This window comes from Lygodium microphyllum, chromosome 12 (assembly GCF_053477565.2).
Source record: "Lygodium microphyllum isolate KBCC chromosome 12, Lygodium_microphyllum_v1.1.10, whole genome shotgun sequence".
Taxonomy (NCBI): Eukaryota; Viridiplantae; Streptophyta; class Polypodiopsida; order Schizaeales; family Lygodiaceae; genus Lygodium; species Lygodium microphyllum.
In genome coordinates, this window is record NC_141146.1 from 39,309,462 (window position 1) to 39,381,550 (window position 72,089).

The window sequence follows — 72,089 nt, forward strand, 5'->3', positions numbered from 1 at the left end:
GTCAATGCACATGGATTAGAAACGTAAAGAAGAATATGCAAAAATGGCACACTATAATTGGTTCCTAGCTTTTATAAGTATCAAATTAAATTAAAAGGTGGTCAAAATTAAATTACAATAAACTATAGTTACTTTCATAGGGCTTGATGCACCATCAAATAATCTTTAGATCAAGAAGAAGATTAAATTTACAAAAGTTCATTTGAAAATTGATGAGTGGCAATGCCATACCAAGTGAGCATAAAATAAATACAATAGACCCATGTGTTTATCTTAGTTAGGGAGTTTCATCCCAATTAAAGGGGGTAGTTTATTGCCCTTTAGGATATGGCATATCTACATTTGTCAAGCATTGTGTGACACTACAAAATTTTTGAGGACCTATATGGAAAACAATAAAAGGCGTAGAAAATGAAATTGTTTTGGATTCACTATAAACTAGCAAGTTGATTTTTGAAAAACACATTATTGTTCCTAATGTAAACAAGAATACATTGTAAAAGCAATTTTTTACTAGATTAACTTGTATTTGTTCAATAACCATTTTTCATAAAGTATATCTTGGTATGCTACTTGTAACTTCTTAGAATGGGATGTAGGGAATTGAATTCCCTAGTTGTGTGGCTTGTGATTCCCCACTATGGTATGTAGGGAACTAGATTCCTTAGATATATGACCTATGAATCCCCACTTCGAAATGTGGCTTGTGATTCCCTACTATGGTATGTGGGGAACTAGATTCCCTAGATAAATGACCTATGAATCCCCACTTCAAGATGTGGACAAGGGAATTCCCTAGTTATATGTGGGGAATTCATATATACATACCAAGGATTCCCTATTATGAGATATGTGAAATGTAATTACCTAGTTATATATAGGAAACACATATGTAGATACCAAGGAAATATTAAAGAAATTTCCTACATTCGAAGATTTTTGCTATGTAGGAAGTGTTCAAAAGATCCTTCTATTGATGAGTCACTAATTTGGTCATCTTGCGACCTCTTCATTGAAAATGTGCATAAATTAGCTCTATAGAAAAGATGCTACATGGAATGCATGCAAGAAAGCATTGAAAGAGGATTACTTTGTGAAGGACCTAGGGTTGGATACCTGAATGACATTTAAAGAGTGAGTTTACAAGCCTAATTAAGGTTTGGTTACATAAGAGTTGCTACAAAACGTTAAAGAGAAATTAAATCATTTAGATATTGCAAAGCAAATAGCTTTGTAATATGAAAAAGTTGAATTGTTTGTATTGGCTATTGATCTGCCATTGTGAGTGGAATTAGGGAAACTTCTAGAGGATAGAACTAAGCCGATGGGGCTTAAAGTACATTGGCAAGATGCTAAGGATGTAGTTTTTGCATTGATCAAGAGACATATATAGAAATCTAGATTGCTAAATGGATATATTGCTCTTATGTCTTGTCATGCTTCTACTTCTATTGCTAATCCTTTACAGCTTGAGCCTTTTCCAAGGCCATAGTCTTTGATTTTGAGACTTGTTTCAAGAAAGGATGATGTTATTGAAAAATAGGTAGAGGATATAGAGGATCTACAAATTAAAATGTAGTGGAAAGATTTTGGGCCAACTAGCCCTTCTCAAGCTCCAACTAGAAATACTTTCATAGGAAGATGTATATGGTATGATAGTCCTGATCATCAGTGCAAATATTTTGAGTCATCTAGGGATGTTGCACAAAAGAAGTTGCCTTTTTGGTTGGATGGAAAGATACCTGAATCCATGACATTTAAGCCTATTATTGTAAACTTTGAAATGGGTGGGATGATCAAGATATTTGAGGATATGTCTACTCGTACATCTTATGTAGCCACATTTAATGCTTCAACTGATGGTGCTTAGATTGAGAAGAAACTAGAAAGCAGGTTAGAAGTATAGTCATTTTCTTTTTACATACTACGGATAAGAGAAAATTATAATAAGCTACTTTTTTTAGTGTAGGAAAGAGCATCAAATTACATATTGGATGGGACTCTCTAGTTGACATGTACTCAGTTTATGCCTATTTAGCGAAGACTTAGGGCACTAAGGTGATTGTTGAGAAAAAGAGAAGAGGATGGTACTGCTTTTAGCATCTTCCAAGAAGAGAAGAGGGGATGAGCCTACAACATGGCCTTTTAGAATAGGGCTTGATCAAAGTAAAGAGGATGTACAAAAGAAGGAGGATGTAAAAACAAAAAAATAGCAAGAGTATAAACTTGCTTCAAATATTGAGTCACACACCACTGATCTTAAATGTTACGTGTCCACCTGTTCACTTGCATGACACGTCTTAGCATCCCATTGGGAAAAGAGTCTAGAAAGCGCCACCCGGCACTCCCAAGGAATGTCACAGGGTTTGCGATCTAGGTCCTCTCGAGTCTACCACGAAGCAGAAGCATTTCGGCCGTTCCCACTTACAATCAACTTGAATTAGGGTTCTTCTAGTGGTCAAATTCCTAGAATGGCAGATAGTGTCGAATCCCAGGCAAACCACTTTACCCAGAAACATCAAGGTCGAAGCGGATTCATGCTGCACTTGGTTCAAGGAGAATGGAAAATGAGAGGGATGCAAAGCTCAACCTCTCTGCCCATAAGGAATAGTCCCATTCAGTTTCCCTAAAACAACATAAATCGGGCTTCTAGTAACCTAGACTTTAGGTCAACCTTCCTTGCTATTCATTTCCTTCAAGAAAAGTTCCCAGCCAACACAGACCACCCATTCGTAGGGCACACCCATGGCCACATCCACCGCACTTTCTTCAAGGTTGCTTTAGTTGTCTAATTACCTACCACATTTAGCTTGAGACACAAAAAATAGCTTCCTTAATTAGCCAATTAGACACCGATTCCTTCACATAATCTTAGCACTTGACATAGAAAAACAATGTCAAAAAAGTTCATTTTCAACAATTGACCTTGTTTATCTTTGGAATACATCATACAATCTAGTCCAAAGGCAATCCATAATCCGCCTGAAGGCAATCCATAATCCGCCTGAAGGCAATCCATAATCTGCTCGAAGGCAATCCAACAATCCATAGGGATTACTAATCCAAGTTTCTGCCCTTAGGCTAGTATGTGGGCCTCGAGATCCAATCCCAAGTCACATCGACCTCTTGTGAAGGACTCGAAAAATAAGGGATTTATGGCCACAGCCCCCCTGGCACCCAAGCATCCTCCTGCTCCAAGTAGTGCCCAACGGAGAGACCTCTCGTGGTAGGTTCGGTCCACGTTCTCGGTGCGGCTAACAACCCCTTGGTTAGGGTCACATAGACAGTCGGGGTAACTGATGCTGCCTCTCCCTCCACGCCTTCAACCTGAAGCATTAATTATTTTTCCATCTTTAGTTATTTGAGCAAAGAAATACAAACAGTGCTCCTAAACTGTACAAACACAATCAATCTAGTGGTCGTTTATTTTGGCCAACTACTAAGGAGTGAATCCTTGTCACCGAATGCATCTAGCATTCGATTCGGGATCGATTGCGACTTGGCAAGATCCCCAAGGGTTTGTTTGTTTACCCTTTTATTCCTTGGGTTAGGGTTTATACCTTGTCAATCCAAACTAGCAAACACCTTAGGTTCCTTAAACTAAGATAGTAAATCGTGGGCAATCCTCGTTGCCCTAACTTGATTTGTCAATTACTCGTTACCCTAACTTGGCAACTCAGTAGCAGGACTACTCATCCTCTTGCAAATTATCTTGTACTTAGATCCTACCAACCCTTATTCCAAAGAGTGGCAAATCCATCTTGTGACTTAAACACAAAGCCATGCGAGGTTATAACTTGTGTCATAGGAGTTGCATCTAACTTGTGGAATCAATCTCCCATCAATGACATTTTCTTGGTCAAGAAGTATGTTTAGTCAAGATGAAGGGTTTTGGGGTGTCTTCTTACCCAACCCAATCCCTAACCTTACTAGGCCAATAACATTTGGCCCTAGGGTTTCTAAACTTAATCGGAAGTTTAGTATTAGGTTGATCAATCCTTAGGGTAAAACCCTAGATCATTATTGTATGAGTGTCCAATTAACCCAACATTCCATGAATGTGGGTAGGACCTTCGGGTTTGAAAGTCTCGACTTGGCATCCCAAGCGCAATACTAGGCAGAATTTCTAACGTGCTAAACCCTAGCTAGCACTTTGAGGTGTTCGTTGTACTAACTACTTATGCTTTTAAGAATCCCATGTGGGTTACATCATTACAAATGATCTATCTAGAAAGATCTAAATGTCTTGCGACAAGAATGATCTTTGCTTAGAGATGCTAAACTTGTTCTAAAGGTGTAAATAGTTGCAAGACATCACAATACGTGTAAATATGTGATTCATTACTTCTATGCAATTATAAGGTTTGCAATTGACCATTTATTTCCTTGGTAAAATCAGAATGATTGACAATTTAAGGAATGATTTGCATAAAACCTACATAGATTTACATCAAGAGTTTTGCCTACAACCTTTTGTTTAATGCAATTGGATTTCAGGCTTTGATATGATGTGCAACCTCTTCTAGATGCAACTTTGATAAATGAAGTTCATTCATGACAAATATGTGGCATGCAAGCTTTTCTAGTTACAACTTCAATAAATGAAGTTCATGCATGACGAATATTATAAGACTAATGTTGACTTAATCCATACTACAAGCATCTTCGCATGCAACATGCAAGTCCATGGTTTCATTTTCCTGCCATGCAGTTCTTTGGACAACATCTAACGGATGCTAACGACTTTCTCATGCGAATCAGAACAAGGAAGTTATTGCCTAAATGCAATATACACTTGTTCTTTCTGTGGCCAATCAAAGATGCATTTAAAAAAATTCATCTTTTAACCCTAAGCAATATGCGCTTAGTATTTGCAACTTGGAAATACAAGCAACCCAATTGCACGACATGCACTAACCCTTGTAAATCATTCAAGGAGATAATTTCCCAAATGTATTTTATCTTTACTACATGAATTAGAGACAAGCGTAGTGCATTCTTCCCATGGAGTTAAACATGCCTAATGTATTTCTTTTATGTTGAATTTAACTCGTAGAACTTGGGCATGAGAACTTGTAGGAATATCCACGCGTAGACTTGGGTTCAAGACTTCCACGTGTGGCCTTGCATATTTTGTTTTGGGGCCATTTATGCAACATATTTTTTTATTGTAGTAGCTTTCCTTGGGTTACTTGCACGTCGTGGATACTCACAGTCCGCGAATCTTCCTCTCTTGTGCGGGATCAGGGCCTTGGAGGCTTGGGTTTTTAGATCCCGAGGATAAAGCCGTATGCACAACGCTTATGGAAGCTTGCCTTTAGAAGCCTCTAAAGAAGCTTCTTATTATTCTATCACAGATCGTGTCGTGGAGGGGAATGATTGGGAAGGACAATGACGAAGGGATGATTATGGAGGTGATGTTGATGGCGATGGAGTGGCGGCTACAGGTGGCCTGCGTGGCATGGCGATGGCGATGGTGGCAGCTCCCCTGACAGCATGCCCTCGTCTTCTCTCTCCTCATGCCTTCACCCAAAATCTAAGGGGGAGGTTATGTAGTGTGTAAGGGGGGGAGGGGAGATCCACCACGTGGAGGGCTTTCATGCCTTCCCTCCCTCATTCATCCCCACACCACACTCCTCCCTCTCTCCACTTAACTCACTCCTCCACACACTCCCTCTCCCCCTGCCATGCATCAGCTGAGGGGAGGGGTAATTAATTTAAAAAAAATTGCACTACTTTAATCATTTATCCATTTGTCTTTATGTAAGGGGTGTTTCTCGTGCGGCTTGCGGGTTTTAAACCCCGGCCTCTTTTGCACGACACGAAGCAGGATTTTAACATTGTGCGTGGAGGGAACACTTTAGCCAACCACTGACATTATTCGACGCGGTTGATTATTTTGCACTACTTCTTTGCAAGATGTGCAGTTTTTATAGTTGACTTAATACTTCGAGTGGAAATATTACATTCTCTCCCCCTTAGAGGAATCGAGATGTCCTCATCTCTAGAAGAACTGGGGGTATTGTTGGTTGAGAGCACTTTTATCCATCCAAGTGGCATCCTCCTTGGGATAATCTTTCCACTAGATGAGGTATTCTCTCAAGGTTCTGGATCTCAAATGTCTCTCCCTAACATCTAAGATCTTGTCAGGCCGTAGCTCAAGGACTCCTTGGCTAGGCATTACAACTTATTGATCATCAAGTATGTGTCTAGGGTTAGGCACACACTTCTTCAATAAACTTATATGGAATACATTATGAACTTTTAGATTCTCAGAGAGTTGAAATCTATAAGCATTAGGTCCTAGGCACTTGAGGATCTTGTAGGGTCCACAATACCTTAGACTTAGCTTCTTGCATTCACCCAAGGATAGGGAACTCTTCTTTGGGCGTACATGAATGAAGACCATATCTCCTTCAGCAAAGGATCTATCTTGACGTTTGAAATCTGCGTATGCCTTCTGTCTATCCTTGGCGGCTTAGATGTCATGTCTTATTGACTTCATTTGGTCATCCATGTCTTCCAGCATTTGCTTTGAAGCTTCAACCCTCAAGGTTGGATCTGAGAAGTTTAAATGACTTTGACAGTCGTGCCCATATAATGTTTGAAAAGGGGTCATCTGAATGCTTTGTTGATAAGAAGAATTATAGGAAAACTCAACCAATGGCAAATATTGAATACACTTTTTCGGTTCACGGTAGCAGTGTGCTCTTAGCATATCCTCAATGACTTGGTTGACTCGCTCTGCTTGACCATCGGTTTGGGGATGGTAAGCTGTATTAAAATAGAGTTGAGTCCCAATGGCTTCGAAGATAGCTCTCCAGAAGTGTGATGTGAAGATAGAGTCACGATCACTAATGATTATTCTGGGTAACCCATGCAGTTTGAATATCTCCTTGATGAACAATCTCGTAATGTTTGAGGCTTTATAGTTTGTCTTAGCGGGAATAAGATATGCAACCTTGGTGAGTATATCAACCACAACCATAATGGAGTTGTATCCTCCTTGAACTTGGGGTAGGCCAACAATAAAATCCATACTAATGAATTTCCATTTCATTTGGGCAATGTCAAGTGGTTGCAACTTCCCTTGCATTTTGACATGCTCGGTCTCAATGCATTGGCAAGAGAAACACTCTATGACATATTTGAGAACGTCACCTTTAAGCCTCTCCCAATAATAGCTCTTTCTCACTACAAGAGAAAGGCTGTATAGACGTGCATTGTACACGCGAAAAAGCGGGTGCGTTTATAAGCGCGTCTATTTACACTAGTATACAGAACACATCTATATATCCGCGTTTATAAACGTGCCTATAGATGTGAAAATAAACGCACATATTTTTCATTTCTCATAAAGTCTCTAAATATGACGAAACCTCTTAACAGCTAGTATTTGTTTGAATACATTACCAACTTTACTTCTTTCTGAGTATTACAGATATACATCCAATCATTCAAAGCTAATTATATATGTGTGATTTCATGCCCTATATACATCCAATCATGCCCTATAAAAATGTGATTGGATAGGGCATGATTGGATCTATATATGACATAATTACACCTGGATCATAAGGAAATAATATACATGTATAGGATCATAAGGACATGATATATATGTATATACGACATGATATACATATATAGGGCATACATGTATAGGACATGATATACATTACCAACTTTACTTTTTTCTTAGTATTACAAATATACATCCAATCATTCAAAGCTAATTATATATATGTGATTTCATGCCCTATATACATCCAATCATGCCCTATATAAATGTAATTGGATAGGGCATGATGATTGGATGTATATACGACATAATTATTAGAGAAGTGATTGATACATGCACATGTTGCATCTATTGTGCACTTAACCTAGTCATGGCTAAAACTTATAGATCAAAGGTTGACTTGTGCATGCGCTATATATATATATATATATATATATATATATATATATATATAGAGAGAGAGAGAGAGAGAGAGAGAGAGAACTGATCAATACACTCACATGTCTCATTTGTTGTGCACTTAACCTAGCCATGTATAAACTTATAGATCAAAGCTTAATCAGTGATTCAAGGGAGTACCCTCACTTTTTAGGGCAGTCCCTTGATTCTCATTATTCTCGAGGAATATACATCACAATCAATACAATCAAAGCAAAAGCAAGACATGCATGCCAATTCATAGCATGAGTAGATTGATGTAAATTCGTTGGCTTGTGCATGTACAAGCTATTCCAATCATGTCAAGGTGCACTTAAGGCTCACATATAATTTTAGATAAGGTGGACCACATGTAGCCAATGTGCACATGTCCTCTTTTCATCATCTTTAGCCAGTGTGTCCACTTGTTGGTGACTAAAATAGATCACTGTAAGGATACTCTGCAACACCAACAAGCCAACTACAAATCTCTTATCTATGAAATGTATAAGTAAATTAACTTGGTTAATTTGATGAGGTCAAGTTTTCCTTCCATGGACACTGTGGTTGGCTATCTACTTCAATGTTATGGGAACTTGCAGAAGTCAATGGAGCATCCTAAAAATGACGATACTCTAATTACTATATCAAGTCACTTCATGTACATATCTTTGATTGATTGATGGATAATATGCCTTTCTCTATCTCTTTCATATACACCTTCATTGCATTATCTCTCTCTAGCTAAAAACCATTCGTGCTTTATCCACCTATTGATACTTGCATGCAATTGCAAGTGGGATGGTCTAGTAAGTCGCCACATATGTGCCAATTGAGTTTCCAATGTGTTATCTCTTATCCTCAAGCTTTGTTATATATGTCACCACATAGGTCAATTGATTTGCTAGCGTACCATCTCTTATCTCAAGATTTTCTATATATTTCACCAGTATTCTCAATCAAAAACATCATATCAAGCATATCTTGCATTAATCGAGCAGATTGGCCAACCCAATATAAATAAAATTATATGAATAGCAATGTAGATCAATATCTTAGCTTAAATCAATGACACCTTTTTGCACAATATAAACTGTTCAAGTTTAACTACAATATATAATGCTTGCAAATAAGAAAGAGGCTTGATTTGTTGGACCACTATGCACATACAATCTATATATGTCATATTCCCTAAATGCATGCATTGATACTTACAACATGGAGGCAAACATTTTGATATTGAAAGACTAGGAAATTCATGTCATGTTGATCCAAAAACAACCAAAAGCTAGCATCTAATCAGTTTAATTGTCAGTGCGCGTCTGTCATCGCGTGTAATAGGTATTATCTGCGCATATACACGCGCAATTACACGTGCTTATAGATGCACTACGCAAATATTAAAAATTTTTTAAGAAAGTTGTGGCTTTCTTTTCAAACATGTGCTTTCCTGTATTTTTTGCGCGTTTTCTGCAGTTCGAGCTTGACATCACTACTCATGTCTATCTATCACTTCATGAAGACAATGAGGGAAGAAAATAAGAGTAAAAAGAGGACAGGAGGAAAGAAGAGCCAAAGAGTAAAGAACAAGAGCCAAACAGCAAGGAAGAGAAGAAGATTCAAGCAACTTACCAAGGGAAGGGAGAAGGAGGACAAGGAGCTTGCAACCTAGCCGCCACTCATCAGAACAAGCAAAGAAGGTGAGTTCTTCTTCTCTCTCTCTTAATCTTATTTGCTTTCTCTGTCTGTTTCTCTCTCTCTCTCTATCTTTACATGCTATAGACTGTCATCTATGGACGTTTTTTTGTGCGTTTTTTAACCAAGTTTGAAAAAAATGGTCCGACTGTGCGCATCTGTTACCGCGTCCAAACGATAGTGTAGATGCAGGTATAGATGCTGAAATAGATGCGCGAACAGATGCACACAACGACGCAGATATAGACACATAATGTAATATGCTTTATCTACACAGGGTAATATTATTTTTCTTGTGTAGATGTGGAATCTTGGATTTTCCAGCATTGATCTTGAGTTGGAACGCATGAACAACACCTTAGCAGAGTTTTCTAGAGGCGTTAGTAGCTTTTTTGGAGGTTTTCCAAACAAGGAGCAATTTATGGGGGAGATGACCAATTATCTTGGTCGCCCTCCCACTGGAGAGGAGGTTTTCAGTGTGATGTCTGGGACACCTATCACATCTTTGCCTAGCACTGCCGCACAAACACCAAACCTTGGCACACCTCTACTAATAGGTACTCCACGCACTATGCATACACACAGATCAGCTGATGCACAGGGATCACCTGAAGTACATGGATTGATTGAAGCACATGCATCTGCAGAAGCACGTACACTGAGTGAGGTAGAGGGTAGTGCCCATCAAGGGAGGAGGGAGAGTCGTGCAGGAGGATGAGGAGGTTGAGGGCTTTGTGGGGGTTGCCTAGGAGGTGGCTCTTGATCACCCTCACTGGGAAATGAGAGAGGTGAGCCTCCATAAATGTACTACTCTGTCACTAATGTTAGTGGTATCTTTCATGACTCTGAGGGGAGGGAAGTGATAGCCTACTTGAGGAGTGTCGTGCATGCCACATACAAAGATTGCATGGTTCCCTTCAAGCACTAAAAAAATGGTTTGTGGCAAGAGGTACTACGGGCAGTACATAGAAGTTACCCTAATCCCGAGAATTCACGATTCTCAGATGATTAGGAAAATTCAAAGGTGAGAGACGAGCTTCATAACAAGAGGTCTCACCTTATGATGCACGCAAAGGATTCACTGTAGAGACAAGAGCAAGGGAGCCCTAGATATGGCCAACCACCCAATTTGCCACTGCAGGGAGTGAAAAGAGGCCAAGAAGAGAGCAGGAGAGAAAATGACAAGTCACCAGCATGCAAAGGCGTGACATATGCAGATGGCAACCATGGGATCGTTGCATTATGGGTCAGGTGGCAGGGAGTCATGGGAGGCTGAGTTTGTAAGTATTATTTGATTTCTTTTTCTAAATTAAATTTTGTAAAATTTTTCACTTCATTATGTAGTGTGTTCTAATACGTTGTATGTTCAAATTGTTTTGTAGTTTCATATCATTGGTATGATGCCTACTCCTAGAGAGCTAGGCTACCATCGAGGTCATAACCGGGTGTCCAATTGGCAGCATTTCTACGAGGAGGGACTCATCACCGAGGAGCAATATAATCATGCCATGAGGATTCTACCACCAGAAGAGGTATGTTTTATTTTTTATGTGAAAAGTATAGGTAACTCTAATTTATTATTTGTAATGGTATTTATATACCTTAATCCTTTGTGTAGGCGAACCTTGATGCAGTTGAGGATAGCGAAGGGGGGACTAGCAGTAGCGATGGCAGAAAACGGCAGCGGCACAGGCAGCGGTGGTGGTAGCGATGATGATGCCTCTTCTGAGGAGATGTAGAGGAGCCCCATGCATGCATGCCTCCCCTTGGCTTGTAATTTTCATTTTTGATATGTATTACTTTCAGCTAGTGCTTGCGACCATGACCATGCTTGAGGTCACAAGCACTAAAACTCATCATGTAAAACGTTTCATCTATATATATGAAATTTCGTGTTCTACATACATTGTTTTGTTTTCAGTACAAAAATCTTCGAAATAATCTTTCTCTATTTTTCCTAAGCATACAATTTGATGTTGATGGGGTGCAAAGGCACATGCTCTCTAGTTTTTTTTTCATACCTTTATTTTGTGCGTCTATCAGCGCATCTAAATTGCAGGATAAATGCACGTCTATTCTCGTCAAAAACTTGCAGAGTAAACGCTTTTTTAGACTCGTAGATACACGCATGTATAGATGCACAATATGAATATATCCACTTTTTTATAAATATGATTATATATTTACGTAGCGTGTCAATACACGCGTCTATATGTGCGTCTATATGTGCATCTATATGTGTGTGTAACTTTGATTATAAGCACGCTTTTAGACGTGAAATCATAGACGCAGTAGTAGATGTCGTAATAAATGCACCCGACATTTTTATCACAGTTCAAATATTGCGTCTACAAGCGCGTCAATGGAGCCTTTTTATTGTAGTGTCTGACTGCATTGAGGGTCTTGGCATAGCCAGGATGTCCTGAAAAAGGGGAGTCATGAGCTTCCCAAAGTATCTTCTGTTTGAGTGACTGGCTTGCCGGTATACATAATCTCGTTCTATAGTAGACAAGTCCACTATTGATGGCGAATTCTTGATACTTAGCCTTTAGCGTCGGGTCTTGATCCTTGATAGGGATTTCCCTTAGCATTTTTTGGTAAGTTGGATCATGGAATGCCTCTTCTCTAGCTAGCTCAAGTATTGGGTTATTTGGCATGGATACCTTTGTGGCTAGAGATCTAGCTGTTGATGGATCTTGCAAGATTAGAGAATTTAGAAATGCCTTGTGACTAAGTGCATTGACAACTACATTTTCCTTTCCAGGCCGGTATTTGATTTCAAAATCATACTTCTCCAGCACTTCAATCCATCGACGTTGCCTCATGTTGAGCTCATTCTAGGTAAAGATCCATTTGAGACTTTTATGATCCGTCACTAGGGTAAACTTGTTACCCAGTAGGTAGTGTCTCCAAAGCTTGCGAGCATGGATGACAGCTAACAACTCCAGATTGTGGGTAGCATAATTCTTCTCATGGCTCTTCAGTTTCCTAGAAGAGTATGCTGCAGGATGACCTTCTTGCATAAGCACACATCCTAAGGCAAATGTGGTAGCATCAGTTATTACTTCAAACTCCTTACTAAGGTCTGGAAGTTTCAGGATAGGTGTTGATACCAAACTTTTCTTTAGCTTATCAAAGCTAGATTTTTTAGCAGTTGACCATACAATCGATGTTTGCTTCTTCAGTAGTTCGGTCATTGGTGCTGCAATCAGGGCATAGTTTTTGATAAAGACCTTGTACCATCCTGTCAATATTCTAAGAAAATTTTGTATTTCTTTGACAGTTGTTGGTGTTGGCCATTCTAGAATGTCTCTGACCTTGGCCGGATCCACTGAGATTTCTTCCGCAGATACAATGAATCTCAAATATTCAATCTGTCGTTTGAAGAATGCACACTTCTTCTTTTTGGCATAAAGCTTGTGTGCCCTCATTGTCTTAAGGACAATGAGAAGCTGGGGTTTATGATCTTCTTCCTTTTTGGAGTAAACTAAGATATCGTCAAAGAAGACTAGTACGAAGTCATCAGGATATGGCCTAAAGATATCCTGCATTAATCTATTGAAGGTGGCAGGTGCATTTGTCAGCCCGAATGAGATGACTAGGAACTCAAAATGCCCATATCTTGTGCTAAATGCCGTCTTTGGGATATCCTCTTTCTTGATCCTTATCTGATAGTATCTAGACCTGAGATCAATCTTGGAGAAGATCTTCGCACCTTGAAGATGGTCAAGAAGTTCATCTATTCTTGGAATAGGATTCTTGTTCTTAATGGTTGATTGATTCAACCCTCTGTAATCAATACACAGCCAAAGCATTCCATCTTTCTTCTTCTAGAACAGCACTAGAGCTCCCCATGGCGAACTGTTGGGACGGATGTATCCCTGATCTAACAGTTGCTTGAGTTGCTCTTTCAACTCAATTGCTTCCAGGATGGACATTCTATATGGCCTCTTTGCAATTGGTGCAGCTCCTGGCACTAGCTTGATTTCATGATCAACTTCCCTTTGAGGCGGAAGTTTTGTCACCTCTTTAGGAAATATGTTTACGTACTCCTTTAGCCATAAAGGTTCTTCACTAGACTCTTGATTTTGATCTAGCTTATTAAGCTTAATCAAGTAGATAGGTAGTCCATTTCTAACTCCCTTTATTACCCAAGATGCTTTGGCCAATTTAATTTTCGACTTCCTAGCCTCTCCTTGAGTTGCGACCAATTCCCCTTCAGAATTTTGAAAGGAAACTTGACCCTTTCCACAGTGAATGTGGGTATCATTAGGTTTAATACAATCCATTCCGAGCAAACACTCATGGATTCCTAGGTTCATAACCCTGAATTTGATTTGAAGTCGATTTTCCTCCCAGCAGGAATTCCACCTTAGCAGTTTGCCTGGTACAAGTGACCTCACGACCATTTGCTAATTCGAGAAGTAAGTTAGGTGCATCTATTATGGCTATTTCTAATCTTCTTACACAAGCTGGTGAAATAAAGGAATGTGTACTGCCACAATCAATCAAGGTTTTGAAGCTTTTACCTTGATAATTTGATGGTGTCTGAATCACCAAAAACTGGCGATTCAGGCCTTTCTTGTGAAGGGTGGCATGGACTGTTGCCCTCTCAAATTCTGCTTCCATGGTTGGGTTTTCTTCTTCGCACATCTCCCTGTTGGCAACACAGGTGGCTCTTCCTCTGCCTCGGGTGGCAGCTCCTTGCCCATGGGCGGTTCCTTGGAATGGTCCTTGACGTTGTCCTCTGCCAAGCTTGGGACATTGCCTTTTGAAATGACCGGGCTCGTTGTAATGGAAGCAACAGAGATTGCGGCCCTTACCTTAAGTAGGAACAAAATTATTGACATTGTGGGTCCTAGCTTTCTTCCTTTGTCCCTGGTTTTGACCTTGAACTCTCTTTGCTTGGGATCTATACACTCCTTTGTTCTGATCCTTATAAGACCAAGTCTTGTTATTTTTTGGCCTAGTTTGCACCTCCTGAATTATGGGCGCAGCTCAAATGAGCGCATCTTGAAGATCTGTTGGGCGCATTGATTCGAGGTGGGTGTTTACACATCAGTTTAATCTGGCACAAAACTTCGATACCTGTTGTGTCATATCCATTTGTGGTGCATACTTCAGAAGAGAGATGAACTTTGAGTAGTAAGCATCAAGAGATAAACCAAGCTGTTTGAGCTCATAGAACTAGTTCATCTTCTACATGCGGTAGGCAGGTGGTAAGTATCTTCCTTGCACAGCTCTTTTCAGCTTCTCCCAAGTAATGGACCCTTCCGAGATCCTTTGGTCTCTGCACCATTGCTTCTACCAAAGTCTTGCTTCATCGGTAAGCTTCAACTTGGCGAGCATTGCTTGGTTAGCGGGTGCAGTACGTGCCGCTTCAAAGTAATCTTCCATGGACTTGATCCAGATCTCGGCATCATTTTGGACGTACCTTCCCTTGCCATTAAGTTCTAGTGGCTTGATTTGCTTGAGAAGAAACTTCTTCTCCTGAATCACGGCCATACTTGGTGTAGAGGTCGGGCTGGGAATCTGCACCTAGGGATGTGCCTGGGCATTGAGATTCTTAACATTAACAACTCGCTAAATGTTTCTCACATCACATTTCATGCCCAATTTAGCTTTCAGCCAAGAGACCTAATTACTTAACTTTTTTGTCAATACTCACAGTCAAGACAATAATTGATAAAAAGAGTCTTATTTCATTCATATGGGCATAGTTCTTTCGGAGTACAATTGTTTTTGGGAAGATGGAACAAGCTAATACATCAATTTGAGGAGAATAAGACTGTGTTACATTGAACTACAGGAACTAGGTAATAGTATGGATTTGGGTCATGGATTTTCAGGAATCGATAGGTCATTGGAAGATTAGGGTATCCTTTCCTTTGGTACCCGTTCTTCCCCTAACGTCCCAACATCTTGATTCTGTCAACAGGGATTATTCGGGTCACTTCCTCGTACACATACGTGTTCTGTTTGACCTTCCGACCTTCGACATGTAGGGTTGCATTTGCATGAGCCTCAACAAAGATGAACAGATTCATGATCTTCAAGTCCTCCAACCACTTGATTCTCTTTAGGTTGGTTCGAAGGTATGCAAATCGGTGGGCAGCTATGTAATAGATTCTTGAATCACTCGTCCATCTCCATTCCAGGTATAGAGGCAATGGATTGTAGATGTGGTCTAGGATATTCATCATATTGATCCTCCATCGATAATCTAAAGCACATATCGTGGTCATAAACATAACTTGGAACACCAAGAATATATTCCATGCTTCATGACTCTGCAAGTCAGCATTGATAAGTAAGTAAGGAGACGATCTTAAGGGCAACACTTTATTAAGTTTTCTTGTAAAAGACAGATCCTTCGTTGGTTCGCTTTGATACCAACTGTAACGTGTCCACCTGTTCACTTGCACGACACATCTTAGCAGCCCATCGGGAAGAGAGTCTAGAAAGCACGGCCTGGCACTCCCACGGAATGTCACGGGGTTTTTGATCTAGGTCCTCTCATGTCTGCCACGAAGTGGAAGCATTCCGGCCATTCCCACTTAGGATCGACCTAAATTAGGGTTCTTCTAGTGGTCAAATTCCTAGAACGGCAGCTAGCGTCGAACCCCAGGTAAACTACTTTATGCAGAAACGTCAAGGTCGAAGCGGATTCATGTTGAACTTGGTTCAAGGAGAATGGAAAAACGAGAGGGATGCAAAGCTCAACCTCTCTGCCCATAAGGCATAGTCCCATTCCGTTCCCCTAAAACAACATAAATCAGGGTTCTAGTAACCTAGACTCTAGGTCAACATTCCTTGCTGTTCATTTCCTTCAAGAAAAGTTCCTGGCCAACCGGGACCACCCATCCGTAGGATGGACCCATGGCCACATCCACAGCACTTTCCTCAGGGTTGATTTAGTTGTCTAATTACCTACCACATTTAGCTTGACACACAAAAAACAACATCCTTAATTAGCCAATTAGACACCGATTCCTTCACGTAATCTTAGCACTTGACATAGAAAAACAGTGTCAAAAAAGTTCATTTTCAACAATTGACCTTGTTTATCTTTGGAATACATCATACAATCTAGCCCAAAGGATATCCATAATCCGCCTGAAGGCAATCCATAATCCGCTCGAAGGCAATCCAACAATCCATAGGGATTACTAATCCAAGTTTCCGCCCTTAGGCTAGTATGTGGGCCTCGAGATCCAATCCCAAGTCACATCGACCTCTTGTGCAGGACTCGAAAAAGAAGGGATTTATGGCCACAGCCCCCCTAGCACCCAAGTCTCCTCCTGCTCCAAGTAGTGCCCAACGGAGAGACCTCTCGTGGTAGGTTCGGTCCACATTCTCAGCGCGGCTAACAACCCCCTTGGTTAGGGTCAGATAGACAGTTGGAGGTAACTGATGTTGCCTCTCCCTCCACGCCTTCAACCTGAAGCATTAATTATTTTTCCATCTTTAGTTATTTGAGCAAAGAAATACAAACAGTGCTCCTAAACTGTACAAACACAATCAATCTAGTGATCGTTTATTTTGGCCAACTGCTAAGGAGTGAATCCTTGTCACCGAATGTATCTAGCATTCGATTCGGGATCGATTGCGACTTGGCAAGATCCCCAAGGGTTTGTTTGTTTACCCTTTTATTCCTTGGGTTAGGGTTTATACCTTGTCAACCCAAACTAGTAAACACCTCAGGTTTCCTTAAACTAAGACAGTAAATCCTGGGCAATCCTCGTTGCCCTAACTTGATTTGTCAATTGCTCGTTACCCTAACTTGGCAACTCAGTAGCATGATTACTCATCCTCTTGCAAATTATCTTGTACTTAGATCCTACCAACCCTTATTCCAAAGAGTGGCAAATCCATCTTGTGACTTAAACACAAAGTCATGCGACGTTGCAACTTGTTGCATAGGAGTCGCGTCTAACTTAAGGGATCAATCTCCCATCAATGACGTTTCCTTGGTCAAGAAGTATGTTTAGTCAAGATGTAGGGTTTTGGGGTGTCTTCTTACCCAACCCAATCCCTAACCTTACTAGGACAATAACGTTTGGCCCTAGGAGTTCTAAACTTAATCGGAAGTTTAGTATTAGGTCGATCGATCCTTAGGGTAAAACCCTAGATCATTATTGTATGAGTGTCCAATTAACCCAACATTCCGTGAATGTGGGTAGGACCTTTGGGTTCGAAAGTTTCGACTTGGCATCCCAAGCGCGATACTAGGCAGAATTTCTAATGTGCTAAACTCTAGCTAGCACTTTGAGGTGTTCATTGTACTAACTACTTATGCTTTTAAGAATCCCATGTGGGTGATGTCGTTACAAATGATCTATCTAAAAAGATCTAAATGTCTTGCGACAAGAACGATCTTTGCTTAGAGATGCTAAACTTATTCTAAAGGTGTAAATGGTTGCAAGACATCACATGACGTGTAAATATGCGATTCATTACTTCTATGAAATTATAAGGTTTGCAATTGACCATTTCTTTCCTTGCTCAAATAAGAATGATTGACAATTTGGGGAATGACTTGCATAAAACCTACATAAATTTACATCAAGAGTTTTTCCTACAACCTTTCGTTTAATGCAATTGGATTTCAGGCTTTGATATGACATGCAACCTCTTCTAGATGCAACTTCGATAAATGAAGTTCATTCATAACGAATATGTGACATGCAACCTTTTCTAGTTACAACTTCAATAAATGAAGTTCATGCATGATGAATATTATAAGACTAATGTTGACTTAATCCATACTACAAGCATCTTCACATGCAACATGCAAGTCCATGGTTTCATTTTCATGCCATGTAGTTCTTTGGACAACATCTAACGGATGCTAACGACTTTCTCATGTGAATCACAACAAGAAAGTTATTGCCTAAATGCAATATACGCTTGTTCTTTCCGTGGCCAATCAAGATGCATTTAAACAATTTCATCTTTTAGCCCTAAGCAATATGCGCTTAGGATTTGCAACTTGGAAATACAAGCGACCCAATTGCACGACATGCACTAAACCTAGTAAATCGTTCAAGGAGATAATTTTCCAAATGTATTTTATCTTTACTGCATGAATTAGAGACAAGCGTAGTGCATTCTTCCCATGGAGTTAAACATGCCTAATGCATTTCTTTTATGTGGAGTTTAACTCGTAGAATGTGGGCATGAGAACTTGTAGGAATATCCATGCATAGACTTGGGTTCGAGACTTCTGCGTGTGCACCTTGCATCTTTTGTTTTGGGGCCATTTCTACAGCGTATTTTTTTATTGCAGCAGCTTTCCTTGGGTTACTCACGCGTCCTGGAGACTCACAGTCTGCGAATCTTACTCTCCTGTGCGGGATCAAGGCCTTGGAGGCTTGGGTTTCTAAATCCCGGAGATAAGCCGTATGCACAAGGCTTATGGAAGCTTGCCTTTAGAAGCTTCTAAAGAAGCTTGTTATTCTGCTGTCACAGATCGTGATGTGGAGGGGAATGATTGGGAAGGATGATGATGAAGAGGATGATTATGGAGGTGATGTTGATGACAATGGAGTGGCGGCAACAGCGCGGCTGCAAGTGGCCTCTGTGGCGTGGCGACGGCGATCCCTTGACAACACACCCTTCTCTTCTCTCTCCTCGTTGCCCCCCAAGCTCTAAGGGGGAGGTTATATATTGTGTAAGGGGGGGGGGATCCACCACATGGAGGGCTTTCATGCCTTCCATCCCTCATGCATCCCCACACCACACTTCTCCCTCTCTCCACTTAACTCACTCCTCCAGACACTGCCTCTCCCCCTGCCATGCATCAGCTCAGGGGGGGTAATTAATTTAATTTTTTTTCACTATAATCATTTATCCATTTGCCTTTATGTAAGGGGTTTTCTCGTGTGGCTTATGGGTTTTAAACCCCGGCCTCTTTTGCACGACACGGAGCTAGATTTTAACATTGTGTGTGGAGGGAACACTTTAGCCACTGACATTATTTGACGCGGGGGATTATTTTGCACTACTTCTTCGCAAGATGTGCGGGTTTTATAGTTGACATAATATTTCGAGTGGAAATATTACATTAAAAAAGTGCTAGAAGAGAGGATCTTGAATAGGAAGATTTAGGTCACTCTAGGAGAGATACTAGAGATTAAAAGAAAGAGTTTCCCAAGGAAATTATACATATAATAAGAGAAAGAAATAGGCGATTGAAAACTTATAGAAACCAAACGTACAAGGCATCAGAATTGAGTAATTAGCTAAGGAGATTGATGACGATGTTCTTTTTGAGGATGTTGCAAAATGTATAAAGACTATGAAGAATGTTCAACGAGTGCATTATGGAGAGGATGGTGCACTTATGATGATTTCTAGCATCCATTTTTCTAGAAGTCATTAGATACAAGTGACCACTAAGATAAATATTAAGATTGGATTGATGAAGAAAACATGTATTCCTTTGCCAGACCATGGAATGGAGATAAATGTCATAGTTCATAGTATGTATGAGAGTGGAAAGCTCAAAGAAGTTACTATATGTATATGCTCTACATCACATGAATTCAATGCATATTATAAGTATCCTTATTTGTGATTTTTTCTTGAATAAAAAATAACAATTTTCTATTCAATCTGGAAATAACCCATTTATATTACACCCTTATGTATGTAAAAAGGTATAAAAATGGTATTTTAAAAGTACCTTATTTGGAGCCCACGTGATGCACACATATATTCATCCATAACTTACCCGAGGTGGAAATTGACCCACAGATATTAAGCATGGATAGTGGATAAGAGCTATCAACAATACTATGAGAGAGCTTTATGATACATGTTCAAGTATGAGAGTGACTGTAGGGGATGTTCAAGGACGATTACCATTTTTGTGTTTAGGATTCATATTATTATGATGTTATTATAGGTCAACCTTTATCATTGAGGCATGAATGGAAAAAAGGATCACATATGATGTTTTTGCATATGCATGGGCCTGAAGTAAAGATGGGATAAAAGTTATGCAATTTATGCTAGCCTATGTGAATTACCCAAGAAATAGGTATACCTTGCAAGATTCCTATCTCCCTATAAGAGAGCTAGATTTTCACTAGGTACCATTGTCTTGCACGATGATGATGGCTCTCTCTCTCTCTCTCTCTCTCTCTCTCTCTCTCTCTCTCTCTCTCTCTGTGTAACATGTCCACCTATTCCCTTTAGGACACGTCTTAGTAGTCCATCGGAAAGGAGGTCTAGAAAGCTGTGCCTGGCACTCCCATGGAATGTCATGGGGTTTGCGATCTAAAACTTTCCGCGTCTGCCATGTAACGGAAGTATTCTGGCCATTCCCACTTAGGACCGACTTGAATTAGGGTTTCTCCTAATGGTCATTTCCTAAACAGCAACTAGCGTCGAACCCAGCGAACTACTTTATGCAGAAATGCCAAGGCCGAAGCAGATTCATGCTACACTTGGTTCAAGGAGAATGGGAAACGAGAGGGATGCAAGGCTCGACCTCTCTAACATAAGGCATAGTCCCATTCCATTCCCCTAAAACAACGTAAATCGGGATTATTATAACTTAGACTCTAGGTCAGCGCCCTTGCTGTTCGTGTCCTTTGAACGATCTTCTTGATGTCCATCATGATTGAGAAAAGTTCCTGGCCAATCGAGACCACCCATCCGTAGGACGGACCCATGGCCACATCCACCGCACTTTCCTCAAGTTGTTTTAGTTATTTAATTACCTACCACATTTAGTTGGACATGCATCAATCAGCTTCCTTAATTAGCCCGTTAGGCACCGATTCCTTCATGTAATCATAGCACTTGACATATAAAAATAATGTCAAATAAGTTCATTTTCAATAGGTTATCATATTTATCTTTGAAATAAATTTATAAAGTCCAGTCCATAGGCTTATCCATAATCTGCCCAAAGGCTACCCAGCAATCCATAGGGATTATAAATCTAGGATTTCGCCCGTAGACTAGTATGCAGGCCTCTAGATCCAATTCCCAGTCACATTGGCCTCTTGTGCGGGGCCTGGAAGGTGAGGGATTTATGGCCAGAGTCCCCCCTGGCACCCAAGCGTCCTCTTGCTCTAAGTAGCGCACAACGGAGAGACCTCTCGCGGCAGGTTCGGTCCACCATCCCAGCGTGGTTAACAACCCCCTTGGTTAGGGTCAGGTAGACAGTCGGGGGTAACTGAGGCTGCCTCTTCCTTCAGGCCTTCAACCTGAAGCATTAGATATCTTTTCACCCTTTAATTTCTTGAGAAAACAAAGCAAAACAGTGCTCTCTAAACTGTTACAAGCACAATCATTTCCAGTGGTCGTTATTTTGGCCAACTGCTAAGGAGTGAATCCTTCTTTCCGAATGTGTTCAGCATTTGATCCGGGATCAATTGCGACTTGGTAAGATTTCCAAGGGTTTGTTTGTTAACCCTTATGTCCTTCGGTTAGGGTCGTACCCTATTAACCCAACTTAACCAATACCTTAAGTTCTATTAGCAGTAACTATGTTATTCCAAGTTAATGATTGGTCTTTTGATTCCAAGCAATTATCTAATCCCCTTATCTTGGTCACTTTTCCCAAGAAAGGTGCTATATCAGGATGACTACTCATCCTCTTGTAAGATAACTTGCGCAAGAATCTGCCAATCTTATTCCGAGAAATTTGGCCATTCCCTTGTGATCAAATCACAAGATCATGCGACTCTGCAACATGTTGTATCAGTGTCGCATCTAATCCATGGGACTATTTTACCCATCAAACGGCGTCTTCTAATCACGGAGTCATGATTAGATCGAAATAGGGATAGGGTGTCTTCATAACAATCCATTCCTGATTGCACTAGGTCGACATTGTCGCTCCTAAGGTTCCAAATTCAAATCGAGTTTCATCCTTTTAGCGAGTGATCCTTAGGGCAAAAACCCTAGATCGTCTCTCGGAAGAGTGTCCTATTGTCCCTACATTCCATGAATGTGGGCAAGTCTTTAGGGTATAAGAGTTTCAGCTTTGGCAATAAGAGCGATTAGGTCACGTCCTCAACATGCTAAATCCTAGTTAGCACTTGGAATATGTTGCATCGATTTAACCATTCCTAAACGAGTCCCTCGCGGTTTAGGTGTTTTAGGATAAACCAATTTACTTGTCTATTCTTGAAGATATTTACGGTACCATTCTTGTAATCACATGATTCATTGCCTACGTATGATTTGATTTACAAACCCTAACTTTTCTGGTTAAGATCAAAGCATATGTTGAGTTACAACATAATTCCCATTGATGCATTCACGATTTATGCTGCTAAGCTTTTAGGGCTTATGTTAAAATGAACCATGCAGCCTTTTCCTAATTTCATTTTTGAATGAATTATTTGTATACTGAATGAGCATCACACAACCTTTCGTAAATACCTACGTAATTGATCGAGATTTATGCCAATTTCCTAGAAATTAATCTACTTGATGCAGCCTAGAATCATTTCCATGCCTTGCAAATTCCTACCGTTATTAGCAATCTTCTTTAATGAATCCTTGCAAAGAAAGAGATGTCTAATGATGCAACATGCGATTTTATCTTTCCATGCATAATTGAAGTGTACCACAATAATTTCGACTTTATAAAGATGGGCATTAGTTAATCTAAATTCGTTACTTTGCAATGCATAAAAACCACTTGCTAGGAATGCATAGAGATCTTATGCTCTTTTTTTCATTCGTTTAATACAAATGATCGATTCTTTGATCGTAAGATATTTCCTTTAATTTAGCCAAAGTATTTCAATCAAAAAAGTGCATCCTAATTCCATAAATGATCCATGCACAATTGAAATATTACGACGTTAATCCAAATTAGGAAGAAAACTTGGACTTGTAGTGAAATGTCCACATGGATGTTAGGAGATGATCCTCCTGTGGTTGCGACTTGTGCCTTTTTAGGGGCCATCGCGAATTCGACCTTCTTGCCTTGGCCGCAGACTTATGATCTTGGCCCATCTCCCTCGCACGCAAAACCCCCTTTGTGATTTGGCTTCCTTGACCGATTCCACTGTCTTTCAGAATCAAGCTTTAGAAGGCCTTAAAGGCTACCTCTTTGAAGTAGGGATGGATAAAAAGACTTGAAATGGAAGGCTTTTAAAAGGAAACCAGGGGTTCTAAATGAACTGGTGTGGGAATGCCATAGGAGCCTTTAAAGAACTTGTGTGGAGGAAAAATCTATGGAAGGGTTTAAAAATGTCTTTGTGGAATGCAAGGGCTTAAACTCTGGGTTTGAGAAACGCACTATGTAGGGCTGATGGAAAAGGGGTTTTTGAAACCTGGGAGTGAGGATTTCCACGGGAAGGGTTGTTTTAAACCCTAGGGCAAGGTGAGCTTATAGGGCTTTCGTGGAACCCCACAGAAAGGGGATTTAAATGAACCACGTGAAGGGTCTTTAAAACCCGACTTAAGGTGGGTTTTTGGGGGCAAGGGGGAAAAAGGCTTAAATTCCAAGGGTTAAGGGGTGTAAAGCAAGCTTGGAAAGGGCTTAGATCTTTGGGGGGGGGGGGGGGGGTTATAAAAACCCGCTTAAGAGCCAATGGGAAAGGGGGCTAAGAGAGCCCCCTTAGAAGCTTCCATGAAGCTTCTTGGAAGCTTTTGTGGCTGTCAAAAACCACGTGGAGGAAAGAGGAGATGATTTTGATGAATTGATGGCAGGTAGGAGACAAAATGAAGCAATGATTTGAGGATGGCGTTTGAAGGCGTGCTCAGCTCTAGGCGGTGGTGCTGACGTAGCAACTGGCAGCTCTACTCTCTCTCTCACACGGCAACGACTGCAGCGTTACTCTCCTTCACCTTCTTCCTTACTTCCCCCCCCCCCCCCCCCCCATAGGGGGGTTTCTATAGTTCTTAAGGGAGGGGGACCTTCCCCCCCCCCCCCCCCCCCTCCACGCGGCCTATTGCATGGGAATTCACCCCCCCATGGCTTCCAGCTCCTGCGATGAATCATCCCTGCTTCACTGCCTTCCCTCCAGCATGACCTTCAACTGGGGGAAAGAAGGGATAAATTTTTTTGCCATTAATCAATTATCCTTTTGGCCTCCTACCAAGAGGAGGCTCTTATGAAGAATGCGGGTTTTTATTAAACATTAGTCCTAAGTCTCGATTGGCCCGTAGAGAGTGTACCATTTAAAGACCGCACTGTCCATGACCACAATGCTGGCATTGTTATTTGCCCGAGACTTCACACGGCCTTGTAATATTTTGAGCAGAAATATTACACACACACACTCTCTCTGTCTCTCTCTCTCTCTCTATGATAGTGCTTGTGGAGGCATAAAAAATAGGGCCTTTTTGAAAAGAGAGAAAGCTCTTGCCTATTCATAGAGATTATTTTTCTTTAGGTTTTATTAGTATTACAACTTACAGCTCTATTTGTTGCCATAAAATATAGAGTTTCCTAGAGCTACCTGGTGATAGTGTGTATGCACAAAAGAGAGGGATTTGTAAAAAGTAGGTTTATTATTGGATGATGAGTCCATTAATAGATTTTTCAATGGGTTTTCTTATGCATACACTATTATAGAGATTAAGGTTGTGCTGAGTGGTTCCAATTTTGTGCAAATGCATTCCTTGCATACGTATGATGGGATTGTTGTGTTTATGTAGTAGAAAGGGTTGGATGCTAAGTTTATTCAACAAAAAGGGAAATTGGGTGATGAAGTTTAGCAAACTGAAAAGAGCATTCCTTGAATATGTATGATGATATTGATGTATTTATGTAGTAGAAAGGATTGGATGCTAAGTGTATTCAACAAACAGGGAAATTGGGTGATGAAGTTTAGCAAATTTAAAAGAGCACTAAATTATTTCAATCAATAGGATTGCAAGGGGTTGAATATATCAGCCAAAAGAGTTTGATGCTAGCACATGTTGGCATACAAAGTTAGAGGTTAATAATATGTAGTTTTAAGAGAAGGGAGCTCACTTATCTCAACCAGTAGAGTTGGGTTTACAAGGGAAAAAAATGAAGCCAAGGTGCAAAGTCACTACAAGGAGTTGAGCTTATAGCGACGGCGGGTAGCGGCGTCGCTATTTGCGCCGGTAATAGTGGCGTCGCTATTTGCACCGGTATTTGCGACGCAAATAGCGACGGTCCACAGGGGAAAAAAGCGGGCCAAAATCGAGCGGGGCTTTATTTCGCGTTTTCGTGTTTTCGCATTTTGTGTTTTGAGAGCGAGAGCGAGGGAGAGAGTGACCGTCGTGAGAGAAGGAGAGGAAGAAGACTTGCCACCGCCGCCGCTGTTGTTCGTGAAGAAGAGGAGGAGCCTTCATCGCAAAGAGGAGCCGCCCCACACTTGCCATATCTCTTTTGCTTGTTTAGGAGAGGAAATGAGAGAGAAAGAGAGGGAGAGGAAGCAAGAGGGAGAGAAAGAGAAAGAGAAAGAGATAGAGATAGAGAAAGAGGGAGAGAAAGAGGGAGGGGGAGGAAATGAGAGAGGGAGAGAAAGAGAAAGAGAGGGAGAGGGAGAGGGAGAGGGAGAGGGAGGGGGAGGAAATGAGAGAGGGAGAGAAAGAGAAAGAGAGGGAGAGGGAGAGGGAGAGGGAGAGGGAGGGGGAGGAAATGAGAGAGGGAGAGAAAGAGAAAGAGAGGGAGAGGGAGAGGGAGAGGGAGGGAAAGTGCATTCTCTCTCTCTCTCCCTTTTGCTTTTGGAGAGTGTTAGGATATATTGTGAGAGGGAGAGGAAATGAGAGAGAAAGAGAGGGAAAGGGAGAGGGAGGGAGAGAAAGAGAGAGAGAGAGGGAGAAAGAGAAAGAGAAAGAGAAAGAGAGGGAGAGGGAGAGGGAGGGGGAGGAAATGAGAGAGGGAGAGAAAGAGAAAGAGAAAGAGAAAGAGAGGGAGAGGGAGAGGGAGAGGGAGAGGGAGGGAGAGTGCATTCTCTCTCTCCCTCTCCCTTTTGCTTTTGGAGAGTGTTAGGATATATTGTGAGAGGGAGAGGAAATGAGAGAGAAAGAGAGGGAGAGGGAGAGAAAGAGAAAGAGATGTATACTCAAATGGATAGCTTTATTGAGATGTATGTCTACTCAAATGGATAGCTTTTGTCTACTTAAGATGCAGTCCACCTGTGTGTGTATATATTGGAATGATAACATATCCATGATTATGGTAATGGTATGCACTTTGCTTTTTTTATGGGTACCATTACATCGACTCCTTAAGAGGGCTAAAAATTGGTCATACACTTTATAAAGTCTAATTAGGAGATCTAAGATGCACGATAATAGACTTATCGATAATGGTATGCAATGTGCTTTGTCATGGGCCACATACATTGGTGACTCTTTAAGATAGCTTAAAATTGGTCATATCCTTCATAATGTCCAAGTAGGGGATCTAATTGTGATATGCATAATTCCTTGTTTTTGTATTAACTTTATAGGCATAACAAATTAGTAATCATGCCAACTAGTCAACGGAAGGACTAAAAGAAAATGATACCCTAGCTAATGGTCATTATGGTACTTTATCAAAATGGACCCAAAAGTATTGCTATAGAAGAAGAATCCCTTAAATTGAGCATAGGATATTTTCTTCAAATGTTATGACTATGAGTAGAATTGATTGTAATAAATTTTATAACTATAGTTGATAAATTTCATAGATGGAATTAATTTTTATACATGGACCTAGGACAAAAAAACCACATTACTAAGATGCTTTTTTTAAGACTAATTTATTATTAGACTAAGAGATCCTCAATGATGCTCGTAAAATTTGTTGACTAAGATTACTTATACTCAAAGCCCTCTAGTGCACTTGTATAAGTAATCCTAGTAGAGCCCCTCTAAGATACTCAAAGTACATAACCTAGAGACCGTAGCTAGGTATATAAGGTATAATGTCCATACAAGAAGACACCTACATAATTGACTGATCACCACTAAATCCCAAAGAAGAATCGTGTTCCATCCCCTTCAACTCTATATTCACCTCGTGAAGAACTTCATTAATCATAGCATCCTTGTCACCAATCTTTTTGTTGCAATGATGAAGTAACATATTCATCACTTTTCCTTTTAGCATCTAAGGCATTATCCAATCTTTTAGTCAAGTCCAAAAATTTAGTCTTCAACTCATGAACCTTATGAACCAATGCTTTTTTTTTTTCAATAATGAATAATTATCTACCGAGACAAACAAATCCTTGAGCATGGTATATGGCCGAGATATAACATCAATAAATCTCTCAACTACTATGTCCCATGCATTCTTTACATCAATCAGTAAAACATTTCTTATATCTTGAAGTTTAGATTTCAACACCATGGATGCATCAATATTAACCTCAATGTTTTACAAAATTTTCTTCTCAATCTCTTGCAGAGGCTAAAACCTCTCAACAAGAGCTTATGGTCAACTTGCAACTTGACATACATGGAGGAGCTATCCATTTGAGCCTCGTTTTCCCAAATTGTATTACAAGTCATTAAATTTTTTTGTTGTAATGTAGATAAGATGGAAAACGAAGAAGGTCTTGTTGTTCAAGATCGTGAGGCGTATCTTAATTAGCGTGTCCCATGTCCTTGCTCTCAATGCAAGTTGGCAATTAGACGAAAATGCCGATTGTCTATAGAACATGTACGACGATTTGGCGAGTTTCAATCTGAGATCATTGATCAAACGATTGCGGATTTTCAGCAAACGGTAATTTCAAGTTAATATTAATCATCCATTGTACTCGCAAGCTAATTGAAAACTATATACAATAAGATTGGATCTTGCTGGCAAATTTTCTATCCAGCGAGGTGATGTCTCGTCCCAAGGGGGAGTGCACCCTTTGTGGCCAATTAGAAGATTTCGTGGGCATGCGATGGATGGAGTGCAAGAGCCAATCTACCACTCGCAAGGCCAATCTATACCGTCAATGCGAGAGGAGACACACAACCTTCCAGACCTACCTACAATCTTGGAGCCTGAGATGGAGGCAATGATCGATGCATTGATTCCCATGGATGTCGAGAATTCTGATCCGCTTAGAGAGGAAGCATCCATACCATTATATGATGGGTGCCGAGTATCTCGGTTGAAGATACTGCTTGCACTCTTAAGTGTGCAAGCAAAATACGGGTGGAGCGATACGAGTGTGACCAAGTTATTCAGGTACCTTGCACATAGGCTTCATTGATTTTTTTTTTTGCCACTATTATTACAAACATTTGTGCTTTTTCAAGGTGTTTTATGATTTGTTTCATGTTATTGAAATATCATATATTACCACCTGCAAATACCATGCCTGAGTCTTGTGATGATGCACGATATGTTTTATGGAAGCTTGGCATGGACTATAATAACATCCATGCATGTATCAACGATTGCATACTGTTTTGAGGAGAATACGAGACTATGGAGACATGTCCAAAGTGTGGTGCTCATAGGTATTGATAGGACTTGCAAGGGCAAACCATCCCTCAAAAAGTTCTCAGACACTTTCGGCTCATCCCCCGCATAAACCACATGTTTCGTACGTTTGGCATGGCGATCTTAACAACGTGGTATGTGCAGAATAGATCCACGGATGGAGTTCAACGAATATCAGCGGATTCGCGCACATGGAGCCACATTGACTCTACCTTCCCAGGCTTTGTGCGAGAGCCAAGGAATTTTCCGCTCGGTCTTGAAATGGATGGCATGAACCCATTCGGTCTGCGCTCAACTTCTTACAGTGTGTGGCCTATAGTCCTTGTCAACTACAACATCCCTCCATGGCTTTCTACGAAGAAAGGACATCTCATCCTTAGCTTGCTCATCCCAGGTCGCTACAGAGTAAAAAATATGGACGTGTATCTTTGTCCATTAGTTGATGAGCTTAAGATTTTGTGAGAGGAGGGGGTCACTGTGCAAGATATGAGCAGGCGCGATGGTCGGCGGTGAGCCAATATTTGAGCCATTCTCATGTGGATGATGCATGAATTTCCAAGATTGGGAGAGTGCTTAGGTGAGCAAGCATCCATTCTCACTGGTAATATCTATATTTTATCTCATTCAATCAAGTATTCACTAGGTCGTGGTAGTGGAACAGGTCTGGTTACCTCAGGTTATCATGCATGTCCATTGTGCGGGCCATAGTTAGACTCCTGAAGGTCACGAACCATGAAGAAGATGGTATATCAAGGACACGCTACTTTCTTGTCGGAGGATCATGAACTCAGGGAAGGTTTCCTTGGACGACTTCCAACATGTATGAATGCCACAAGCTGATACGAGCTGAAAATGGTCCACGCGGAATCACATCCAAATGGAATGCGACGGTTCTCAGTTTTCTACGAGTTGCCATATTGGACCCACTTACAGGTCAACCACTTGTTGGATCCCATGCATATTTTCAAGAATTTGGATAGCTTGCTATGGGACCACATCACAGGAAAGAGAGACACTATAGGGGCATGAATGGATTTGAAGGAGGTAGGTAAGATGGAGGCGCTTTGGCCACAGTCAAGTGCTGATGGTTGCGTGCACCTTCCTCGCACTCCTTGGGTTTTGTCCACTAAAGAAGAGCGCATTGTGAAGCAAGTAATCAAGTCTATCCGCACTCCGACAGGTATGATGCGTTCTCTCAGGTCTGCATTTTCTAAAGACGACCAATTGTCAGGGCTAAAATCCCATGATTGGCATAAGATATGTCAGGTTTGTGCTACGAATGGATTGTAATTAGCGTGGCATAAGTGGCCATTATTCATAATGGTTTCTCATTTGTGGCAGTTTGTCCTACCGATCGCGATCGCAGGATGCCTTACTCTAGAAATTCGCAGGGCCATTTACAAGTTATCGACTTTGGTGCAATGGATCTCACAGAAAGAGATTAAGGCGTCCTCTATTGAATTCGTGAGGCAGGGAATAGTGGAGAAGGTCTGTCTCTTTGAGAAATACCTGCCCACTAGCATGCTCACAATACAAATCTACCTTCTTATGCATCTTGTGGACGAAGTGGAGATTACTAGACCTGTCCATACACGATGGATGTTCTTCCTGGAGTGCTTCATGAAAACCCTCAAAGGCTTTGTGCGACAACGAGCTCGGCCAGAAGGTAGCATGGCCGAAGATTGGTTGGTGTCAGAGGCATTAGTGCATATTTCACAATGGCTACCAATGGTGGAACCAGACAATGAAATGCTATGGATGCTGAAGGACGATGATAGACTGACTGGAGATGTGGTGGCTGGAAATGGGGTAGAAAAAAGAATGGATGCCTCAATGGAAGAGAAGGTGAATCGCTTTTGTATGTTGCACCATGCCTCCATGGAGACATGGCTCGCCAAGTACTAGATTGCAAGGCAAGATCGAGAGGAAGCGTGAGCTGAATTTCGACGTAGTATGTGTCATCGACTGATTCGATATCCCGAAGGCATGGAGGAGATGCCGTGGTTTATGTCAATGTGATGGTTGCATGGAGCCTTGACTGCAGCATCTTGCGAAGGGATAGAGGTCTCAATGGAGGAGTGGGAATTCTTGAGGGGATGTAGTCCAAAGGTGATGAGGAGTTTAGAATCTGTCATATCTAAATTTTATATGCGAAATCTAATTTGAGTGTTTCAATGTACAGTACAAAATATATAGTGCATCGTGGTCGCGCGGACAGCATTTTTGCATGGAGCGTATTGACAAAATGCGCTCCACAATGGACTGTGGTGTCATGGCAAGGTTCAAGCAAGAGAGCCAGCGATGAGCAACGGATCCAAACACGGTTGTGGATGATATGGAGTATTTTGGGAACTTGCAAAGTATTATTACGGTGGATTACCGTAGCTTCTCCATGACACTATTCGATGTGCAGTGGTTCAAAGTAGTACTTGGAGGAGCTGGAGCAACAGTTCGATGAGGTCCATCTAGATTTCTCGAAATAGATTCCGAAAAAAATGGACGGATTTGCACGACACCTTTGTGTTGCCGGCCCATTATGAACAGGTGCATGGAGTCATTTGCTTGCTAATTGTATTACGACATGGTTTATGTCACAATGGTTTGAACTCTCTTGTACGTGTTTGTGAACATGTAATCTTCTATCCAAACCCCCGACAACCTCGATGGTGGTATGCTGTATCTTCAACTCCCCAAAGTGTGAGAGTATATGATCAAAGCAATGTTCCGAGCATAGATGAAGATAACATGCAAATAGAGGGGCCGATATTGCAAGGGGTGGAGGCCGTCGAAAGCTTGGAACCAGCATCGGCTAACAATGATGGAAATACAGGAGTCCAAGAATTTTTTGAGAACGAGGCAGACTCATTCTTTTGTGGTGACATGTCTATCGACCTTCCAGTGTATGTGGAGTTGTGTCAAGAGATTAACATGGGACCATAGGATACTTCATACTTGGATCATCCACTTACTCAATTCGTTGACCAATCTCTTATAAAGATACATAAGATATGCATTTTAAGAGAGATTTTTTTTAAATGATTTATATTACTGTGCTTTGTATGATTTAAATTGAATATTCTAACATCATTTTTTATCTGTGCAGGTGACATTTTCAGGATGAGTCGAGGGATGAGCGTGTGCCTCTTAAGCCAAAATTCATGAACTTCAACACAATCACTTTACTAAGCTTGGATACTAGTGTTTTTAAGCACTACTAAATCAAACTATTGATCATTTCTTGCTAGTTAATCTTAGCAATATGAGGGATTTTAGGTTGTAAGAATTTTCATTAAGTGCTTAATTGTCATCATCTTACTTGACCATTATAAGGTTATGTGTCAAATATAAACACAGACCATTTGTATCTCTTCATTTAATCTTATTTATCTGATTATATATCAATTACTTTCAATATGCTCTTTACTTGGTTTAAAACATAATTTTATTTGGTTATTCTCTCATTGCCCACCTTGTAAAGGATTAGATACTACCATTTCCTTGTGCAATTAGTAATCACTTCCTATCATAGCATGTGTTGATGTAAAACCTCAAGCCCACAAGTTTAATAAAAGAAAATTTCACGCATGGCAATTATGAGTGAAATATAAATTGATCAAGATGGGTTAGTGGCCCTTCATCAGAGGATTCAAAGCCATTGACCCATCCAACTCTATATATGTCAAGGATGATGAAAGATCCCAAGCCATAATAATGTTGCACTTAGATTAATTCTTAATCCACCACATTGATTAACTTGAAACTGTAAAGGAGAAGTGGGATGAGCTCAAGAAATTGTATGGTTTAAGAGGAAAGAACTCCAAAATCTTCCTCGAAATAGAGTTCTTCAACTTAGAATACAAGCAAGGAGAGACTTGGGAAAGCTCATTTCCCAACATGAAGGGACTAATAGCCCAATTAGCTTCATTCTAAGCTGCAATTACTAAAGAAGATGCCATTGCAATACTTTAAAATCCTATATGGAAAGTCTTCTCAACTCTTATGACTATCCTAACAAATATACCAAATCCTATTATTAAAGGAATCCTATAATATTGTTTGAATGAGGAGAAAAGAAATCAAAAGGAAGGCAACACCAACTAAGCACCCACCTCAACAACCTATGAATCAACTCTTAGTCCATACTATTTCTAATAAATGTTGCTTTTGCAACAAAAAGGGACATATTGACATCAATAGCTAGAAAAAGTATCCCAATAAAATGAAGTGCAACAAATATAAACAAACAAAACATATCATGACTAAATGTCCTAACACCCCTAAAATACAAAAAGAATTGGAGGTCAACTATGTCTCCAAAGCATCTAATGATCCCCTTTTTTAGTCTCTATTGTATCATCTTTTTATAAGCATTCTTACAATCTACTTTATAAAAGCATCCCACTGATTCATTGAGGCGAGGAACCATTTACATGCTATGTAATCAAATGCCACCTTGGCATTGAGGATGGATGTTGGAAGTGTAGCATGGGAACTTTGTGTAAGCAAGGGTGCATGAGGAAAGGTGAGGTGTGAATGTAGTAGAGGATAGGAAAAAAATTGCTGACCCTCGCTTCTAGTGGCTATGTAAATAGCCTAAACATCATTCTCAAATAGATGAGTGAATGTACCTTAGTCATAATTGAGCAACTTACTATCACATACATGCCGTGATCAAGTATATGAACTCTTTCCTACTCATGCCATATGAATCCACATGGCATGAAAACACATCCTTAACATAGGATATCCTCGAGCCAACCATGTGAACCCACCCTTCCCTTGTCATCATAGAACCTTCTAGAAGATATACCATGTCATTGCTACCATCATCGATGATTTCATTATGAAAAAATTTGGAAGATCTTTAGCTGCCCTCGAATACCTATAAAAGGAGGGTCACTGTCGGAGGGGGTTTTTGTCAAAAAGTCATATCTATTGGGGATTAGAGATAGAAGGAAGTAGAGATAGGAGATGGAAGAGAAGAAAAAGAATAGACAAGAGATAAACACGATAAAGACAAAGCACAATGAATCAAATCAATATGTATTGATAGAATCTAAAATTACTTCTCTCGCACTACTCACAAGCAATCTCCAAGCATTAAATCTCTTAGAGCTCCTTCGTAGACCAAAAACGTGGGTCAAACAATAGCTTCCTCTCTACTGCTCGGAACCCAAATCTGATGGCTGTGTTGGCTTCAAACGGGGGGTAAAACTCCAAGACACCTGATCCAAGATCTCTCAACTTACTCATTCTTCTTCTTCCAATTCAAAGTGTTGTTTTTAGCCTGCCAACTGAGATCGCGACGCACTTGATTTCATCTATCTTTCTTTTCTATGAAAAATCCAAAATTGACTGAAAAAGAAACTTACTTTTTTCATGCTATCCTAATTTATAAACTTTTTTTCCTTTTTGGGATTTTTATAATAAATAATATAAAAAGTAGACTAAAATTGTCCAAAAATCAAGTATTTTTGGCCCATTCATGCCACACACTAGCACTAATGACTCAGATCACATTGACTCTCTACATTAATAAGAAAGTCGGATGATGATGCACTCTAGAGTTTTTCACACTATGCCCGCATAGTGGCATGACATCCATTCCCTCTGAACCTGCACATCCTCCTGTATGTGCCAAAATCATAGTTGTCACCAGATTTCGAGTCCTCCTCATCCTCTACAACCATATCCTTTACTTCTTCATCTTCCATATCTTCTTGGCTAGCCCCTGTATAAGGACCACTATTTTCTTCCAATTCTAGCAACTCATAGGTAGTAGATTCTCACCTCCTAAATAATTTGATTCTTTTCTCTACTACTAGAATTTTTATGGTTGTCCCATCCAGCTCATTTAATGCATAAGTAGCATTATCAAATACCTATCTTACCACATAGGGTCCAAACCATATTTTGGAAACTTTACACATGGCGCTATGCTGATTGTGTAGACTGCTATCATAAACCAATACCCAATCCCCATCTTGTATGGTTCCTAGCCTCAATCTATGTCTTTTGTCAAACTGTTTCTTATTTTGTATCTTTACTGCCCTTAACTTTGCAAAAATTGCCTTTATGTCTTTTGACTTTCTTTCCAACTATCTAATGTTGATGGGACCTAAAATGGCTGGCACTAGCTAAGGCACTAGCCGGACCTCATGCCCTCAACAGAAAACCCCAGCACACGGCCTCGCAAACTAGGAACGTTTGTCGAGGGATACATTATCCTAAACACTAATCATTGCACTCTGTAATCCAATGGATGTTCCCTTTCCCCATCTCCTCCGAGGGAGATTATACATATATCGACAATAAATGCCACATATCATAGACACAGGGCACCCCATCGGCTGATTGTTGTTAGAAGATAGGTATAGAAACCCACTGTAAGCAAGGGAGTATAAGGGGAGATGAGTGTGAATAGCCCTAGGGGCAGGGAAAACCCTAACCCTAGCTGGCAAAGGGCTATATAAACAGCCTATGGGTCATTATCATTTGTGAGAGAGTGTACCCAAGTTGTACTCTAAGAAACTTAGTAAGCAAGATTTCATTCTTGTACTTTGAGCTCTCCTCTCCCTCTTGTGCACACATTCTACTGCTGCAAACTCTGATTCTCAACATGGTATCAAAGCCATCTCTGATCTCCTAAGCTTCTCTCAGCATCAGTCATCATTAAGTGCACATGAGCTGTCATTTTCTTCATCCTATCCTTCTTTCCTCCATAGCTGCCAGCAAGCTACCTCCGTTGGAGGACTTGCGGAGGACAAAGGAGGCCATATCTCCCTCTGCTTTCTTCTGAGGAACTCTTCCTCATCTCAGGGCGCAACTGCCTGTCTTCATATATTGTTGTAAGGTTATGTGTAAAATGAACACATAGACCATTATGCACAAGAAGTGTATTGCATACCGTAAGTGACATTGTCTCAAGTACATTGGTCAGTGAAATCAATAGCATGAGTGTCATCATACTCTCCTCGGAATCATCAGCAACAAGCATTGAGATCATAGACAAACCGTGTCCAACATAATCTTCATCCACTAAGTCGTACCACAAGGAGGAGCCTGAAGTCTAGTCTAGGTTTACTTTATTAAAACCTAAAAAGACTATTAAACCATGGAAGAAGCTTGCTCATAAGAAAGGACTACCAAAGTCATACTTTGAAATATTACACTTATATGATTTTCAGCCTTTCTCTTCATTGCAACTTTGACTTCACTTTGTCTAATTTGCTTCCGCATTCAGCGAAAGGTTTGTAAGGGACTAGACACTGCCCTTGTCCTAACAAGTGGTAAGACCTTCCCAATGACCACAACATATGCTGATGTATGTCCTCAAATTTGAAAGTTTGATTGTAAGGATTTCCATCCATGGCAGGTACTTATAAAATACAAAATGATGGAGAGAGGGTATTGGCCTCTTATTCAAGGAAGTAGAGTTGTAAACTCTACAAATATGATTGATATAGAGGATGACCAACGCACTCAAGAAATCATAATGCTACACTTAGATGAATCCCTAATTCATCATGTTGATCAACTAAACACTGCTAAAGAAAAATGGGATGAGCTTGAAAAGCTCTATGGAGCCATTGGAAAAAATACTAAAATCTTCCTTAAAATTGAATTCTTTAGCTTGGAATATTGCTCAGGAGAAGATTTGGAAAAATTCATTTCTCATATGAAGGGATTTATGGCACAGCTTGCTTCTGTACAAGCTCCAATACTTGAAGAAGATGCTATTGCTATTATCCTAAAAGCTGTAAAACAGGTGTTTCCTACTCTTGTAACCACTCTCACCAACATTCCAGATCCTACTCTGGCAAGTACCATTCAATGTTGTTTAGATGAAGAAAAGAGGAACCACAAAGAAAGAAACAACAATCACGCAACTTCAAATTCCCGTGAACAAGTATTGGTTCATACAGTTCTCACTAAATGTTCTTTCTGTAAGAAAAAAGGACATCTTGTAAACAACTACTGGAAGAAGTATCCCGAGAAGATGAAATGTAACAAATGCAAGAAGACAGGGCATATCACTAGTAAATGCCCCAACGCTCCTGAAATACCCAAAGAATTGGTGGCCAACTATGTCTCCAATTCATCTGAAGATCGACTCTTTTGACTACTTAAATCATCTACCTAAAACAACTTTGTAAGCTTGATTTATAAAGGCATCCCAAAAAGGGGGGGAATCTCTTACATGGCTTGTAATCCAATGCCACCTTGGCATTGAGGGGGGGTGTTAGAAGATAGGCATAGAAACCCACTGTAAGCAAGGGAGTATAAGGGGAAATGAGTGTGAATAGCCCTAGGGGTAGGGGAAACTCTAACCCTAGCTGGCAAAGGGCTCTATAAATAGCCTATGGGTCACTATCATTTGTGAGAGAGTGTACCCAAGTTATACTCTAAGCAACTTAGTAAGCAAGATTTCATTCTTGTACTTTGAGCTCTCCTCTCTCTCTTGTGCACACATTCTACTACTGCAAACTCTGATTCTCAACAATTGTCGTGGCCCTACTACTATAGCTCTCCTACATCTTGGGGATTGGCCCCTCGATGCAGTACTTCCACATATAGAAACATTCGATAAAAATTTCCCTCTTAGTGCCAATGTATTTAACATTCTAGGAATGCACTTATCCTCACTTATCCATCCCCTTTGACCCACCATCTAGACCTATAGCGGGGTTTCTAAATCTCTCTACATGGATTAAGTCCTAAAAAAACCAAGTGCTATGCATCCAAGAGCTTGTAATTGATACCATTTAACAATGTTTGATGCAAATGTATCTATGATTAAGTGCTCAAACAATTGAAAAAATAGCCTTGTGCATTGTGAAAATCCATTCTTTTCATGTTTCCATACACTAACACATAATTGCTATAATGAGAGAAGACACCGAGCCTTACACTCGTGTTATACTTCCCTTTATTTAACTTAATGTCATCCTATATGAATAACACAGCAAATACATCAGATTTTATATTATATTGCAACACTCAAACTTCCCTCCTCCCCTATCGTTTAAAGTTTTACCTCTTGCATAGGTAAAGGGTAATTTCATGTGTATTTCGCACAAAATAAGTAGTAAATACTCACAAAAACATATAAATGGAGATAACCTAAGGCAAATCCTCATGCTTTATCCTCATTAAATACTCATAGCCACATCCATAATTTTCCATAATTTTCCTAGTCCATTCCCTATTTTTTCCTCTTTTAAAAAGTAAAATTTCCTATTTTTCCTTATTTATTATCATTAAAAATGGAAGAAAATTAGCCTTATTTCAGAGATGTGGCTCTTGAGTCCTTGGACAGCAAACATGTAGATTTTATTGGTGTTTTGTTTCATGCTTTTCCCATTTTAAGCCCAAAAACCCCATTTTTACTCTAAAAGCCATGCTTTTTGGGTTTGTTTCCATTTATTTCCCACACTTTAAGTGTATATTTTCTAATTTTTTTATTATGAGAGACTAAAACTAGTAGCAAACAACATGTCCATCAATTTTCAGCCCATATGAACATTGCTAATCTCATCAAATGCGAAAAAAGAGCCATTTTCTTTGTAAAAATGTCATTACCATATATTTTTTATTATTTTAGGTTTTGAAACTTGTTGCGGGTCTGCAAATCAGGGCCCATTTGATGCTTAGTCCACCTCCACACTGCCATCTTCAGTCCACCTTCGAGTTGGAAGTAATCCGGTACCATGCCGAACGAGCATTCACCAACCGGGCTTCATTCTTCTTCATACACAGGAACAACCCCTTGTAGGAGAGAGAGGCAGAAGAGAGAAAGATTAAAGGATGAGATTTTTAAATCCTCTATTAAAAGAGGCAGGCTTGTAGCCATCTTGTTCCTCTCCCTACCCTGATTGGGAATCTCCCTCTCTCTCTCTCCGAACGGGTTTGAATCGGAGAGGCAACGAGCAAAAATGAGGAGGCACGTTGACTCTTCCCTCTGTTCGATAGTTTTTGCATTAGTTTCAAGGATTTTATTAAGCCGAAGGTTTACAACATTAAAATAACCAGTTCATCTTTTTGTGTTCACACTGTCCCGCAAGTGGATTTTTCAATTTTGAAGGCCCAAACGAACTTCGATTTGCAATCCGATTGGACATGCGGCTTCGTGGTGTCGAACTCCATCAACTTGGCCTCTCCCATGTACTTTAGGGCTTCCTGATCTGGTAGCTACTTTATAATGTTGAACCTTGCAGGGATTAAATGAAGGGTCAAACGACCTCCGATTGAGGAACTAAGACTATTCAGCTTTGCATTGTTAGATACTCCATCCACATATGTAAAGAGGTTAAGGAACTAGTTAGAATAGTCTCTAATCGATAATGCATCTAGAAAAACTCTAGCTCGACCATCCGCCACTGTTTGATTTTTCATGAAAATTGGCTCTTTAACACCTCTCGAGCACTTTTCGGCTCCGAAACAAGCTTCAACGCTTCAAGAATGGGTCCAAAACAAGCTTCAACGCTTCAAGAACAGATCCAAATCAGGTCCTAAAATATAGCTCTCATTGGCGACCACAGGATAGGGCAACTCAACCCGTCAAAATTGGCTCTTTAGCACCTCAAGCTTCAACGCTTCAAGAACGAGTCCAAATCGGGTCCTAAAATCCAGCTCTCATTGGCGACCACGGGATAGGGCAACTCAACCCATCAAATCCCACGAATGAATCTGCACATAAATACAACCACAAAGATCATCAAGCTGCTACAAAATAGATACACAACAAAACACATCACAGCTCTCACCCTACCCCCTTGTCAAAACCAAGGCATGAAATCCATGAGGAGTAGGCCTAGCATAATCTGATAGAAAGTCGAAAGCTAGTCACTAACCAACTGCGCCAACACAACCAAGCTAACAAGAACCATCAAAGAGGTCATCCTCTATGGTGGTTTGAACTACCTACTGAACTAAGGAAAACTCAACTAGGAGCTCCTACTAGGTGAGGACTCATATAGCCAGATCAACAAATATTATCTTTTAGCACATTGGGTCTATAGCCTCTTATTTTCCATACTCGGGCATGTAAAAAGGAGGGAGCTGAGCGTAGTGACCCAAGGAGCAAAGCATCGGCCTTCGGTCCTATCTCGGTTTCAAGATTGTGGGAGAGAAGGAAGGAGTCTCACTTGTAGCTTTCTTGCTTGCACAATGGGGGAGTACACACAGAGGTGGAGGCTAAAAATAGTTTTTCTCTTCTTAGTTGTGTAAGCCAAAAAGAACTCTAGTACAAAGAAATAGAGGAACCCTATATATGGGTCTCAAACCAAACTCAACTAACTAAGGTGGCATCCTAACTGATCCACGAACTAGAGTAGATAATGATAGTTGTCATCTAGCTATTATTCATGAGCGGTGTACCAACCGCATCTGCAACAATTGACACGCCGGTGACATAAATGCACAACGGTCACCCTGGCATATCACGAGTGGAGCTCGATATCTCAACACTCCCCCTCGAGCTCAATCCCAATTCCTGCACACCAAGCAGGTCTCTGAACTTGCGCAGCTTCTCTGCACCCAATGCCTTCGTGAATATGTCAGCTACCTGATCCTCTATGCTGACATAAACTAGATCAATAAGACCTAGTAAAACCCTCTCTCGCACATAGTGATAATGCACCTCAATGTGCTTTGTTCTAGCATGATAGACTGGGTTATTTGCCAAGTGTATACTGCTCATGTTGTCACAATAAATGACAACTGGCCCATCTGTAGACTGATGCATATCATAAAGTAGCTTATGCAACCAAGCTACCTCACATGCAGCCATTGCTGCACCCCTGTACTCAGCCTTTGTGCTCAACAAGGCAACTGTAGGCTGTTTCTTGCTGCTCCAAGTGACTGCACCACTCCCAAAAGAGAACACATATCCACTGGTAGATCGTCTATCAGAAATACTACCAGCCCAATCAGCATCAGTGTATCCATGCAGCTGTATCTGAATCCCAGTCACATAAAATAGTCCATACTGCAATGTGGACTTTACATACCTGAGTATGCGTCTAGCCGCATCCAAATGTGGTTTCCTTGGAGCCTGCATAAACTGACTTACCAATCCAACAACATAGCTCAAATTTGGCCTGGTAATAGTCATATAAATCAAACTTCCTACTATGCGTCTGTACATAGTAGGGTCTTCCAGAAGCTCACCTGCATCTGTGCTCAGCTTCACATTCTGCTCCAAAGGAACTGAAATAGGCTTACAGCCTGTCATTCCATATTTGGACAGCATGTCCAATCCATACTGCCTCTGCAAGAGTTGTATCCCACTTGATGATCTAATCACCTCAATGCCCAAGAAATAATGCAGCTCTCCCAAATCCTTCATCTCAAACTTCTGCTTCAATAGCATTTTCACATGAAGGATATCTTCATCACTGTCACCTGTCATAATCAAATCATCAACATAAATGACAAGTAGCATAATACATTTCTCTGTTTTTCTCACATAAAGTGAGAAATCTGCCTTGGAAATTTGAAAGCCAATAGTGACAAGATACTGTCCTATCTTGTTAGACCATGCTCTAGGTGCTTGCTTCAAGCCATACAACGCTTTCTTCAACCTGCAAACAAACTCAAGATGAACAGTATGCACATAACCTGGTGGCTGCTCCATATAGACCTCTTCTTGCAAATCACCATTCAAGAAGGCATTCTTTACATCCATCTGATGTAAAGACCATTCCTTTGATGCAGCCATAGCAATGACTGCTCTTACGGTTGCCATCCTTGCAACCGGACTGAATGTTTCTTCATAATCAATGCCATATGTTTGTGCATACCCCTTGACTACTAATCTTGCCTTGTATCTGTTCATAGAACCATCTACATTGTGCTTCACCTTATAAACCCACTTACAGCCAATTGCATTCTTACCTTTAGGCAAAGGTACCAATTCCTATGTAGCATTTGCTTCCAAGGCATCCATTTCTTCATCCATGGCTTTCTCCCATTTTTCTTTTCCTATGTCTTGCTCAAAAGAAGTGGGTTCTGGTTCCTATATCACATTGACCATATAAGCATGGTGAATGGCCGTAAATCCATCATATTTCAGCCTATCCACAAGATACCTAGCTCTCGTAGACCTACGCAAAGTAGGTTCACTCCCAGGTGCTCTCAAAACATCCCTGGTCTTCCTTACTCTAGGTGTAACAATAGAGGGAATACCCAACTCATCATCAATGCTCTGTTCTGAGCCACTGGATTCACCATCCACATAAGAGTGACCTGCATTCACATCAAACATGGGCTGATCAACCTTCTCTTTTCCTTTTCGTGATACCTGCATACCACTATCTGCATTGCTTTGAGAAGATTCTCCTGATCTCAATCTGCCTGTCCATGGCGAAGAATGTGAACCACTACTAGAGGACGCTCCAGGTCCACTAATATTTTGTGGCTGCTGCTGTGAATTCTGTGCAACATTACCATTTTGTGCATCTACATCATCAATCACATTTATTGGTTTATACCAGCTACTCATCTCATCAAAAACAACATCTCTACTCACTGTAAACTTACGAGTAGAAGGGTTATAGCATCTATACCCTTTTTGCTGTAGAGAGTAACCAATAAAGATGCACTTCTCAGCTTTTGGATCCAACTTGGATCTCAGCTCATCTGGCACATGTACATAGGCAATGTAACCAAAAAATTTCAAATGAGAAATATCTGGTTTCCTACCAGTATACCTCTCCTCTGGAGTCATGCCATGTATTGCTGTAGTGGGAGTCATGTTCATTATATAGACTGCTGTAGCAACTGCTTCAGCCTAATAAAAAACTGGCAGGTCTTTTTCATTGAGCATGGCGCGAGATACCTCTCCAATATGCATGTTTTTCCTTTCTATAATTCCATTTTGTTGTGGGGTATGACTGCATGAATATTGCTGCTTTATGCCATGCTCCTGCAGGAACCTTGCAAACTCATTTGAGAGGTACTCTCCCCCTCCGTCTGACCTCGGGCATTTTATTTGTAGACCTGTTTCTTTTTCAACCATAGCTTTAAGAGTTTTGAAATGCCCAAAATTTTCACTTTTCTTTTTCATGAAATACACCCAAACTTTTCTGCTATAGTCATAAATAAAAGTGACAAAATAATCACAGCCTCCAAGAGATGCAGCTTTAGTAGTCCACACATCAGAGTGGATTAATTCCAATGGCTTCTCACTCTCTTGAACATGTCTAGGAAATGGTTTCCTTGCCTGTTTTCCAAATTGGCAGGCTTCACATACCTTATGCATTTCTGCAACCTTGAATTTAGGCAATCCTGCAACAATATTTTGGGCTTGCATTGATTTAAGTCGCTGTACATTAACATGACCAATGCGTTTATGCCAGATATCAATATCTGCAACTACACCGGTCCCATGTGCAAACATTCCTGCACTCAATTCAGACATGTCTGCATCCAACGTAAACATTCTGCCCTTCTTCTTTCCTTTTGCTATCAAGCGACCCTTATTTTTCATATCCTCAACAAAGCATCCATGAGGATTAAATCTGACCTGCAAGCCCTGCTCAACCATTTGACCAACAGAAACCAGATTCTTGGTGATATTCGGGACATGAAATACATCAGATAGGTATTTCTTTTTCCCATCCTGCATAGACAAAGGAAATTTTCAAATCTGCACAATAGGATGTGCAGTATCATCACCAGTCTCCACAAATCCTAGTTTTTCCATTTTCCTTGCATCCTCCATCCATTCTGCATGACCTGTCATGTGGTTTGATGCACCTGAGTCAACATACCATACATCGTTGCTTTCTTCTGCACTTGTCACAGAATTATTCATGTGCTGCACCATAAACAAATGCTCATTTCTGTCATCACCCTGTCTACTAGAAGATGCATAATTCCCTTGTTGCAGTTTTCCATTCATGATGTCATTCTGCTTTTTATAGCAGTCTTTAGCCATATGACCCATTTTACCACAGTAGTAGCATTCAACATTACTGTTTGCATTTTGGCCTCTTTGCCATCCACCACGACCTCTTTGGCTCCCCCTGCCTCTAGAGTTACCACATCCTCCTCCATAGGACTGGTTTTCTTGAGTTTGCTGCATATTCTGATTTCTACCACGGCCTCCAAATCGGCCTCCTCTACCTCTGCCTCTACCTCTTTCAGCATTTGAGTAGAAGACAGCTTCTTTTGAAGTTCCTCCTGAAGAAGATGCACCACCATTTCTCTGCTCCTCAGAGATTAGAAGAGCAATCAACTCCTCAAAATCAGGAAATCTTTCACAGACGGAAATGGATGTTCGGAACTGTGCATAATCCTTTCCTAGACCATTCAAGGTCACAGAAACTAAATCATCATCTTCCACTGGCGACCCAATGGAAGCAAGTGCATCTGCAATCTTCTTCACCTTCATGTGGTAGTCATTGATGCTCATATTTTCTCTTTGCACATTATGCAACTCTTGCTTGAGCTGCATTTTCCTGGCTTGCGTATTTGTGCTATACATTTTTGACAAAGTATCCCATGCCTCCTTTGGCGTACTTGCATCCTGAATATGCACAATCATAGAGTCTGAAATGCTGATAGACAGCCAATACATAACTTTCCTGGCTCTCTCATGCCATGCTTTAAATGCCTGCATTTGCTATTGATTGGGAACATTAGGAAGAACTGGTTCTTCTTCATTTCCTACAACAAATTCCCAATATCCTTTTCCCATAAGGAAATTCGTCATTCTAAACTTCCATGCTTGGAAGTTGTTCTTGTCAAGCTTTTCAGTGTGACAATCTGTGAAAGAGAATCAGACGCCATTACAGAACACTGCAAAAAATTCTGTCACTGCAAAAAACACAGCTTCATCCTCACAAGGGAAAATCTGCAAAACTGACGAAAGTGGTATTTGACCACATAGTCACTTCCTAGTGATGATTTTGCATAAACAAGAACCAAGGATGATTCTGTAACTCCCAATGTCTCTACACACAAGCATACGATGTAATTTCTGTGGTAATTGTTCACCGACCTATAGAACACTGGTCGCACAGTATAAAATAGGGCCTTTTCTTGAGTGCGTGTAGAAAACTTCCGCCTCCAAAACAGGCCCCGAAATGGCCTCAAATCAAAAAAATAGGGTCGCTAGCAGCTAAATCCCTCTCCCACAGCATATACTATCCTCTTGCTTCACCGCAAAGGGTGTCTCAACCTGAGACAATGCACTCCTGCACTTTCCAGCTATGCTACCTGCAGAGATCTGCTTCCAAAATAGAAAATGAAAGCAACGCTGCTGCTCTTACCAGAACACCGCGAGCTTGGCTTGCTTCCTTGAGCTCCTTACCACGAACAAGGCTCTGATACCATGTCAAGATTGTGGGAGAGAAGGAAGGAGTATCACTTGTAGCTTTCTTGCTTACACAATGGGGGAATACACACAGAGGTGGAGGCTCAAAACAGTTTTCCTCTTCTTAGTTGTGTAAGCCAAAAAGAACTCTAGTATAAAGAAATAGAAGAACCCTATATATGGGTCTCAAACCAAACTCAACTAACTAAGGTGGCATACTAACTGATCCACGAACTAGAGTAGATAAGGATAGCTATCATCTAGCTATTATTCATGAGCGGTGTACCAACCGTATCTGCAACAACTGACATGCCGGTGACATAAATGCACAACAGTCACCCTGGCATATCACGAGTGGAGCTCAATATCTCAACACTCGATACCCAAGAACCTACCAAGCTCGCGCAAGGCGACACTTAATCCTTTTCTAACACTCACTGGCTTGCAGATTATAGGGGGTTGTCTTGTTATGCTTAATGATCCATGCTTCAGTCACGCTTCTAATTACCTTATTCAAAAATTGAGTTCCACGGTCCAATAATATTTCCTTTGGGGGGCCAAAATGGTAGATGATCCACTCAAATAGAAAACTAGCAGTCTCTTTTGCATTGCCCTGCCTTGTCACCCGTGTTTCTGATCACTTTGTAAAGTAATCAGTTGCTACTATATGTATCTTTTCTAAATAGTAGACGACAGGGTAATAGGTCCCACAAAATCGATGCCCCACTTCTCAAATGGAAGAATAGTCACAATAGGCGTAAGTGGACGCTTCCTATTCTCTTGACTGTCATGTCTTTGACATGTATCACATCTCTTAACATAGTCAAATGAATCCTGGAAGATGGACGGCTACCAATAACCAGCTCGTAAAGCCTTCTGTGCCATCAACCACCCAGCAAAGTGCCCTCCACAAGCGGAGTCATGGCACTCTTCCAAAATAAAGAGAACCTTGTCAGGCATCACACATCGGTGATAGATATCATCAAAACCTTGCCGATATAAGTCCATGCGATCAAGGAAAATTTCAATGCATGTTGTTTAATCTTCCTCTTCTCGGGTTTTGATAGAGTAGCTCCAGTCTCTTCCGTAGAAAGAGAGTGCATTATAGCAGCATACCAGGAGGGAATAGATACTGTATTAATCTTAAACAATATTTCCATGTCACTTCCTTCAGGCACGACCTCTTTTGGCTCTCCGAAATCCATAAGACACTCAACAATGCCCTGAAGCTTTGACAGCTTGCTCTTAACCTCGTAATCAAACTCCTACAAAGTGATTAACCACTTTATTAGAGGATCAAGTGGCTGTAACTTATTCAACAACAGTCGAAGCCCTTCCACCTTCGTATAAAAAACCACCCTCTCATAAAGAATGTAGTGCCTAAACTTCTTGGTCGCAAATACCTTCGCAAGGCACAACTTCTCCATATAGGTGTAGTTAATTTCCGATATGTCCAACTTTCGAGTAGCAAAAGCTATCGGATGGTACCACTTTTCCTCTCAAATTTGGGCCAAACAACAACTGATACTATACATAGTTGCTGCTGAAAATATATAGAACATTTCACCTCTTTTAGGTGCTTTCAACACAGGTGCTTTGGCAAGATCGTGCTTTACATAATCAAAAGATACTTTGCATGAAAAATGACAATTAAAGGACAATAGGTTCTTCAATGGCAACGTTCTTTTTGCCAAGGCATTGATAAACCTCCGATAATACCCTACCGATGATAGAAAGCTATGCACTTTCTTTGGAGTATGCGGTGGACTCATGGTGACTATGACCTTGATCTTTTCAAGATTAGTCGCAATCCCTATGGAATTGACCACATGGCCTAACTAGAGCCCATAAGGGACTCCGAAGACGCACTTCTGTGGGTTGACAGCTATGTAGAATTGTCTGCAACGCTCAAAACACTTTCGTAAGATAGTTAACGGTCTATCCCTTTCGGTGGCTGCCCCCAGATCGTCAATAAATACTTTCAACTCCTCGGGAGAAATGTCAGCAAAGGTCTTGTTGGCTGTTCTCTACCACGAACCTGGTGCATTACATAATCCAAATGCCATCACATGGTATGCAAAGGTACCAAAGACAGTAATAAATGTTGTTTTTAGCTTGTCTTGCTCAGCAATCACCATTTGGTTATACCCTACAAAGCAGTCCATAAACGAATAGATTTTCCTACCTGCTAGTTGATCCAAAACTTGATCAATAAACGGAAATTGGTAGTAATCTTTAACAATTTGCTTGTTTAACTCTCTAAAATCTATGCAAAGCTGGATCTTATTATACTTCTTCTTTTTTATCACAACTGGTGAGCACCATTCAGTATGCTGAACAGGGAAGATCAAACCTACTTTTTGCAACTTTTGTAGTTCCTCGAACAACCCGCCCCTTAATTCAAAAGGCATACACCTTACTTTTTGACGTACATGGCATGTACCTTCCTTTACAAGAATAGTATGCACAGCTAGACTGGGAGGAAGACCCCTAAGTTCATCACCAAGCAAAAATGTCATGAAACTCCTGAATCAGGGACACATAGTCCTCTCTCTCTTCCGAATTGAGCATAGAATCCAATTTGATTGGTCGCAAATCATTAGGCATACCAAGGTCTAGCTCAATAACATCCACGTCTCTTATTCGATCATGAGGCTCTATCGGCTCATTCAAGGTTATCTGATAAATATAATCTATAGTGGATCCTTCCTTAGATCCATCACTCGATGACGTCTCACTATTAGATGGATCATCTAATGTTTCTAGTTCAGTAGAGGATAAAGGAGCTCTCTCACTTTGAGGAGACTCAGGGTAAGCATCCACTATTATACGATGGGCACCTTGACCTAAAATCACTCAACGAGCGGGTATATCGACTTGACAGTTTGTTCATAAAATCTAGGGCCTTCCTAGCAAAACTCGATAGCTAGGACGTCCTACAAACCTTATCACCCTAAAGTCCAAATAGCATTCCACGCTTGCAATAGTAACGTGGACTTTAGTGATGCAACCTTGCGATTGTCTTAGCTGCCATCGTAAGAAGTGTGGAGCCATCTTTTTGAATTTCGAGACCTAGCCGCTCAATCAAGTCTGAGCTTATGATATTGACGGTAGTGTGCTCCACTAATATTCCATCCACATATGCTAAAACCCTAGGGCAATGCTTTTCAGCATGATCAAACCAATATTCTACTCTAGCTATGCCCAAAGGTTCTATTATATACCCAATACGCAGGATTTTCTTTAATTCCTTAGGTACTCCTGGAGAAAGTTTAATAATTGCAGGAGATTCACATCTCGTTTGACTTCGCAAAGAGAACTTGCTAGGTCAAAGTCATGGTCGTTAGCCAAAGTTCTCTTCTCATGCCAAACCATTCTTTCCTCTGGTCATTGGACCGTCGGCTTTAGTGCCTCTTTTTATAATTTTGTCTTCTTTCTTGGCACCTCTCTATCCTTCTCGGGATCCACTTTACCATCAATAGGCCTTAGAGGTCCACCTTCCATATCCGGATTCAAGACTCTCTTTTCCCTAGCATCTTGCTTAGGTTTTCCCTCGATAGGTTTTTATTGTTCCTTTATCACCCTCTTTAATCTTTTCCCCTCTTGTTACAGCTCGTAGATTAGAAGTTTCAGCATTATTGACACGTACAACCTCAATAAGGCTGACTCCACTACCATGAGGCAACTTCTCTACAACAGCCTTTCCTCGTTGCAGTATTTATCTTGGTCCGTCATCTTGTTGGAGATTATTCCCTTGTGCGCGATGGTTAACTGGACCAGGTTGTTTACTTCCTTATTGGAGAGAACTGATCTTACTCCAACAGGTAGTAGCTAAGTGGCCAGACTTTCGACAAATATCACATTTGAAATTTGGACAATTCCTAGAGAAATGTTGGCCACCACACCACTTACAGTTGAATCTTGACGGGCCACCCTCTTCAGGGCGTTGGCTCCCTATCAAATTATGTTGGTTCTTAAGGAAATTGACATCCACAGCTATTTGTCGATATTGTTCAGAGAGCATATCAGTGTAGTGCTTCATCATGTCGTTAACTTCACTAAGGACATTAGAGACACTCGACTCGTAGCCGCGATCGTCAGTTTATCATCCCATGGACCTAACCACTTGATTAGGGATTGGCCGTTGACCTATTGGGAAAACATTAGGATTCATTTTTTGGGGCACACTATTTAGTGAGGTTGTCTGACCAGCCATGGGAATAGTCATTCTAGGAGGAGCTGGTAACATAGGCAAATTCGACATGATCCCCTCTCTCCCATTCACAAGTCCTAAGAAAACCAAGTGCTATGCATCTAGGAGCTTGTAATTGATACCATTTAACGATGCTTGATGCAAATGTGTATATGATTAAGTGCTCAAACAATTGAAAAAATAGCCTCGAGCATTGTGCAAATCCATTCTTTTCATGTTTCCATACACTAACGCATAATTGCTGTAATGAGAGAAGACACCGAGCCTTACACTCGTGCTGTACTTTCCTTTATTTAACTTAACGTTATCCTATATGAATAATGTAGCAAATACATCAAATTTTATATTATATTTTAGCACTCAACCTTCCCTTCTCCCCTACCATTTAAGGTTTTGCCTTGTTCCAAAGGTTAAGGGATCATTTCATGTGTATTTCGCAAGAAATTAGTAAATACTCACAAAAACATATAAATGGGGATAAATTGAGGTAAACCCTCATGCTTTATCCTCATTAAACACTCACAGATACATCCATAATTTTTCATAAATTTTCTTGTCCATTCCCTACTTTTTTCCCTTTTAAAAAGCATTTTCCCTATTTTTTCTTATTTATTATCATTAAAAATGGAAGAAAATTAGCCTTATTTCAGAGCTGTGGCTTGAGTCCTTGGACATCAAACATCTAGATTATATTGGTATTTTTTTTCATGCTTTTTCCATTTTAAGCCCAAAAACCCCACTTTTACTCTAAAAACCATGCTTTTCAGGTTTTTTTCCATTTATTTTCCACACTTTAAGTGTATATTTTTTGAGTTTTTTGATTATGAAAGACTAAAACCAGCAGTAAACAACATGTCCTTCAATTTTAAGCCCATATGAACATTGCTAACCTCATCAAATGCGAAAAAAGAGCAATTTTCTTTGTAAAAATGTCATTACCGTGTATTTTTTATTATTTTGCGGTTTGAAACTTGTTGCAGGTCTGCAAATCAGGGCCCTTTTGACGCTCAGCCCACCTCCACACTGCCATCTTCAGTCCACCTTCGATTTGGAAGCAATCCGGTACCATGCCGGACGAGCATTCACCAATCGGGCTTAATTCTTCTTCACGCGTAGGAACAGCCCCTTGTAGGAGAGAGAGGGAGGAGAGAGAAAGAATGAAAAATGAGATTTTTAAATCCTCCATTAAAATGGGCAAGCTTTCAGCCATCTTCTTCCTCTCCCTGCCTTGATTGAGAATCTCCCTTTCTCTCTCCAAATGGGTTTTAATCGGAGAGGCAATGAGTAAAAATGAGGAGGCGCATTGACGCTTCCCTCTATTCGACAGTTTTTGCATTAGTTTCAAGGCTTTTATTAAGCCTAAGGTTTACAACATTAAAATAACCAGTTCATCTTTTTGTGTTCACCTTGTCCCGCAAGCAGATTTTTCAATTTTGAATGCCCAAACGAACTCCGATTTGCAATCCGATTGGACAGGCGGCTTTGTGGCATTGAAATCCATCAACCTCACCTCTCCCACACACTTTACAGCTTCCCGATCTGGAAGCTACTTTATAACATCGATCCTTGCGGGGATTAAATGGAGGGTCAAACGACCTCCGATTGACGAACCAAGACTTGTGTTGGATTTCTGATGTCGAAATGCGTCTAGGAAAACTCTAGTTAGTCCATCTGCCACCGTTTGATTTTTCATGAAAATTGGCTCTGTAACACCTTTCGAACACTTTCTAGCTCCAAAACGAGCTTCAACGCTTCAAGAACGGGTCCAAATGGGGTCCTAAAATCCAGCTCTCAAATGTGGAAGGCCAAGAACTCCTCTCAATTCAACTCCTCTTCCCAAGGTAGCACACTCCATGTAGTGTCATCTCTTCTATTAGCATGATAGGTTTTTGACCATACATCAATTTAATAAGCATATATCTTGTAATGGCACTATGAGTTGTTCTATCAACCCACAAAGCACAAGGGAGTAATTGTATCCACTCTTTTACCTTCTCTCCACATGCTTTTTCCAATGCCTTCACAATAGGTGGATGATTTCTTTCACTTTTGCCATTTCCTTCTGGGTTATAAGTGGAGTTAGAGCAAGCTTTATCCCCAACCATGCAAATAAATCATGAGCTTCATTTGCATCTAGTTCACCCGTATCTGCTATAATTTTTCCCACAGAGCCATACCGGCAAAAGTTCTCTTCTACGAGAAAAGTACACACTACATCTGTTGTCTTAGTACATAGAGCTCTCCCTTCTACTATTGTCTTAGTACATAGAGCTCTCCCTTCTACTTGATTAGTCAAGTCCTCACGAGCAAGTATAAGCTATCTCATTTTCCAAAGGCTTGTAGGTATGGTGACTAAATTCACCACTCGCTTAAAATATTGAAGAGACAATGGATATGTGGGTTACCATCCGTCCTGATGTCTCACAAGTGAATACATTTGACATGTTATACAAGTTTCCACAAAGTGAGCAACATCCTTATACATACCATGCCATCAATATATTTCTTTGATCTTTGCAAAAGTACCCCAAACACCTCTATGGCCAGCCCATAAACTTTCATGAAATTCTTACATAACATCTACTTGTGAAGCTCTGTCACCCAAAACTCGCAATGGCATACCCTGCTTCTTTTTAGCATGTTTTCATAAGTATCCATCTTTTAAGAAAAACCCATAGGCTTTCCTCTTTATCTTTTTAAACTTCTCATCTGACCATTTGTCTCTCCCTATTAATATACTGACGTATTGACCAATTCTCAGCCATTCTCTTGCATATTTTTCTTTCAAAAATTCTTCTACACAAAATACAAAACATCTAATTTAGTGTCTTCTCTTTGTTGTCCAAGCTTCTATTAATGCTATAGCAACTCCTCGCATTGCTAAATTCACTCTTACAACATCATTTTCAGCCACAAGAAAGTCATCTTCTTTCATCTCATCCATCATCCCATCTTCATTCTCATAGTGTGCCCGAGATAACATGTCTGCCACTAGGTTATCTCTTCCTGTAATATGCTAAAATTTAGGGTTCAAAGATTTGAAGTATACAATCCACCAAAGCATAACAATGTACGAGGTAGCACAACTAGAAATCATACCCAATACTAGCAAAAAATCGATCTCAATGGCTACAAGAGCACCCATAAAATACTCCTTATCACATTTAAGTGCTGACAATTCCCCATCATTCTCTTTTTACCTATGGATACCTTCTCTGTCGTTCATCAATACTTTAGCACCAAAGTGAATTGCATATCTTTGCCCTTCCTCATCATCTTGCCCAATTTCCCATCCTATCTCGATTGTGGGTTTGTATCAACAGTAATAATGATAGGCTTTCCATGTGAATACTCAACCTTTCTCAATGTAGGAGCATATTTTAAGAGTTGCTTCAATTTCTTCATTGCTTTTTTTTATGATTCCTTTCCCAATGAAATCTCTGACATTTCCTTAGAAGTTGATATAGAGCATCAGCTATATGTGCAAAGTAAGGAATCTATATCAAATAGAGCACACATTCTCCCAAGAATCTATGCACCTCTCATACATTCCTGCATACATCTTGCATTCTATCAGTCCCATCTATTTTTGTTGGTGATGGTCTTCGCCCATAGGGCCCACACATATTGTAACGTGTCCTCTTCGTATCATTCAGGACACATCTTAGCAGTCCATTAGAAGGGATGTCTAGAAAGCTCCGCCCGGCACTCCCATGGAATGTTACGGGATTTGCAATCTAGGTCTTTCCGCATCTGCCACGTAGCAGAAGTATCCTAGCCATTCCCACTTAGGATTGACCGAAATTAGGGTTTTCCTGACTGGTCATTAACTAACAACAACTAGCGTCGGACCCAAGCGAACTACTTTACGCAGAAACTTCAGGTTCGAAGCGGATTCATGCTGCACTTGGTTCAAGGAGAATGGGAAACGAGAGGGATGCAAAGCTCAACCTCTTTGCCATAAGGCATAGTCCCATTCGGTTCCCCTAAAACATCGTAAATCGGTTAAGACATAACTCTAGGTCATTGCTTCCATTATTCGTTTTCTTTGACGATCATCCCGTTGTTCTTTGAGAAAAGTTCCCGGCTAACCGGGACCACCCAACCGCAGGATGGACCTATGGCCCATCCTCCGCACTTTCCTCGGTTTGTTTTAGTTATGTAATTATCTAGCACATTAGTTTGACATGTAACAACCAGCTTCTCTAATTAACCCGTTAACATGGGTTCCTTCACGTAATCTTATCACGTGACATAGAAAAACAATATCAAACAAGTTCTTTATTAACATATCATCATTTTTATCTTTGAAATACAAGGATTTTTGCCCGTAGGCTTGTCCATAATCTTCCCAAAGGCTATCCAGTAATCCACAGTGATCACTATTCCAAGCTTCTCCCTGTAGACTAGTATGCATGCCTCGAGATCCAATCCCGAGTCACGTTAGCCTCTTGTGCAGGACCCGGAAGGCGAGGGATTTACGGACAAAGCCACCCTGGCACCCAAGCATCCTCCTACTCCAAGTAGAGCTCAACGGAGAGACCTCTCGCGGCGAGTTCGGTCCATGTTCCCGGCGCGGTCAACAACCCCCTTGGTTAGGGTTAGGCAGGTAGTCAGGGGTAACTGAAATTGCCTCTCCCTTCAGGCCTTCAACCTTCAGGCCTTCAACGTGAAGTATATGTATTCATTTAATTTGTAGTTCATAATTCAAACAGTGCTAAAAAATCTCTAGCAAGCACAAACATTTCCATTAAAATCGACCGTGTTGTTTGCCAAACTGCTAAGGAATTATTCTTTCCTTTTGAGTGTATCAGCACTCGTTCCCAAGGTGTCTTGTAACTTGGCGAGATCCTTTATAGTCCGGGTTAGGGCGTACCTTATTAACCCAACTTGGTCAACCCTAAAGTTTGTTAGATACTTTAGTTTTCGGTTTATAACTTTCTTATTTAGAAGAATATCCAAGAATACATCCATTTGCAAGATAACTTGAGTAAGGATCTGCCATCCTTGTTGAGGTTATTTACCCTTTCATCTTGTGAACCAGTCATAAGACTATATGACTTCGTACTTGCTGCACAAGTCCTGCGTTGAAATAATCCGTTTAAGTTTCTTTAAGCTGATGTATGTCAAACCTAGGGTTTATTTTTAAGAACCCGAGGGACAAACCCTAGTTCCTTATCTTTACGAATTTATTGACCCTACAATAAGGAAAGTAGTCAAGTACTTAAGGTATAAACGTTTCTTTGGTCTTTAAATCATTTTCAAGGCATATTTTTTTTAGCATGGTATTTCTAAGTTTAGATTGGTTTGGTTATCTTTTGGAAGGTAATATTGATCACCTCGTCACGATTTGTTATCCTTGTGACAATTGATTTTTTAGTCGGTAAAAATTCAATTTAATCTTCCTTTTTCCTTGCAAACGAAACTCATGCCAAATAACAATCTTTTTCTTGCTAAGATATGCAAGTAGCAATGATAACTTCCTAGTAATTTGAGCAACGAAAGAAACCTTTCATGAATTTAATCTTCTACAATGATTCGTTGCAAAAAGGAATAGGACTAATGGTGCAAGATACAATTTTTATACCTTCAGGATTTAACTGAAATATACTACTATAGTAAGTAGATAATCTTGCTCGTAATTCATTATAATGCATGATGCTATTCAAAGGAAACTATGTTCTATACATTATCATTTGTTCAATTAAACTAAACTCCTTCATTGTAAATAACTCGGAAAAATATATCCTATCCCTAACAATTTCTCTCTGCATGATTGACTTAAAACCAATTTAAAGCCAAGAAGGAAAAACCTGGTTTTGGGGTGAGATATCCACATGGATACGAGGAGATGACCCTCCCGCAGCTACTCCTTGGACTTTCTTAGGCGGCATCGCAAATCGAACGTGAAGGTAGCTTTTACTCTTTCTTTCGGATTTGCAACGTCTCTCTTTCGAGGCAAGGTGCCCTTTAAATGGTTGATCACGAGAAGGAATAGTAGGACCTTTAGGTTCTTAGCTTCTTCGGAGAGGAAAAGATTTATAAAGCCTAAGAAGGCCCTATAGGGTATATACTTGGCAAAAATTTTATGGGTGAGTGTGATTTTGTAACCACACGAACCTTTGGAGAACTTAGAGCTTGGGGTAAAAGGTATAGAAGGAAATTATTCTCTTTTCTTGCACTTCCTCTACCTTTTTACTTCTCCTTCCCTACTCTTCCTCTTTCACTCCTCTTTTTTCCTCTTTTTTTCTCTCTCTCTCTTCTACCTCCCTCTATTCCTTCTCTACTCTTCCTCTTTTACTCCTCTCTTACTCTTCTTTATCTTTTCCCACCCTATTCCTTCCTTCACCCTACTCTTTCTCCTTCACTCCTCTCTTTCTCTTCTTTATCTTCTCCCACCCTATTCCTTCCTTCTCCTTCACTCCTCTCATTCTCTTCTTTATCTTCTCCTACCTTATTCCTCTCTACTCCTCACGGGACAACATCCGGGGCCCATGATGATGGTTTGGATTTGGGGTTCAGGGGGGGGAAAGAAAGAAGTAATGGGGACACGGGGGATTATAAAAAAGCTTAGGGGGTTGTGTTAAAAAGAGTTATGAGGGGGGGGGGGCGGGGGGGGGGGGGGGGTGAAAAGGTTAAAAGGGATATAAGGGGGGTGAAAGGGGGCTTGGGAGGAGGCCTTTAGAAGTTCTAGAAGCTTCTAAAGCTTGAGGTTGCAGTTGTGGCAAGGAGGGGAGATGGAATGACAAAGTCGAATGTGGCCAGACGGCCGTGACCCAGCGAGCAAGTGGCGGCTCTTCGTACTAGCGGCGGTCTGATCACTAGTGGCGGTGGCGATATGGCGGAACTCCCTCTCTTTTCACAGCACGTCGAGGGCAACAATATAAGTTTCGTCCCTCCTCTCCTCGTCTCTTGCAACTACGGCCCTTCCTCCTTATATAGGGGAGGGGAGGGAATCCTTCCCCCCTTACCTGTCATCATGCATGGCGAGGGAGCCAAGCAAGCTCCAACGAGGAGCTTGTTGGCTCCTCCATCCCCCTCACACACGCCAGCTTGAAACGTCGCCATGGGGCGAAATTTTTTTCTTCATTTTATATCTTTAATATATTATATTCTCTCTCCCTTAGAAGAATCGAGATGTCCTCATCTCGAGATAAACTGGGGATATTGATGGCTGAGAGTGCCTTCATCTACCCAAGTGGCATCCTCTTCGGAATAATCTTTCCATTGGACGAGGCATTCTCTCAAGGTTCTAGATCTTAATTGTCTCTCCCTAACATCTAAGATCCTATCCGGCCTTAGTTCAAGGACTCCTTGACTAGGCATTACAATTTTTTGGTCATCAAGTACATGGTTAGGGTTGGGTACATATTTTTTCAATAGGCTGATATGGAATACATTGTGAACCTTCAGGTTCTCAGGGATTTGCAATCTATAAGCATTGGGTCCTAGGCATTTGAGGATTTTGTACGGCCCACAATACCTTGGACTTAGCTTCTTGCAATCTCCTAGGGATAGAGAACTCTTTTTAGGGCGTACGCAAATGAAGACCATGTCTCCTTCTTCGAAGACTCTCTCTTTACGCTTCAAATCTGCGTATGCCTTTTGTCTATCCTTAGCCGCTTGTATGTCTTGTCTTATTGACTTTATTTGATCATCCATGTCTTCCAACATCTGTCTTGACGCTTCAACCCTTAGGGTTGGATCAGAAAAGTTTAGGGGACTTCGACAATCGTGACCATACAATGCTTGCGAAGGGGTCATCTGAATGCTTTATTGGTAAGAAGCATTGTAGGCAAACTCTACCAAAGACAAGTATTGAATCCACTTCTTTGGTTCTCGAGAGCAGTATGCCCTAAGAATATCCTTGATGACTTGATTTACTCGCTCTGTTTGGCCATCCGTTTGGGGATGGTAGGTGGTGCTAAAACAAAGTTGAGTCCCAATAGCTTCAAAGATAGCTCTCTAGAAGTGTGATGTGAAGAGAGAATCTCGATCCCACTGATGATTCTTCTGGGTAAACCATGTAGCTTGAATATCTCTTTGATAAACAATCTTGCAATGTCGAAGGCTTTATAGTTTGTCTTTACTGGAATCAGGTATGCAACCTTGGTAAGCATGTCAACCACAACCATAATGGAATTGTATCCTCCTTGGACTTGGGGTAAGCCTACAACAAAATCCATACTGATGAATTCCCATTTCATTTGGGGAATGTCAAGGGGTTGCAGTTTCCCTGGCATCATGACATGTTTGGCTTTGATACGTTGGCAAGACAAACACTCAGTGACATATTTGAGAATGTCACCTTTGAGCCTCTCCCAATGGTAGCTCTTCCTAACTGCATTAAGAGTCTTAGCATAGCCAAGATGTCATGCGAAAGGGGAATCATGAGCTTCTCATATTATCTTCTGATTAATTGACTGGCTTTGCTGGTATACACAGCCTTGTTCTGTAGTAGACAAGTCCATTATCAATGGAAAATTCGTGATACTTAGCTTGCAACTTTTGATTTTGCTCCTTGGTAGATATTTCCTTTAGCATTGTTTGGTAGGCCAAATCATTGCATGCTTCCTCTTTAGCTAGTTTAAGTATAGGGTTGTTTGGCATAGATACTTTTGTAGCCAGAGATCTGGCCGTTGATGGGTTCTGCAAGATTAGGGAATTTAGGAATGCCTTGCAACTGAGTGCATCGGCAACTACATTCTCCTTCCCTGGTCGGAACTTGATTTCAAAATCATATTCCTCCAACACTTCAATCCACCGACGTTGCCTCATGTTGAGCTCGTTCTGGGTAAAAATCCATTTGAGACTCTTATGATCGGTTACTAGAGTAAACTTGTTACCCAACAGGTAGTGTCTCCAAAGCTTTAGAGCATGGATGACAGCTAGTAATTCCAGATCATGCGTGGCATAATTCTTTTCATGACTCTTCAATTTCCTTGAAGAGTATGCTACTGGATGACCTTCCTGCATAAGTACACACCCCAAGGCAAGAATGCTAGCATCTGTTACTACATCAAACTCTTTATTGAGGTCTGGAAGTTTTAGAATAGGTGTTGATACCAAACTTTGCTTCAATTTGTTGAAGCTATTCTGTTCAGGAGTTGACCATGTAATGGAAGTCTGCTTCTTTAGTAAATCCATCAGAGGTGCTGCAATCAAAGCATAGCTTTTGATAAAGACCCTATACCATCCTGTCAATCCAAGAAAGCTGCGTATTTCTCAGACAGATACTGGTGTTAGCCATTCAAGCACATCTCTGACCTTGGCTGGGTCTACTGATATTCCTTCTGATGATACTATGAATCCCAGATATTCAATCTGACGCTTGAAGAATGCACACTTCTTCATTTTTGCATACAGCTTATGTGACCTCATTGTCTCAAGGAAAATCCGAAGTTGAGATTCATGATCTTCTTCCTATTTAGAATAGACTAAAGTGTCATCGAAGAAGACAAGCACGAAATCGTCAAGATATGGTCTAAAAATGTCCTGCATTAATCTATTGAAGGTAGCAGGTGCATTCGTAAGCCCGAATGACATAACCAGGAACTCAAAGTGCCCATATCTTGTATTGAAGGCCGTCTTTGGAATATCTTCTTCCTTGATCCTTATCTGATAGTAACCTGACCTGAGATCAATCTTGGAGAAGATCTTTGCACCTTGAAGATGATCAAGAAGCTCATCTATTCTAGGAATAGGATACTTGTTCTTGATTGTTGATTGATTCAACCCTCGGTAATCAATACATAGTCGAAGCGTCCCATCTTTCTTTTTCTGGAATAGTACTGGAGCTCCCCACGGTGAATTGCTAGGTTGGATGTAGCCCTGATCTAATAGTTGCTTGAGTTGTTTCTTCAACTCTATTGCTTCTGGTATGGACATTCTATAAGGTCTCTTTGCAATTGGCGCAGCTCCAGGTACTAACCTAATCTCATGATCTACTTCTCTTTGAGGCGGAAGTTAAGTCAATTCTTCAGGGAATACATCAGCGTATTCCTTTAGCCAAGAAGGTCCTTCATGAGACTCTTGCTTTTGATCTAACTTGTTGAGTTTGATCAAGTAAACGGGTAATCCTTTTCTGAATCCTTTTATGATCCGAGATACTTTGGCCAATTGATTCTTGGCACTCCTGCCTCACCTTGAGTTGTGACAAATTCCCTTTCAGGGTTTTGAAAAGAAACTTGACCCTTTCCACAGTGAATGTGGGCGTCGTTGGCCTTAAGCCAATTGATTCCGAGTAGACACTCATGGATACCTAAATTCATGACTCTGAATTTGATTGAAGTCTTCTTTCCTCCCAGAAAGAATTCCACCTTAGCAGTTTTCCTGGTACAAGTTACCTCACGACCATTTGCCAATTCCACAAGCAGGGTAGGTGCTTCTACTGTGGCTATTCCTAATCTTTTTGCACATGCTGGTGAGATAAAGGAATGTGTACTGCCACAATCAATCAAGGTTTTGAAACCTTTACCTTGATAGTCCGACAGTGTCTGAATCACCGAGAACTGGCGATTCGGCCATTTCTTGTATAAAGCGGCATGGACTGTTGCTCTTTCGAATTCTGCTTCCATAGTCGGATCTTCCTCTTCTTCTTCTTCGCATATTTGCCTATTGGCAATGCAGGCGGTTCTTCCTCTTCCACGGGTGGCGGCTCCTTAAGCGCGGCATGCTCCTTGGAAAGGCGTTTGGCGATGTCCTTCGCTGAGCTTGGGACATTGCCTCTTGAAGTGACCGGGTTCGTTGCAGTGGAAACAACGGAGGTTTCGGCCATTACTTTGAGTAGAAACAAAGTTGTTAACGTTATTTGTTCTTGCTTTCTTTCTTTGCCCCTAATTATGACCTTGAGCTCTCTTCATTTAAGGTCTGAATGCACCTCTGTTTGGGTCATTATAAGAACAAGTTTTGTTACCCCTTGGTCTAGCTTACACCTCCTCAATTATAGGCGCCGCTTGAATGAGTACATCCTAAAGATCTGATGGACGCATAGATTCGAGACGGGTATTTACTCGTGGATTTAAGCCCGCACAAAATTTGGACACCTTCTGTGTCATGTCCATCTATGGCGCATACTTTAAAAGTGAAATGAATTTAGAGTAGTATGCATCAAGAGTGAGCCCTAGCTGTTTTAGCTCATAGAACTCGTTCATTTTCTGTGTGCGATACGCAGGTGGTAAGTATCTGCCCTGCACGGCTTTCTTCAGATTCTCCCCAGGTAACGGATCCCTCTACGATCCCTTGATCCCTGCACCATTGCTTCCACCAAAGTCTGGCTTCGCCGGTGAGCTTTAACTTGGCGAGCATAGCCTGATTGGTAGGTGCAGTACCAGCTGCCTCAAAGTAATCCTCCATGGATTCAATCCAAATTTCAGCATCAGCCTGGACGAATCTGCCTCTCCCGTCAACTGCGGGTGGCTTTATCTGCTTGAGGAGGAACTTCTTCTCCTGGATCACAACAGTACTTGATGTAGGAGGCGAATTTGGAACCTCTACCTGGGGTTGTGCCTGAATAAAGGTTTTCTTAACGTTATTATATGATAATCGATGTTAGCTTATCTTTCATTTTTAGTTCAGCTATTGAGATCTCATTGGCTTCTTTTTATCAATATCTGGCTGTGGATAAGATCTCATAAAAACAATTCCGTTGTTGGTCTCTCTGATACCAACTGTAGCGTGTCCTCTTCGTATCATCCAGGACACGTCTTAGCAGTCCATCGGAAGGGATCTCTAGAAAGCTCTGCCCGGCACTCCCATGGAATGTTATGGGATTTGCGATCTAGGTCTTTCCGCGTCTGCCACGTAGCAGAAGTATCCTGGTCGTTCCCACTTAGGATCGACCAGAATTAGGGTTTTCCTGACTGGTCATTAACTAACAACAACTAGCGTCGGACCCAAGCGAACTACTTTACGCAGAAACGCTAGGTCCGAAGCGGATTCACGCTGCACTTGGTTCAAGGAGAATGGGAAATGAGAGGGATGCAAAGCTCAACCTCTCTGCCATAAGGCATAGTCCCATTCCGTTCCCCTAAAACAGCATAAATCGGTTAAGGCATAACTCTAGGTCATTGCTTCCGTTATTCTTTTTCTTTAATGATCATCCTGCTGTTCTTTGAGAAAAGTTCATGGCTAACCGGGACCACCCAATCGCAGGACGGACCTATGGCCCATCCTCCACACTTTTCTCGGTTTGTTTTAGTTATGTAATTATCTAACATATTAGTTTGACATGTAACAACCAGCTTCTTTAATTAACCCGTTAACACGGGTTCCTTCACGTAATCTTATCACATGACATAGAAAAACAATATCAAACAAGTTCTTTATTAACATATCATCATTTTTATCTTTGAAATACAAGGAGTTCCGCCCGTAGGCTTGTCCATAATCTTCTCGAAGGCTATCCAGTAATCCACAGTGATCACTATTCCAAGCTTCTACCCGTAGACTAGTATGCGGGCCTCGAGATCCAATCCCGAGTCATGTTAGCCTCTTGTGCAGGACCCGGAAGGCAAGGGATTTACGGCCAGAGCCCCCCCTGGCACCCAAGCGTCCTCCTACTCCAAGTAGAGCTCAACGGAGAGACCTCCTGCGGCCGGTTCAGTCCATGTTCCCGACGCGGTCAACAACCCCCTTGGTTAGGGTTAGGCAAGTAGTCAGGGGTAACTGAAACTGCCTCTCCCTTCAGGCTTTCAACCTGAAGTATAGGTATTCATTTCATTTGTAATTCATAATTCAAATAGTGCTCAAAAATCTCGAGCAAGCACAAACATTTCCATTAAAATTGACCGTGTTGTTTGGCAAACTGCTAAGGAATTATTCTTTCCTTTTGAGTGTATCAGCACTCGTTCCCAAGGTGTCTTGTAACTTGGCGAGATCCTTTATAGTCCGGGCTAGGGCGTGTTAGCTATATGTAGTCTGTCTATATATAGCACCCCAGGTCCCCTCTATATATTCCTATCATGTGTGCTCAGTTGACACACTTCTGGGGTTCCACTTCTGATGTCTCGTGTCTCTCTTCCTCCGTTCCTCGTCTCCCTCATGCACTATTCAACATGGTATCAGAGTGAGGTTTCACAATTACGCAAAGATAAGTTTTTCTTCTTTGTTCATTCTTAGATCTTACTTTCATGTATATGGTTTCATATTTATGTTGTTCATATATATTGCTTTTATATCATATATATGTTAATAAATCTTTATGGCTATACTTTGTTGCAAGTTTTGACTTGAGTTATGGCTTTGAAGATGTGATATAATCATGGTAATTATGGCTTTAGACTGGTCTCTCTGAGAGAAGAGTTATGGTTTTGAAGATGTGATAGAATCATGGTAATTATAGCTTTAGGCTGTTCTCTCTAATAGAAGAGCAGAGCCGTAGGCACGCTTTGAAGATGTGATATAGTCATGGTAATTATGGCTTTAGGCTGTTCTCTCTAAGAGAAGAGCAGAGCCTTGCGTTCTCTCTCTCTCTCTTCATCGCCCTCCTTGACCCATAACCAAAAGCAGAAAGGGCAGCTACAGGATAGTGCTTTGATGTCTCAGCAACCCCGGCCGCCGTCGAATTGCAACCACGACAGTGCCTGCTCATCGCCCTCCTTGACCCATAACCAAAAGCAGAAAGGGCAACTACAGGATGGTGCTTTGATGTCTCAGCAACCTCGGCCGTTGTCGAATTGCAACCACAATAGTTCCTACACCTGTGGTTCTGCCTCTGACGTTGGCCTGCTTCTAGAGAGAGTTTTGTCGTTCTAGAGCTCGCACGGCATGCCGTCCATTCAACGCCTTCCCTTTATATTACAGTTCCGCAACGCCATAGCCGAATATTAAAGCAGATCTAGGGCTTTCAGAAAAGGAGTTACATTTGCTCTCACACCATTTATCATAGCCTGCGACGATTTTTTCTTTCTGTTTTGGTAGACCATGAGATTACAAGGGAAACAGTTGCGTTTGTAATGTTAGGAGCTCCTTTATCTGCGCCTGTGGTTCTGCCTCTGACGTCGGCCTGCTTCTGGTGAAACCCACCCACAACAGTGCCTGTGCCTACGGCTCTGCTTCCAACATTGGCCTGTTGCTTGCTGTTAGCGTAGCTGGGTCTACGAGTACACCCATGGATCATTACCAGGGTGGAAAACACTGTGGGCGATGTTTGATTCATGGAAGCGAGAGAGAGGACATTCGTGGAAGAGAGAGAGAGGACAAGGAAATGATCTCCTGGAACCGGAGAGCACGATAGTTTGAAAAGCGTCTCTATTTTCACATCTTATGCCCATTTTAGCCTATTGCTGCGAGGCACAGCTTTAATCCTGCTCCTATTTTTGTCTCTTCTCCTCTTTCGGTGTACTCTTTGAACTTTCTAGAGCTTCACTTCCTTGATTGATCCGTGCTTATCAGGCGTGGAGCCTTATTAATGTGCTCGCTTCTGCTCCTATGGCATCTCGAATCTACAATGATCCGTAGTACAACGCGCATCTCATCTTGATTTTGAATGGATTGCAGCATGGCAGAACTTTAGTACGCTTCCATTCTCGCTGTAACTCAGTGTAGTGCTCTTATTAGTTGCTTTATTTCTAAAGCTTAGCTTTATATTCAGTGTAGTGCTCTTATTAGTTGCTTTATTTCTAAAGCTTAGCTTTGTATGGAGCGTTAATTATATCTATCATGCTTTTGTAGCAGTAATGTAGGGAAGAAGCAACGTCTATTATTATCACGAACGAAGTTTTTTCTATGATTTTTCTATCAAATTTCGTATGTTGTCATCTTTCATGACAACCTTGTCATGCGATAATGTTATTATATCCAGGTTATTGTTAATTAGCTTCAGTATCAATAGCATCGACATTACGAAAAGAACCAACAATAGTAATGTCATGTCTTATGTTATGGATTCTTTGTCATGTCATTGTTTCATAAGTTTCATAGCTTATATTTTATATTTTTCATTCAATCAATGTTATTCAATTACTATTTCATTCAATGCTTTGGTAAGTTGGTATTGCAATATGATGCTTGCCCTCGTTCGTTATTCCATTGATGCTTCATTCCCTACTTTTGGATGTTGATATTGCCATGCTTTATGATGATCGTCCTCGTTCGTTATTCCATTGATGAGCATCTATATTCTAGCTGATGATACATTGTTTCATTTATATTCTTTCCAGTTGATGAGGGTCTATATTCCAGCTGATGACAAATTGTTTCGTTTATATTCTTTCCTAATGAGCGTCTAAATTCCAGCTGATGACACATTATTTCGTTTATATTCTTTCCAGCTGATGAGCATCTATATTCTAGTTGATGACAAATTGTTTTATTTATATTCTGTTCATGGGGACCCACATGTGTTATGTTGTCTATAGAGCGGCGTCGCGAACCGTCTCTATAGACCTTGTATTGTTGTAATGTCACTGTAATGTTTTTCTTTAAGTTTTGATGTGACAGAGATACTGCTTACATCCCAAGCTCAGTTGAAGGAATTTCTTGGAGATTTTATCTTTTGCAGTGATGTTGCTTATCCTTATTTTACATGTTGTATATTTAGGAGTAATAAAGCTCTTTTGATGCCTTTGAATAGGCTGTTGTAATTCAGGAGTGATGTAGCTCCTTCTCCGTTGATGTTGTAATTCACAAGTGATGTAGCTCCTTTGATGCCTATGAATAGGCTCTTGTAAGTTCAATTTTGTAATTTTATATTTTGAATATTAATATAACGGTAGGCCTATATAGAGCTGTGGGTTTTTCCCTTGAGCCCCCAAGGGTTTTTTTCACCCATAGTAAGGGACCTTTATTTGAGTGGGGGTGTTAGCTATATATAGTCTGTCTATATATAGCACCCCAGGTCCCCTCTATATATTCCTATCATGTGTGCTCAGTTGACACACTTCTGGGGTTCCACTTCTGATGTCTCGTGTCTCTCTTCCTCCGTTCCTCGTCTCCCTCATGCACTATTCAACAGGGTGTACCTTATTAACCCAACTTGGTCAACCCTAAAGTTCATTAGATACTTTAGTTTCCGGTTTATAACTTTCCTTATTTAGAAGAATATCCAAGAATACATCCATTTGTTGGAGAACTTGAGTAAGGATCTACCATCCTTGTTGAGGTTATTTACCCTTTCGTCTTGTGAACCAGTCACAAGACTACATGACTTCGTACTTGCTGCACAAGTCCCGATAAGCACTTATGATCCCGATCCATCAAAGAATACCTCATCAAATGGCAAGGCCTACCCTTGGAAGAAGCCTCTTGGCACCCAACAACCATCCTCGATGAATTTCCCTACCTCCGTGAACCCCAATAGCTGGAAGACTAGTCGGTCATGACCCAAATTGCCCACTTCTTGTCCGTAGACTACACACTATTTTAGAACAGTTTTGTACTTACTCAAATCCAATGCATGTGCATTCTACATAGGCTGAAAGTACTCGTCATAAGCTCCATTTCAACATATAGTACGTCCCATTTGGAGCTGTCCCTAGTCTCTCCACACCTATTCTTCATTGTCAAAGGGCTCTGAGTAGTACTCTACAACCCTCCCTTAGCCCACCCATCACTCCCCTCTGTTTCTCCTTGTTTTTGAGGGCAAAACCTTTCGAGTAGGGATGGATTGTAACAAGCGGGATACACACAACTAGGGTTTAGATACCCCGTCACACTGACCGGGGTATTTATGGTGTAAGAACCCCAGATTAGGGCAACCAGTTATTATCAAGATCACACTCTTCACCTTCATTTCCAACTTCCATGGCTTCCTTCTCCTTTCTCTCCTCTTTTCTCTCTTTCTCTCTCCTCTTCTAGTCTTCTTCCTTCTTCTTGTTGTCTTTCTCTCTCTCCTCAGCTTCTTTCATTACACATATCTTCAACCATATTCAGAGAATTAGCTACATAAGTGTTCTTTTAATTCATTTCTTACTATATAGAAGACATCTTGTGAAAATATGCAAGTATTATATACCCCTACGGCAAGGCAATGTTTGTAGATCACTTATAGATGCTTTAAGTTGAATTAAGAGGAGATTTTTCTCTTATTTCTTGGTTTTGGTAACTTTTCATTATCAGGAACTCAATTTGAAGCTCTCTTGAAGCAAGTCTCTTTGCCCTACAAGCCTTGTAATTGAGTCGTAAGCTTTTGTCCCAATCTACATGGAATGTAATCATGTAAAGTTGATTCATGCTATTGCATCGTGTATGAATGATGGGATGCAAAGTAGTTTATGATACATGATAGCATATTGTACTTGATTTTATAATTTTTGATTGCTCTTATAGTCAAGAAAATAAAGCTTGATTTGAGTTAGAATGTATGAGATAATACTCTTATGAACTTTGCTAAGAACATGCAGTTGAAAGCTCTATTAACATATTTAAGAACTTGGCTTGAAACCTTCAACCCTTCTCTTATCTCTACCATCTCCGAAGTCCAAGCTCTTGAACCCCCATACATTCTTCTCTCTGAAACCCCTGTGATTGATCGTAAAGTACCTCTTGAACCTTTAAACATTCACTGTAATCTAGTTATCTCTTGAAGACACATCTTCATCTATCTTGTCCAGTTTTCTTATCAAACCCGTGGTGACCTTCAACCCTACATGCTATGACATTGGTGAACCCGACGTGAAGGTCGGTGTAAAAGAGCTCCAAGATGGAGGATTATTTAGGAGATACTCTACAATAATTTGTGTGCATATTGCAGCAGACTTAGCAACAACAAATCCAAATGTTACAACAACAACAACAAAGGAAAGAAGAAGAGAAGATTGATTCCATAGTTATCAAGGCCCTAGAGAAAGTTAGGCAGAAATTATAACAATTTAATGGTCAAAATGTTTCTTCTTTCATTCACTTGTATGTTGAGAAAATGCTCTTCTTTGATGTACCGCAACATGCATGGAGTCAGTATTTTGCCAGACTAGCCAAGCATGGTCTTCAAGAAAGAATCCATGGTCTTTTTCAACGAGATGCGAATTGGGCTACATTCAAAAAAGCCCTACGTGATGAATTCTTCTTAGAAGACTCTAGCCTAATGACAAATAGAAGTTTCACTGATTGGGTTGAGAAACCCAACAAAGGTTTAGCTGCAATAGCTTTATACCATGAGTTTGAAAGTAATTTTGGGAAACTTGATACTGAAGAACAACAAAGTATGGAAGGTCAGAAGATTGAATTATTCCTTAAGGCTGCAAATCCCATTCTACAAGAGAAGCTTACCGATCGCCTAGAAGATGCTACCTCCAAATCAAGAGTCAAGACTCCATGGACAAATGTTACTGATGCAGTTAACATGATTGCTCGAAGAGAGCAGATGCGACTAAGATTGGGGGCTCTACTTCAACTTCAACAACTCCATTAATGGAGATTGTTCCACCTTCAAAATTCCATATTTCTTTGACTAATCAACTAACTCTTTCTTCTTCTGTTCCTTCTAAAAATGATGTCATGGATGAACTCATTAAAAGCATGCGTGATCTTCATCTAAATCTTACAGAAATTAGTTCCAAGGTGGAGAAGCTGGATGTCAAAGTTGATGAACGAGGACAATCATCAACTGAAAGACCCATGAGAGAAGGCTATAGGAGGCATTGTATTTGGTGTGATAGCCAACAACATGAGAAGAGGGAGTGTTCTGCCTTCTGTGCGGCTGAAGCACAAAAGCTCATCTTTTGGAAAGAGGAAAAAATTCATGCAGCTAAAACTACTCTTCCATTGGAGCCAAATTTTGGCAATGGTGGAATGAAGAAAAGATTAGAAGATTTAGCTGTAAAGAATGTCTACACAGGAATTGATGTAGCTACCTATGGGCTACAAATTGAGTCAACTAAATCAAATTTGAAAGTATGTAAAGCTGATGTGCAATCTAAAGTATGGATGCAGTCATTAGATCAAATGGAACGTGGCAAAGTAGCCAGAGAAGATTTGGCTAACGCCAATCACTGCATTCGAGGAATAACTGGTTGGAAAGAATTGGTAGATTCTTTTTCCGCCTTTGCACATTTGGCTGATGTCAATCATAAACAAGTCTTGATTAAAGAAAAGAGAAGAAGAGAAGATGAACCAGGGCCTTCCTCTTCTGGCCCTCCAAAACGGGTAACTAGAAGAACACTTGAATAACCAAATCTTACTGAAAATATAACCCCAGATCAAGAGATGGAAGATGTGCCACAAACAAAGAAGACTTGAGGAAAGAAAAAAGGCAAGCAACCAAACTACAAATTACAGTCTGACATAGAATCTGCAACCGATCTTAAACGAGTCCTAGAAGAACGAATTCTAGGAAGCAAAATTGAATTCACCTAGGTGAAATTCTTGGAATTGTGAAACATGAATTCTATGATGTAATTATTAATATAATCAAAAGGAAAAGACAATATGTTGCTGATGAAGCTGAAGAAACAATGCATGCTTTTTTGCAAGTTCTTCAAGTTTTTGTATAGGATGAAGAGAAGCTGACTTCACAAGTAATTCATCTTGAAGCAATTAAAGAATTACTTACAGCAATCGAAGTTGAAGATAAAGAAAAAATGAATGCAAAAATTAAAGAAGTGAAAGCTGAAAATGTAATGGTCGGCTGGTCCAAACCAGTTGGGCAGCCCACCTCTAAAAAAGAAGGCTATCGGCAGCACATGCATGAGGAGGAAGAGTCTTGGTTCATTCCAAGTAGTCACTACTCCCGTACACATATTGGGCAAGAGCAACAACGGAGACAGTCGTCAAAATTGGAGAAAAAGAAACACCATATGTATTACACTCATAGACCATGGCTCGATCATGGCTCAGAGATAAATATCATGGCAAGGAGTCTCTAAGAAAGTGGCGGATGGTCCATAGATGTTCATTTAGGTTGGAAAATGAGAGCTGCAAAAAACTCTTTTGGAGAGTTATATGCTGCACGTCCTAATGTGCACGTAACTATCGGAGACATAAAAGACAATTTGCACTTTTTTCTTTTAAGACTCTTGTAGTTACCCTATCATTCTTGGGAAACCTTACATTTCTAAAGCCCACTTGGAAACAAAAACTCTTGATGATGGTTCTTCCTATGCTTGAATTTGAAGCAAGGATAATGAACGAGCTGTCGAATTTCTTACTATGTGTGTTAATCATCATCGAAACAGAAATCGATTGCGTGATTATCATATGCCTCCTAATGCTGGAGAATTCAAGGGTTTTCGGACTACACTACTATAAAAGGAGACTATGGCGGCAGTGCATCATGTAAAAAGATTATACCTTCTTATGCTACAAAAACTCTATCTGTAGTAAATCTGTACGTATGTACAACTATCTCTTCCAGCCATGACTAAAGCTGAAAGAAAATATTTATGTCATGTAAAAAGGGAGCTGAAAACTTATGACATGATGGTTGGCTAAAATATATGTAGCTGCTCATATAGAAAAACATGCTAAAAATCAGTCCATAGAAGTATGTACATTGGATTTTTATCAAACAATTCAAGAATTTATTGAGCACAAAGACATTGGTTTACTCAACAAGGCTGAAGTGCAAGTGGATACAAAATACAAGATGGTGGATAAGAAAGTCAAGCGGCCTGTGGCAATCCCACTGTCTCCTGAAAGTGAAGGGCTAGCTGATAGGGCAACAAATTAGCCAAGTCTTCATGATCCTTCCAACATTGGTCACAAGTTCACATCTGAAAGTATAAAAGAGCTCAAAATAGGTGAAAATTCTTTCCTTTCGCTGGCTGAAAAACTCTCTTTTATGTAAATGCTAATGAAACATGGAAAAGCTTTTGCATTTTAACCAAGTGAAATAGGCTGTGTGGATCCAAATATTGTGGCTCCTATGGTCATTTTTACGGTCCCACATGTGCCTTGGAAACTCAAGCCCATTCTCATTCCAAGGACACATTTGCCCAAATTATTGAAACTTCTAAATGCAAAGATCAAAATGAAGATTTTAGAACCTTCTTCAACACCTTGCTCAAATCAATGGTTTATCATACCCAAAAAAATGGATCTTTACGATTCATCCAAGATCTACAGCCTGTTAATCATGTCACAATCTAAAATGTTGGTTCGGGTCCAATTGTTGACGAGTTTGCTGAAGCTTTTGCAAGGAGAGCAATTTATTCTATGGGTGACCTATATTCTGGATATAACCAATTTCAACTTTTATTAGAAAGCCGAGACATCACCACAATGAAAACACCTCTTGGATTGGTCCACATGTGCACTCTACCACAAGGTGCAACAAACTCCATAGCCCATATGATGGATGCCATGCAAAAAGTATGAAGGGACTTTATTCCACAACTTACTCTTCCCTTTCTTGATGATGTACCTACTAAGGGATGTGAAGTCAATGAAAAGAATGAGGAGCTTGACGAAGATGGTTGTAGGACATTTGTAGTTAACCATATTCATGATTTTGACGGAAGGATTTTGAAAAGGCTAGAAGAGGTACATCTTATCATTTCTGGAGCTAAGTTGATTTTTGGAGTAGAAGAAGTCCTCGTGGTTGGACATCTGTGTAGCCCCTATGGACGTAAATCTTCACCAATCAAGATAGATGCCATCAGCAAAATGCAAGAAAAATGCACAAATGTTTCAAAGGTGCGAAGATTTCTTGGCACATGTATATTCTATCTTGTATGGATACCACATTTTTCTCATGTAGCCAAAAATCTCTATCAATTATTAAGAAAAGGCCAAAGATTCTCTTAGGGGAAAGAGAATACTCTCATTGTACACAAACTAAAGAAGTTGTTAATTTCAGCCCCCACTCTCAAAAGGGTTAATTATTCAAATGGTCAACCCATCATCCTTACTGTGGATACAAGTCCCATTGGGATAGGATAGGCTGTTGGCTAAGAAGACCTTGAAGGTAACAAGTATGCAATTCATTTTGAAGCAAAGGTTCTCAATGAATGTCAAAGAGGGTATGTACAAGTAAAAAAGGAATTGTGGGGAGTTGTAACAACATTAAAGTGTGATCGTGAATACTTTATAGGTGCTTCCGTAGTGGTAGAAACTGACTGTCTTCCACTCTTGGGCATGATTTCCAATTGCTCTACACCTGACATTGCTATGCTAAGATGGATTGCATATATTAAATCTCTCAACCCCGAATGAAAGCATATTGCAGGAAAGGCGAATATAGTTGCTGATATGCTGTCACGTGCAAGATATGACAATGAAGAAGAGCTTATGGAAGAAGATGTAGCTGAAGAATCTATACTTGCTGAATTTAATTCCATGACTATTGAAAGTACCTTGTCAATTGTTGCATATACAAACCCAAAGTTGAATCTTGCAAGTGAAGTTGATCTTTTTAATGGTATAGCATTAAGTACTGTAAGAAAAGGTACTGCTGTAAATCAACATACAACAATAAAGATCAAAGATTTATCTATGGAAGAAGGGTGGTCAACTAGAAGCCAGCATGCTCATTGCCTTGCTCAAAATCTAGTTCATTTCCTTGAAGAAGATTGGTTGAAGATCGGCCAATATTTGAGCACAATGAAGAAGAAAGAGACTTGGACTGATAAAGAGTTCAAGCATATTAAGAGGAAAGCTT